Source organism: Ascaphus truei, chromosome 5 (genome assembly GCF_040206685.1).
Source record: "Ascaphus truei isolate aAscTru1 chromosome 5, aAscTru1.hap1, whole genome shotgun sequence".
Taxonomy (NCBI): Eukaryota; Metazoa; Chordata; class Amphibia; order Anura; family Ascaphidae; genus Ascaphus; species Ascaphus truei.
The window spans coordinates 214,176,676-214,248,764 of record NC_134487.1 but is presented as its reverse complement, the minus strand read 5'-3'; positions in this window follow the sequence as shown (position 1 = coordinate 214,248,764).

Here is a 72,089-nt window from a genome sequence, read left to right as displayed (position 1 = left end):
GACTGGAAGGTTTGTGTCGGGTGGACTTGCTCTGAGTACAGACTGTACAAGCTCTGGTGAAATCGAAAATGTCTTTGTTCAAGCAGAAATAATATACTTTGCTGGAAACTGGTCTCGGAAGATTCGTTAGATCCTTCCTCCGTAGAAAATTGGCGAGAAAGGGCATCGGCCTTGATATTCTTGGTACCCGGAATATATGAAATCGTGTAATTGAAACGAGAGAAAAAAAGTGCCCAACGTGCTTTACGGGATCCCAGACGACGAGCCCCCTCAATGTACAATAAGTTTTTGTGATCGGTGAGAATAGCTACTGGCTCTTTGTACCCTCGAGGAGATGTCTCCATTCTTGCAAGGCTAATTTGATAGTCAAAAGTTCACGGTTCCTGACATCATAATTTCTCTCGGCCGAAGAGAATTTCCTAGAAAAGAATCCACACGGATAGAGTCTTACTTGAGGAGAAGATCTTTGTGAGAGTACTGCCCCAGCTCCCACATCAGAAGCGTCAACCTCCAGGGCGAAAGGAAGGGATGTATCTGGATGCCGGAGGATGGGGGCAGAGACAAAAGCCCTTTTGAGGAACTCGAAGGCTTTGATGGCTTCAGAGGACCATGCTGTCGGATCAGCACCTTTTTTGGTAAGAGCAGTAATGGGTAGTGCGATAGTGGAGAAATTACGGATGAATTTTCGATAGTAGATAGAAAAGCCAAAGAAACGCTGAACGGCTTTTAGGGAATTCGGCAACGGCCAATCCAGAACAGCCTTCATTTTCTCAGGATCCATGGTGAAACCTTTATCGGAGATTATATAGCCAAGGAAGGCTGTGGATGATTGGTGGAAGAGACATTTCTCCATCTTCGCGTAGAGGCTATTTGCACGAGGCCGAGGGAGAACCCCCTTGGTGTGACGAATGTGCTCTCCCAGGTTCTTGGAGAAAATTAGGATATCATCTAAGTATACTATGACGAAGATACCCAAAATGTCCCGGAAGATATCATTCATAAATTCTTTGAAGACGGCAGGGGCGTTGCAGAGGCCGAACGGCATCACTAGATATTCATAATGACCCGAACGTGTGTTAAATGCAGTTTTTCATTCGTCACCATCTCGTATTCAGATTAAATTGTAAGCTCCTCTCAGGTCGAGTTTAGAAAATATAGAGGCTCCTTGTAGCCGGTCAAAGAGCTCCGAAATTAGAGGAAGAGGGTACCGGTTTTTAACTGTAATCTTGTTAAGCCCATGAAAGTCGATACAGGGTCTTAAAGAGCCATCCTTCTTTTTCACGAAGAAGAAACCTGCCCCGGCGGGGGAGGTGGAATTCCGAATAAACCCTTTCTTAAGATTCTCCTGGATGTAGGTCGCCATAGCCTCGGTCTCGGGCACAGATAGGGGATACGACTTCGACTTGGGGAGTATGGTTCCACGAATTAATTCGATGGGGCAGTCGTACGAGCGATGAGGTGGTAGCACTTCAGCCTGAGTCTTGTTAAAGACATCCAAAAAGTCATGGTATACCTCCGGCAGGGTAGAGAGAGATGAAGTGGTGTCGAGACCAGCGAGCACGGTAACGGGAGGGGTGACCGTCTTCTTCATGGTAGGAGCCCACTGGATCGGTAGTTTGTTTGTCCAATCAACACGTGGGTTGTGAAGCTGAAGCCACGGCAGTCCCAAAATGACCTGGACAGTAGGAGAGTGGAAAACATCGAAGATGATAACTTCAGTATGACCATCCGCGGTGGTCAGGGTGAGGGAATAGATTCCCAAATTATGAAGGCTGGGTGAAGCAGTCGACCGTCGATAGCCTCAAGGCCGATGGATGACTTCTTCTTGACTAACGGGATTTGGTTATTGCAGGCATAGTCGTGATCCAGAAAGTTACCACCAGACCCGGTGTCGACGAAGGCTTCAACCTCTACCCTAACATTGGGACCTTCAAGAGTTATGGGGAGAAGGATTCTCTTTGGTAGTTCTTTGGGGGAAGAGGGGCAAGGTGAAATGGTACCCATTAGAAGTCCCTCTTCCTTTACTGGGCATTCTTGTTTCCCGGTTTCAGGCGAGAGTGACGTAGTTGGTGTTCCGAGGAGCCGCAGTAGTAGCAGAGACCCTCATCTTGGTGGCGTGTTCTCTCAGTGGTCCGAAGCTGTTGGCTACCAATTTGCATCGGTTTGGGAGCGTCCAGCACAGGAAGAGCCAAGGGAGGAGACCTAGTAGAAGCAAGCAAGGGCGACATTAAACGGGGATGCTGGCGCTCGTGATGTCGCTCTTGAATGCGATTGTCCATCCGGATGCTGAGGACAATGAGATCCTCTAGAGATGAGGGATGAACGTGAGCTGTGAGATCATCCTTGAGGGATTTGGACAAGCTCTGCCAGTATGCCGCAGCGAGAGCTTCATCATTCCACTGAGTCTCTGCAGCGATGGTGCGGAACTCTACAGCGTATCTTGCAGCCAACCTGCGACCATGGGAGAGATGAAACAAGGAAGAAATGGCAGTTTCCCTATGCGTTGGGGGTGTCAAAGACCTGCTGGAACTCTCGCCGGAATTTGGGGTAGTCCTGTGTTAAATCAGATCTGTGCTCCCAGAGGGGAGAAGCCCAAGCAAGAGCGTCGCCCGTAAGCAGGGCATAGACATAGGCCACTTTAGAATGACCTGTAGGAAACCGAGATGGGGACATCTCGAACTGGACGTCACATTGGTTCAAGAATCCCCAGCAAGTAAGGGGATCCCCGGCATACCAGTTGGGATGTGGAATACGTGGCTCAGAGTTGCCCATAGGTATAGGGGCAGGAGGGGACGGTGCAACTGGCGATTCCCGCAAGGAGAGTTTAGAAAGTTCTTGCGCACATCCGTGACTTGATCACTTAAAAATTGCCAGTGGACCATAGTGACACCTTGGCCCACCTCAGGGGGGTCTGCATTTGTTGGGTTCTGCATAATTGGAATGGGGGAGTGTAACGCCTATATGCCCGCAGACCTGGCCAGTCCCCAGTACTGAGGTGGGTAAGGGTATAACACGCACCCACAGCAGTGAGGGCGTGCCCGGAGTGTGGTAAGGTGCGTTGCCGGGCCTGGTAAGAAAGGGTTAACGTGATACTTGCTGAGTCCGGGGTTCCAGAAATCAGAGGGTCAATATCCAAGAGCCATGGGTCAGGGGCAGGAAAAAGCAGCGTAGTGAGGTCCAAAGCCGAGTTCAGGGGTTGCGAGGTACACGCAGTCAAACAAGAGCCGAGATCAAATCCAAAGGTATCCAACAAGGGCAGGGACAGGAAAAGGGCTGTAACAGAGAACAGAGCTTGGCATAGACAGCTGCACACAGGAGTCACAGAAGAACTATGCAGAGCGAGGAAGGAGAGGGCAGACTGGGGTTATAAATGCAGGAGGACCAATGGTAGCAATGGGTGGAGCTGAGGCCTGTCTGAGTGATTCCAGGGATAGGTCCAGGTGAGCAGGGAGGGATTCAGAGAGGTGAGTAGTTGAAATCGCCTGCAGCCGATGGGGGGCGGAGCCAGCGGCATGGGAGGACGAGTAAGAGGATCGGGTGCATGCGCACTCTGTAAGCTTGCCATGCGCGCACCCCGGCCATGGGCAGGAGGATGCGCCGTGCGCCGTGGAGGAGCGGCACGGCATGGGGGCAGGAGAGGCAAGGTGCCGAGGGAGCAGGGAACCGGAGCTGACAGCCGCACTGGGAGCTGAGGTGACGGGGACCCGCTGAGAGGCGTGTGTCCCCCGATCCCTTACATACTGTCTCACAGATCTATCACTATATTACGGATAACAACCCTTATTATCAAAATCATCCAAAACCTAAGGTATGGAAAAATTAAATCCGCCACACTTTATCAACCAATGCTTCTTTTATTCGAAACCCACCATCTCTCGGAAACAGGGGTGGCTGTTGGTCAGTTTATGAATCCGGTATGCGTATGTCTGCGAATGGAAATTTCAGAAGACAGACAATTGTCGGACACAACTACCATGATATAGGTGCCCGCAGCGGTGCCTTAAATATTCAACAGCATTTCTATGAATTTCAACCGGAGTTGGCTAACCAATACCAGAACCATAACGGAGCAAGTGATTACGATAACATGCATAATACCGACTTTGCTCGACCAGATGAAATGGCACAAAATTACTATCTGTATCCGCCTGAGTACATTCCACAAGGTTCAAACTGTTATGGAGTAAGCTACAACCATACCCAGCTGAACACACCGAACAACGAATTGATTGACTACAGCGGCTACCTCGCAAACAACCCTTCCATGCCTGCACCAAATATGAATGCAATATAATGCAGGTAACTATAGCGGAAATAGTTTATACACTGTGTGAATCGCTTATTCCCGAATGACAGGCATATGCGTTCGATTCATGACGCATGCGCGTACCATACGGGAAAAAATATTTTCTTTGTCTAAATTAACATGTCTCTTTTACCTTTTCGCCTTCTTCTGATAATATAACAGAGATCGCGCTGTGAAGATCACAATATGCCGGAACATAGTTCTGAAAGAAGGTAAGATCCAGTTAACGATATACGTGCCAATATTTTGAAACGTGCTGTGCAATGGTGGGTGAAATCAGAGATATTCGTGCGCAGCCCTTAAATGTCAGTCCACTACGTGTACGCCCCTCAGTGAAAAGAAAAGAATCAATTTTCAAAATTAAATCAATATGTTATATGTGCAGAAATACAGAACATATATTTCTAATTTGTGTACTTTGCATATGGCTACATAATAATGTTATGTGTCTGGTGATTCTGGGTTAGTCACTTATAAAAATGGCAGGAAATGCAGCAGTTTAAATTAAATTCGGTGCTGACTAGTTAATGTTGTTTAGCATTCTGTATAACATGTTTGTAGTGATAGCATGTGGAAAAACGAAACCTTCAGTAGTACAGGCAGTCCTCGGTTATCCGACACAATGCATTACTCAAAATGGCGTTGGATAGCGAAACGTCTTAAAGCGAAACACGTTTTCTCATAGGAACGCTGTTTAAATAAAAGGTTCCGTTCCTGAAGGCATTTTTAATGCTAAAATACACAAAATATTTTACTCAGCCAATAAGATATGCAGCCCACACAAATTATATAGTGTATATAATGTAATATATATATAACATGTAATTTAATATAATCTATTATACAGTATAATATAATATTATATGATATATATTATATACACAAAGAACTTTGCAAAGCATCGTAAGAGAGTTGGATAAGCCATTCATTGTAAAACGAGGACTGCCTGTACAAGCATTTGTATAATTTTCCGTGGTTGATTATATATATATATATATATATATATATATATATATATATATATATATATATATATAATATATATATTTACATATATATATATATAGTTAATGTTTTTTTTTAACAAATACATTGCTTTGATGCAGTAAGCCGTTATTTAGAAGATGTAGCGTAATATTTTAGAACGGCATGCTTCATGTCTAGTACACAGTTACAGTAGAAAAACCGTGTGTTTAGATCCATCATTAAATTTATATTTAACCGATAACTTTCTGTAATTAATATTATGTATCTACTTATTTAACAGTTGTTGACATCTCCGTTCCAGACAGAAGATAATGTGAATGCATGTATCCAAACACCGACCAACTGAGAGCTTTTCCATCCTTGCCACATGCCAAATACATCACATGGGCACTCATGCTATGATACACATGAAAGTGAACATGCAAACTTTTATATATCCTAGCCAATCTTAGATGATATAATTTGCTTTGCAGAATGAATATAGATGTTAGGGTATTTTTGACTATGTTGAAATGTGTGTAAACATTAAAATAATCGTTGAAATTATATCTTGTCTTAGTGCTCCATTTTTGTCAATGTCATGCTGATGACACTTGACATAACTCAAATAATACAATTAATGTTTTCCTATGTCGTCTGAAGAAAGACACATTTAGTTATAGTGAAACTGTAATGTATTGGTCAAAGTTCTACATGTGTAATTGTACAAAGTATTTACATGAAAGATTCATATAGAAATGTGTGGTTTAAACTTACAAATATTACTTATGGTACGGATACATGCCAGGTTACTGCTATAAGATATCAACATGTCATCTGCTCATACTCCTGCAGACAGTCCAATTATGTATGTAGTAATAGTTACATAAGTGGCAATAATAATATTAAGTAAGGAATGTGAACCATAACAATTGTCTAAGTATTTAAGAACACAATACATTGTTTAGAAGTTTATAATGTTGAAAGTATTTTAAAAAAAATGATATATAATCATTTAGAGTAGTTAAGTTGTAAGATAACACTATGCATAGTCATCAATACAGCACTATCTCTTCACTTAATACCCAACATTATGCATTTATGGCTGCTCACATTGTACAGGTGGGGGGAAACATGATTTATACAAGAACAAATGTGTTAAACATTGACATACCGTTGCCAGACGAACTTCTGATCATTCACTACGAAATGTGCAGTTCTTTGGAGAGACCAGGATCCTATGATTAGATACACACAATGCAATGTAACACACATCACGAGACGATTATAGATTCGATTATATGTCAAAGAAAACCTTACATGTGAAAAAATTCTCTATTAACGTTCGGCGAGTCTCCACCGCACTGGCTGTATGGTACCTAACCCCTGCAGGAGGCACGAGAGGATCCTCCTCTAAATCCTCCCAAATGTTGCCTTGTAGATTGTGACGTAGGGCAATGTTGTGCAGAATGCAACAACAAATCACTATGTCGCCAACCTTCGCTGGCGAATACTGGAGCGCACCACCAGATTTATCAAGACACCTAAAACGACTTTTCAACACTCCAAATGTCCTCTCAATCACCAAGCTTGTAGATATGTGTGCGGCATTATATCGTTCCTCTGCAGGGGTTTGAGTATTACCCAGTGGGGTCAGAAGCCAAGGCCGGCTTCCATATCCTGAGTCGCCTATAAGAGAGTCAAATCACATGAATGTTAATATATGTAACAATATTCAAAACATTGGCAATTGCCATTTCCTAGTATAACACATGCCCTAGCAATGAAATCTTCCTTATCTAAGATGACACTGCATGACATGGATTAGATATACAACTGCACAAATGTAAAATATTTGTGGTTACTTACAATATTAGCAACACATAATGAAACATTAAACTCTACATTAAAAGTACTTGTAAGTGCAGTTTCTGTAACAATGACTGACCCAATAGCCAACCGTCCTCGAATTCCCCCGCTTCAAATTTACAGAAGACTAATGAGTTCTTCAGAATATTGGAATCGTGGCAGGCACCTGGGAATTGGGCTACCACTCTCAGAATTTTCATGTATGCGTCACATACGACCTGCACATTGAGCGAGTGGTAATGTTTCCTGTTCCGGAAATCCCTCTCCTCCTCACGTAGCGGGGTCAGCGCAACATGTGTGCAATCTATAGCATCCATCACATTGGGTAGCACAGCTACATTATAAAATGCAGTCTTCAGTGCCTGACACTCTATCTGCGCGCTAGGAAAATGTATATAATCACTAGCGCGTTGAGTCAGTGCACATAGAAACTGTCTAAAGGCCTGCGAGAATGCCGACTGCGAGACCCCGCCTACTATGCCCACAGTTGTCTGAAGCAAGAAAATTTAATGAGCTCAGCATTTTAACAAGGCCAGGCACTGCATGACTCCTGTCTGTTGTTGGCTCTAAATCTTCTCTTAACAATTCATACAGTTCCAAGATAGCCACTGAGCTCAATCGGTAGCGGCTGATAATCTCTGCCTCACTCAAGCCCTCTAGGGAGCTTCTTTGCCTAAAATTGCAGGGGGCTATGTGTCACAACACGGATCTCCCTCTCTCTCCTCTCTCTCCTCTCTCTCCTCTCTCTCCTCTCTCTCCTCTCTCTCCTCTCTCTCCTCTCTCTCCTCTCTCTCCTCTCTCTCCTCTCTCTCCTCTGCAACATAATCTCCCTCCTCTTCCTCCTCCTCCTCCTCCTCGCAAAAAGCAACACAAAAGCGTAATATGATGCCGCATCCATTTCACCCTGGAAGGTAAGTGGCTCCTTATATTGTTTAAATAGGCAGACTAATAAGTCACATGATTGTAAATGATGACACGTGTGTTGGATAGTATTGTGAACAAATGAATTGTAGTCTGTCAAAAATTCATTCTAATTTAATTCAGATCTGTTACACACATAATTATATGTGATGTAATCATCAATTAGACACCATTCGTGAATCCACAGTGAAACCGATGCTGCGACCCAATATGAGTAATTGCGAGAAAATAATAACTCAATCATGACATTTGTATGTAACATGTTGAGTCATGAAGGTGTTACATCACAAGAAGTAATGATTTGTTTGTATAAAGGTGTGTCAGAAGGTTGGATTATTGTCAAGATGGTTGTTTTCTGATCACGGGAGTATTGCCCTTTAAATTAACCCCCTGCTAACGTTTGCTTGTACACTATCAAGTTAGGAAGATACATGTAATTCAATTGATATTAATTTAAAAGCAATCATGTGTTCTCCTTTAATGTCAATTATTTATTATCAGCCCTGGGGAACACAGATATATTCCCGCCAACATCCGTGGACCCCCAGACAGCTTTGAGGACCACCCCTGGACCCATCTGAGTGCTAAATAAATATACTTTCTTTATACAGCTTAATGTATGTTAAAAGGTAAAATGCAGTATTATCCATATGTGGAGAATATTAATGTTGCACAATACTGTACTGTATGTGTTATGGGGTTGTATTAATTTGAAAGGATAGTTGCATTTGGGGCTGGCACACGATTGCTACCGCATGCCAGCGGGGAACCCTGAACATCCACAGGACTCCCGAACACCCCCTTGGTGAGCCGGGGACCCCCGGACCCCCGCGGGGTCAGCCGGGGACACCCACGGGACCCCCGGCTTCACTCAGGGGACCCCCGTGGGGTCAGCCAGGGACACCCGCCGGCCTGTTGTATGGGTGTTGTGCATGCAAAAATGTAAACAAAGAAATGTTTCAAAGTCCAGCTTTTTTATCACCTGCCTTTAGCTGGCGAGCTTTGTTGAATGCAACTTTCTCGTACGATATGTTTGCGTAGCTTAGTGAATCCCAGAGAAGGGCAGAATTGACCGCAAATAGGTTATCGTACGAGCAAAGTTGGACTTTGAAAAATGTCCTGAAAAAGCCCGTTTTAGAACGCAAAGTGCCTGTTTGCATGGCTTAGTGAATCGCGTTCGGCAGAACATCACGTTCTAAGAGCACTTTGCGCTCTTAAAACGATTTATCACTGCTTAGTGCATAGCCCCCAAAGTATTTGTTGTCTAAATTTAGCATAGGTTGAACTTGATGGACGTACGTCTTTTTTCAACCTCATCTACTATGTAACTATGAGTGGCGGGGGGGGGGGAGGTTCTGTATGCATGCTTTGTCGATGCAGTAGATAGTGTAGGCAAGTTGCCTCAGTATTGTGGGAAAATCCCACATTACTAATGTCAGAACTCAATACATGTAAATTACTCAAGAAACAGCCCATTGCAATTACAATGTTTTTATTTCAGTGAAACTCGCATAGTATGAAAGCTAATAGTCTCTTTGTGCCTACTCCGATTAATATATACAAAAATATAGTTTAATATAACGTGCAAGTAACAGAAGTTAGTCGTAAAAAGTTGAAAATGGTATTAGTTATTAAATTTCAATCGATATCTTCTTCTGCCTGTCTCTTCTACAGTTTAATTCTTTAAAATAATTGCCAGATTCTAACTTATTAATAAGCAAGAAGAAATAAATGCTTAAATTACAGTCTTTACACATGCAGCTCTTTGAATGTAGGCACATGCATGTCAAATGGAACGCATATGCAGGTCTTTGAATGTATGGGCATGCATGTTCAATGGAACGCATATGTGGGTCTTTGGGAATAACAGTTCTATTCTATGTAAACTTAATGTACATTTGCTTTCATTATCATGGGCAGAGGCTAACAATTGGGTGGCAGCAACCCGTTTAGAAGTTGTATGCGTTGATGATGAAAGGGGTGAGCTGCTCACAATTGTTCGACTCGACCATGTAGTTGGGATGTACGTTCATCTCATTTTTGGAATAGGTTGGTCCGTACTGGTAATGGTATTGGGTCAGGTACTCGGGTGGGGACAAGTACTCAGGTGGGAGCAGATCTGAGTGATCGATTTGGAAAGGTCTATTCAATCTGTTTCTCATTTGAATATTGCCACAATCGAACATACTCTGTAAGTGAGATATTTAGTGCCCAGTACCGGCCCCTTTTTCTGGGGCACACTATTCTAATAATGCAATCATTAATTCTTAAGTTGTGTCAAATAGAATTATTCTAGCCTTTTTGAGCAGAATAAATCATACAAGTATAACTGCAGGCATGTTTTATCTTGCATACAGTAAGTGCCGTTTTCCATGCCATATTCAAATGGACTGAGAGAAATTTGCTAAAGGCATAGTGTTTTGAATCTAGTATGAATCTGCTACATTACTTCTGATGAAAGTAGAAGGTTATTAATTAAAGAAAAGCAGTGTTTAAAATGAGACATTTCTACATTGTATCTTGTATTGAAAAAAGTGTGATGTTCCTGGCATGCAAGGACGCCAATACTGTACTCTATGCAACTGCCGTATGCAGTAAATAAATTCTAAAGCACTTTTGGAACAAAACTGATCTTACACGCATCAGGTTTAAGTACAGTACAGATGTAGCAAGATTTACTGTCCTCTGTGCTGTAAAACACCAAGAGGCCTATGGTATAAGTGTTGATAAGCTACTTATCGAGTACTTCTCGGCCAAAATGCCTACTGCTATTCAGTAAGCCTCGATAAGTGGGCGATAAAGGCATGACAGGCAAAAAATTTTTTAGCTGTCATAAAAAAATCACCCGACGATAAGCCACTTATTGGCAGGTTCTGAAACTCATGCAATTCTAGTAGCCAATATTAGGTTATCAAGGCCTATCGCGGCTCTAGAATGGAGAGTTTCTTCCAAAATCCTCACGCCAGGAAAAGTTTGCGTGAGGCTAGTGGGAAGCCGCTGAGAGGCGGCAATACAGGACTTAGAAAAAAAAAACTTTTTTTTTGCATCGGATTGATGCAGGGAGTCTCCGGAGCTGATATTCATTAATATCAGCACCGCAGACACCCGGCATGAATCCAGATAGGTAGAAGAGAAGAGGAGCATAGCTCACAGCATCCAAAAATGCGAAATAAGGGCAACTCCAAACATGGGAAAAAATATATATTAACCTTGAATAATCAGCTTGGCAATAGTATAGGAGCACGCACCAACGCGTTTCATCCCGCAGGACTTTCTAAAGGGGCCTGTATCTCAGGAAGCAGGGGGTCTCCGAAACTGAAATCAACACCGTTCTGCTCCTGAGACCCCCTGCTCATCTACACTTGTATTACATTTAATATTAAAAAACTTTGATCGCTGGTGAGATATGCGCAAAGAGAGGCGGCTCTCTCTGAGCAGCTCTCTCTGCAGCTAAAAGAAATCGCCGGGTAAGGCCTTTTCAGAGAGGCGATCATCACATCGCCGGCTACTCGTCCGTTTTGGGAATTTTGCTGTCACAGGTAATCAAGGCTTTCTGAATACCTTGATAGCAATGCTCATAAACAGGCGAATTAAATGGCCTGGCAATTTTTTTAATGATAGGATGGGCCCCCAAGTGTATATCCCTGACATTTATTTGCAAGCCGCGGCTTCTCTGTGGCCCCCTTACAGCTACCAAGTTTCATAGGTGAAGAAATTCAGTGTGCCACCTGCTGGCCAGTACTGAACTGCAATAACATAATTATAATTATTGTGGCTGACCATAGCTGAGCTGCAGACAAGTCTCGGCTCGTCCGCGGATGAGGCGCGGGCAACAAAGTGTTACTCTCGGTTGTCATCTCACACCTCGCGGTCACGTGGAGTGAAAAATTTGCAACATCTGTTTATCATTTCCTTGCTTATGTTCTACCTCCTAGATATTAACCATTTTTCATTGTATACTGTATGTACAAATGCCTCCCCTTGTCCCACCCCCTTTTCTCCATTACCAATATTGTTGTAATATTCTGAATATGATACATGTTTTAATTGTATTATTTATTTCAAAAGATAAAATAAACAGTAACAAAAAACTAAAGTAAATAATAGAAAAAAGTCTCTGACTCAAAGAGCTTACAATCTAAGTAATATGTACAGTAGGGAAAATGTACAGTTACAGTAGGAAGGTAAGTGCATACACTGGCGACACACTTTATTCGAGCTCGGCTAGTCCCACGAATTCGGGTATACCCGGGTGTATTGAGGTTTGTGACAGTTTTCTGCCCGAGTGCATTGGGTTATTTTCCAGGCAGGGATTGAAGCATTTTATTCCCGCTGGCTGCAATACTGCACAGTATATATATATATACTGCATTACAATTCATGAATTTATGCCATCTGGTAGACACGCGAAGCATTGCAGCCTATTAAATCCTAATCATTATCATTTAACAGATCAGCTGCCCATCAGCCAGGCATGAACCCAGGCTGGGAAGGCAAATGCAACGGGGCTTGTCAGAGGTGAGGAGCGGCGCATTCCAGGTATCTGCCAGGTACATACTGGGTATTTGCTCGAATAAAGTGTGTCGGTGCAGTATGTATGGAGGAGTACCGTGGAAATATTGAAATGGGAGTTTTATGTTTTAAGATGGACCTTGAAGGTGAAGAAAGAAGGTGCTTGGATGCCAGGTGAGGTATTTCAGCAGGAGAGTAGCAGTGACATATTTTTTAGATAGTGAAGTGATTTGAGCTATAGCATTTAGGACTGATTGCAAGGGAGAAAGGTGAGAAGTAGGAGGCCCAGATAGTAGAAGGTTGCAATAGTTAAGACAGGCAAGAATTAAGGCATGGGTTAGGGTTCCAGCAGTAGAGGAACAGAGGAAAATGTGTATCTTATCAATGTTACAGAGGAAAAAATCCTCATGCTATAGTCACAGTGTGAATGAAGGAGGAGAATGCAAGGGACATATTTCAAAAAATAACCAAACAAATTGAGTTCTGACAATTCCAAATCAAAACCAAATATTTAATAATATTATACAGAGAATCAACACAGCTCTATTGAGAATTATACAGGAATAATGAGTACTTGTCCCAAATACCTTAAAATCTATTTATTGTTGCCTAAGACTGAAATAAAAAAAAGTTAATTTATTGAAGATTACAAAGAAAGCAGTAGGATTTAACAACATGAAGGTGCGTGTTCCTCCCAATGACTATCTCTTCGGACTTTTGGTTGAAGATTGTTGACTGTTGGCAGCATCACCTAAGTAAATTGTTTTTGTTGAAATATTTAACACATATTTTAAACTAATTTTTTCACCGGTTGTGTAATAGTTTTGTAATCTGGAAACATTGAGAGACCACTGTGTTTCTATCTGAATACTTTCCAGTGTGCCAATTGCAATGCACTTTTTACTGTTCAACTAATTTGGGTCTATAATCCATTCAATCACCCCTCATACAAGCTCCTTGGCCTTGTTTTAATTCACTGACTACCCTCCTATTTTGTTACTGGGCTAGATTTAATGCTCTTATACACATCCCAACATTCTTTTGGGCCAATTGAACACACATACTCCCCAAAACCACACATTTGTGTTGATTTGTATGCACTTTTCCACCTATCAGGGCTAATATTACAGCACTTACTCAAAATTCCATCATATCCATGAGCTGAAGTAAATACACTTATAGCTAATCAAAACCATATCCCTAGGCTGAGTTAAAAGCACCCATGGCATTAACAAAAAGGGTTCTGTGAGGACACTGTTTCAGCGCCCTTATTGTTCCCTTAGTGCACTATACTGTCACTCTACCATCTCCACTGACTCCAATTTATTATGCAGGCAACTCTCATTTAACTATACAGCTCTTTGGTGATTGTATGTATTGGTAAATAGGCAAAGAGGAAGATGAGGGCAACTAGTATTGCCTCAAAATAACAAAAAATAGAAAAGTGATTAATCACTATAATAAACATTGAAGTAAATGTTGTGCAGCATGAGTGGCAATCGGCTAAATACATTTCCCAATAAAAAAATACAAAGCTGTGGGTCAAAATGTGTTTCAAGAATAATAGAAATATAATAATAAAGAAATGTACCAAAATTTGGTAAATTGATCACAAGAAATGTCCCATTTTACAGCAATAAGGCCAGGGTTTTGGCAGCTCACTCTTCAATAGACCAGAATCTTTAACAATGAAATAGCGATGCGCACGGGTTCCCATAGTGTAATAATTAATGTTTAAAAAAAAGAATGAATGGTAAAAGAAGAACTAGTAAAAAATATCTAGTGAGGTATTGGGGTGTAGGGCTCTGGTGTTTCAGCATTTTCCTGTAGAAACATCGCAACCTGGTTGATTGCTACCATCGGCCCCCTCGAGCCACATGTGAGGACACCACCTGTATGTCATTATGCTTAATTAAGACAAATACTACGTAACAAACAATGACCTAACATTTAAAAAAAAAAATACTAAAGGAAGATATATTCTAAATAATGAAAAATTAATAAAGAAATAAATATATAAAAAGTCATATAGATATGGGTCAAATAATATTATCTGCAAAACATTAAATTGTAGAAAAAAATCAAATAGTCATAAAAGTTATTATAAAACATAATGTATAATCGTTTCTGATATAGGTCAAACATATATAATTGATTAAAAGGCCTATTGGAGAGTAAGAAATGTGTAACACAATAAGGGACGGATCTATAACAATATTAAAAAGCTACAAGAAAGGAGAAATATATACTCCTAAAAAAAAATATATACCTATAAATATAGATATATGAAAACAAACATAGGAAATCACATAACAAAATACTATAAAAGATAAATCATAAAGTAATTAACTATAAAATAGTAGCAACATCCACATTTTCGTTGACATCCTCAGGGATTAATGTTTTCATTTTGAAGGTCCAAAAGGTCTCCTGTTTACATAATTTACTAAACCTTACATCACCTTAAATATCTTGTGAAATGTGTTTTAGACCAACAATATACCGTTGTTTATGGTCCCAAATATAGCAAGCATTAAAATGTCTTGGGTCACCATGAGTTATATATTTTTTGTTAATGTTTCATGGTCTAGAAATCTCTCTTTTATAGGGCATTTTTTATGTCCAATATTTTATAAGCAACAGGTGCAAACTGGCATGTATACCACAAAGGGATGTATCTTATAAGATAGTGTAGAAGACGCCCTCTTCTTGCCCTCACGACAAATTAAAAAGTACAACTGCTTCTCCTGATGGTGAATTGTGTATGTCTCGCTGCAACATGTAATAATGTAATAATGTATGCTACATCTGTGATTGCCTTGAAGCCTCAAGTAATCATCATCCTCGGTGGTTAAAAAAATATTTCTTATGACCAATTCAACTGATTATACAAAAAATATTCTCAACAATGGCAAATAATTTCGTTTCTTTGGTGTCCTGTACTAATACTTCTGTAAGCATTGTTTTACCATTTACCTTGACTAGTTTTACATAGCGCTTTTCAGATATTTTTTTTCAGACAAAGTCCCTGCCCCATGGAGTGTACAATCTATGTTTTTGGTGCCGGAGGCACAGAGAGACTTGCCCAAGGTCACGAAGAGCTGACACAGGGAACAAGATTCCCCTGCTTCAAACTCAGTGCCAGTCAGTGTTGTTTACCCACTGAGCCACTCCTTCTCACTGGCTACTGGTTTTCCTGCATTATACAGTATATATAATAACATAGATAGGATTGTGCAAGTCAGGTTTTGCTGCATGTCATATTACAGTATGATAATGATATTGGAAAGAATCCTTGGTACCATCTAATTTTCTGTCTTTCAACATTAAGATTATGCTAAGTGAATACATGTGTAGAAATGTAAGAATTAAGTATAATATTTGGTCATTTTCTAATGGTATCCAGAGGCGCCTATACAGCTAATACAAGCAAAAGGATATATGAAAGCCAAGCCTGTTGGCTGATGGAAGGTTGCTCCTCACGGTGTGCTTTAAAAAAAAAGGAAAAAGCACAACACATAGCGTAATAGTGTATGGTTAAGACAAACAACACTTAAGACAACATATAATCAGCTGAAAACTGGACAGGTGAAATTACACAGTAAAACAATTTAATAACAATTAATAATTATCCTTATTATACATAAACATGTAATAATAGGACAATAAAAATAGATTGAAGTGCTCCGCAGCACCGATGGTGACAGTAGCAATGCCTACTCACCAGATGGAATAGGTAAGCAGGCAGTGGATATATTAGAGAGTATCCCCTCTCGTTTCTGTATGCTGGTTACTGCTGGCTGGCGTCTTCATCCACACGTGTGTATTGGACTACACACAGGGTCTCCCGCAGCATGCTGGGAATGGACGCCGAGTTGGTTTCGAACGGCAACAGCTGATTCAGCACGCCGTCAGCTCCAGCAGGCTAGGTTGTTTGCATCCAATGCAGATTCGACAATGCGTGGGGGAAATCACCAAGGGTTACGCTGCAGAGTACAGGAATCGCCACCCTACGCGTTTCGAAAGCTCTCTGCTTTCTTCCTCAGGGGTATATGAAGTAAAAGTGTCCTATAAAGTCCCTTATATACAGAGTCTTTAATTGTAGGAATTAATTTCACCTGCAGTCTGATGCACATGCGCAGTAGCTGATGAAGTAGTTCTTGGGCACAATTGTGCAATCAAGCACATATGTGATGAATTGTTCATGGTAATGAAAAAAGTGCTGCTACTAATCTATGAATTCTGCTGATATATAACACAAACCACTAAACATGACAAACATATACTATAAATATTAAAGAATTCTATTTAACTATATAAAAACATATTTTATAAACAATACATAAATTTAATTAAGTCCTAATGATTATACAAACTCATATATATATATAATATTAATACTAAAAACACAAAAATGTTAACTGTGGTAAATATATGGATATATAATATAAGTGTAATCCTACCAAAAAGGCTTTTAAATCAAATTCAACATTTAAGCCCAATAAAAAGACGTCTGTATGAACACATACATAATATTAAAATTGGTTTAGTCACTCACAATGTGTCCAATCATTTTCTTCGGGTGCACAATCAAGACCCTAAAGGCCTAAAATGCGTGGCTATAGAATGTATTACACCACACTGGAGAGGTGGCAATACTTTGAGCCTATTGGGGAGAAGAGAATCCTATTGGATTTATGAATTACGCAGTCTCTCCCCAATGGGCTTAAATGTTGAATTTTATTTAAAAGCCTTTTTGGTAGGATAGCACTGAAATTGGAAATTTGGGTACACATCAAAGTACATTGACTCTGGCCTCTAGCATGAGGCTCTCCTGTAACTGAGTTGGGACCAACAGTGAATAACACAACTGGTTGTATAATACAGCTGTATGTAATTTTGTATCTAGTCAATGTAATATTTACACTTATATTATATATCCATATATTTACCACAGTTCACATTTTTGTGTTTTTAGTATTAATATTATATATATATATGAGTTTGTATAATCATTAGGACTTAATTAAATTTATGTATTGTTTATAAAATATGTTTTTATATAGTTAAATAGAATTCTTTAATATTTATAGTATATGTTTGTCATGTTTAGTGGCTTGTGTTATATATCAGCAGAATTCATAGATTAGCAGCAGCACTTTTTTCATTACCATGAACAATTCATCACATATGTGCTTGATTGCACAATTGTGCCCAAGAACTACTTCATCAGCTACTGCGCATGTGCATCAGACTGCAGGTGAAATTAATTCCTACAATTAAAGACTCTGTATATAAGGGACTTTATAGGACACTTTTACTTCATATACCCGAGGAAGAAAGCAGAGAGCTTTCGAAACGCGTAGGGTGGCGATTCCTGTACTCTGCAGCTTAACCCTTGGTGATTTCCCCCACGCATTGTCGAATCTGCATTGGATGCAAACAACCTAGCCTGCTGGAGCTGACGGCGTGCCGAATCAGCTGTTGCCGTTCGAAACCAACTCGGCGTCCATTCCCAGCATGCTGCGGGAGACCCTGTGTGTAGTCCAATACACATGTGTGGATGAAGACGCCAGCCAGCAGTAACCAGCATACAGAAACGAGAGGGGATACTCTCTAATATATCCACTGCCTGCTTACCTATTCCATCTGGTGAGTAGGCATTGCTACTGTCACCATCGGTGCTGCGGAGCACTTCAATCTATTTTTATTGTCCTATTATTACATGTTTATGTATAATAAGGAATATTATTAATTGTTATTAAATTGTTTTACTGTGTAATTTCACCTGTCCAGTTTTCAGCTGATTATATGTTGTCTTAAGTGTTGTTTGTCTTAACCATACAGTATTACGCTATGTGTTGTGCTTTTTCCTTTTTTTTTAAAGCACACCGTGAGGAGCAACCTTCCATCAGCCAACAGGCTTGGCTTTCATATATCCTTTTGCTTGTATTAGCTGTATAGGCGCCTCTGGATACTCCTTTCTTCCCATGCTATAGTTCTGACCAGGGGGTCAGTTTTTTGTATCCTAGGCAGCCCCCTTTGTGGGTTTATTACTTCCACATAGGGTCCTATATATTATATATCATAATACACTTTGTTGGTTAGCGCTACCTTTCTCTGTTGTTTTCATTTTCTAATGGTAATACCACCCCATGCAAATACTAAGGTGAGTTTAGTCATCCATTGGGTCAGTCTGTGTCCTGGATGAATTTTAGGTATTAGACAAACATATTGGGGCTTATGCAGAAAGGGCCGAAAAATTGCATTCGCCAGGGTTTCAATTCGCCAGGTTTTTGGCGTGTTAACCTCGCTGTATGCAGGGAGGGCCGAATCCCTGGCGAATTAATGACCCACCACCATTTGATAAAATGGCGAGTAACCGGTGGGGAGATGGCTGCCTGGCGATAAGCTGCCGAGAAGCCGTCCCCTGGCGAGATGTGTTTGCAGCAGAGAGAGATCCGCTGCTCTCTCTGCGCAAACATCGGCACATAAAAAATTATTGAAAAACCATTTTTATTGATAGTGTAGATGTGCAGGGGGTCTCAGGAGCTGAACCGCATTGGTTTCAGGTCGGGGACCCCCTGCTTCCCGAGATACAGGCCCCTTTATGAGGTGCAGGTATCCCTCTGCATTTAAGGTCCCGATCACGTGACCGCGGCATGTAAACCAAGCAGAGGGATACCGGCACCTCATAAAGGGGCCTGTATCTCGGGAAGCAGGGGGTCCCCAGACCTAAAACTAAAGCGCTTCAGCTCCGGAGACCCTCTGCACATCAACAGTATAAATAAAACACACATATCAATAAACACTCGTTCCTTACCTTTGCGGCTATGTGATACATTAACGAAGCAGCATGAATGTATTTTTAATAATATTGTACAGTGAGCAGGGGGTCTCTGAGCCACAAATCAAACCTCAGGGGACCCCCTGATCCTGCACAATATTATTAAAATACAGAAATGCTGCTTCATTACCATAGCGTATAGCTGCTAAGGCAATGAAGGGTTAAGGCAGAATAGCATGTTTATTTGGGACAATTGCCCCCAATAAACATGGCAATAAACAACATACACCCCCTGTGTATTTAAAATACAAAATTAAGAATAAAGACATTAAATACATATAGCACTTACCCATTACCGGTTGCCACGATGAAGGCCATCCTCCTCTTCATCCTGCCCATGCCCCCTCCACTGCTGCAAAACAGACACAAGAATGAAAACATCCAAAGTAATGTCCCCTAACCCCTTAATCACCATAGCGGTTATTAACCGCTACAGTCATTAAGGGGTTAACCCACCCTCACCCACCACCCATGATGCATCCATACCCTCCCACACTAACCCCCCACCCCGTGAGGCCTAACCACCCTCACCCACTACCCACAAGGGAGGCCTACCCACATACCGTTTGGGAACACGCCCCCCCCACCCCCTGTAACCCTCAATAAAAACAATAGAGTGACCCACAATAAACATCATTATATTTAATTAATACATTTCTCACCCCCTGTGTCTCCCCATAAATAAAAGATTTATCCTTTTACATACAGGGTTCATAAGGCAGCCCCACGCGAGTCCCCGGTGGGCTGGCGGGGCACCTGACAGACCTACAGGGTACCAGCAGCCATTTTCAAACAGGTTCTGGAGGCCTGCTGGTGGGTCCCGCCAGCACCATAGCCCCCAGGTGGTCTCCTTGGGTCACCGTGGTCCACAATTGGGTTCCCATGGTAGGCCCAAGGATGTCTGGGAGCCCCGGGTCAGACCCACAGGTGTCTGCGGGGCCTTGGGTGGTTCCCACGGGGGTCTGAGGAACTCACGGGTGCTCAGTACGGGTCCGCGGTGCCCCCACAGAAGTGGGACCACACATCTTCATCCCTGCACCTACGGGTCGGCGGTGCCCCCACAGATGTGAGGCCACAGCTTCATCCCCGCAGACTACGGATCCACGGTGCCCCCACAGATGTGAGGCCACCGCTTCATCCCCGCATGTGTCACCCGTGGAACCGCCAGCCTGATACCCGTGAGATACCCGAGGAGACCCGCAGGTGGCCTCCAAAGGTCTCACGCGGAACCACGGAACAAACCCTGAATGTAAAAAAAATAAACCTGGCCTATACATTCAATACATTCCCTCCCCCCCCCAACACCTACAGTACAATAATGTCCAAAATAACTATTATCCAGATAGGGTTAATAGATTATTTGGCCATTATTAAAAACATTAACTAGCATATTCAAATAAATTAAGTACTACTGACCTTATCAACAAGAAGTCTCATTCGCCAGCAACATCCTTGTCTTGCCCACAAAAAACATAACCAATACAATGCCAATACATTGCAATTACATTGAGATATCAATTAACCCCTTAAATACCACATCGGATAATAACTGTAAAGGTAATTAAGGGGTTAAGCCACACTGGCCCGATACCCACCCTTCACCCATGAATTTGTACATTGGCTTCATCATGCAAATATATATACACATACAGAGATATATATTTATATATACTGCTGCGGCCAAGTTTATTCGAGCATTTGCCCGTTCTTGGCCGCAGCAGTAGCCTGGCGCGCGCCCGAGGGTGACGGGTGCGCGCCGAAGCAGCGGAAGAGCGCCCTCCGATCGGGGCGCTCTCCCTACCGCTGCCGGGTCCGCCGGGTCCCCCGGAACCCCCTGCCGCCGTCCCGCGATCGCGGGACACCAGGGCTCCCTCGGGGAGCCCTGGACGCGCGTGCAGGGGGCGCAGGCTCCCGAAGACGCGTGACCGCGCGTCTATGACGCGCGGCACGCCGAGGGGCGGCCACTAGCAAGCCGGGAAATCTCCCGGCTTGCGGTACCGGCCACACTTTAATAAAGTGTGTCGGTAGTGTATATATATATATATATATATATATATATATATATATATATATATATATATACATACACATACAGAGATATATATTTATATATATATATATATATATATATATATATATATATATATATATATATATATACACACACACATGATGAACCAATATACAAATAAATGTAGAAGGGTTATCAAAAACATGCAGTACTCAAAATAACAGTTCTCCATTAATGCACACATCAATACAAGTAATTTCCTGTCATAATCCTAACTGATATTACAATCAAAAAGATAAAATGCCAATCAAAAACCTCTAATCACAATCAACACATTGCATTAACATTGAATATGATGCATACAATCTATGCACCATATACATTCTGCTAATGAATGTTAACAATAACATTTCAATCCAAATACAGATAACTCCAAACAAATATACTATTGTAACCAATCCGGTAAACATAAATCTATTAGCATTCAATAATGACATCCATAAACAATTATCATTCAATCCCTAACAATTAAACAATTAACTAATTCAAACCTGCAACTCAGCAATGTAGGCTGTGAAAATATATAAGTACCAAGAAGCATAAAAAATTAACAACGAAGGCTACCCCTGACCTCTAAAACAACATACAATAGCAACGATTACATCTATGTAATTTTAAAAGACTTTAAACACACATTTAAGCATAATTGCATAGTCAAAATAATTAAAAACACAGCAAATCAAGCTTTTACAACACTATCATTACTTACCCTGTGTGTATATATCTCTCTAGACATACATACATACATACAGTGGCAAGAAATGATATACCACACATAATTAAATAAACATGTAAAGAACAGAATTAAAAAAAAATAACTAGTTCAATTAAATACATTTCTTTACTTCACTTACCATTACTTGCCCCCACCGACTCCCGTTGAACTGGTTATTCACGTACAAAAGAAAATTAAATTGTGAAAAAAATAATGCCCAGCGGGCTTGCGGAGAGCTCAAACGACGTGCCCCTTCTTGGTAGAGAAGGTTCTTATGGTCTGTGAGTATGGTTATGGGTGTCTCCGTATCTTCTAAGAAGTGTCTCCACTCTTCTAATGCCAACTTGATCGCCAAAAGCTCCCGGTTCCCGACATCGTAATTCCGTTCTGCGGATGAAAATTTCTTCGAGAAGAAGGCACATAGGTGTAGTCTGGCTAAGGGAGATGTCCTTTGGGACAAGACAGCCCCAGCCCCGATGTCAGAGGCATCTACCTCCACGGTAAATGGAAGTTTAGGATCTGGGTGGGTGAGGATAGGGGCAGACACAAAAGCCTTTTCAGAAGATTAAATGCCCGTATGGCGGCCTCAGACCATGATGAGGGATCTGCACCCTTCTTCGTGAGAGCAGTTATGGGAGATACGGTAGAAGAAAAATTGCAATTTAAGCGCCGATAATAGTTTGCAAAACCTAGAAAGCGTTGCACGGCTTTGAGGGTGGTTGGACGGGGCCAGTCCAAAATAGCTTTAAGTTTCTCTGGAACCATATTAAATCCGGTGTCAGAGATAACGTATCCCAAAAATGCCACAGACTTGAGATGGAACTGACATTTTTCCAATTTCGCAAAGAGATGGTTCTCCCGGAGGCGTAACAGCACCTGTTGAACGTGTTTGATGTGTTCTTGAGTGGATTTAGAAAAGATTAGGATGTCATCTAGGTAAACGATAAGAAATTTCTTCAGAATGTCCCGAAAAATCTCATTGATGAAATCCTGAAAGACTGCTGGTGCGGTGCACAGACCGAACGGCATGACCAGGTATTCATAGTGGCCGTCATGGGTGTTAAAAGCAGTCTTCCACTCGTCCCCCTCACGTATCCTTACTAAATTGTAGGCACCTCTTAAATCCAATTTAGAAAAGATAGTTGCTCCCTGAAGACGGTCGAAGAGTTCCGGTATCAAGGGCAGTGGGTAGCGGTTCTTGCGTGTGATGTTATTCAAACCCCGATAGTCTATGCATGGACGAAGAGAACCGTCCTTCTTTTTGACGAAAAAGAAGCCTGCTCCGACTGGAGAAGAAGACTTTCGGATGAAATCCCTCTCTAAATTCTCTGCAATGTAAATGTTCATGGCTTTAGTCTCTGGGAGAGAGAGAGGATAGGATCGTCCTCTGGGAAGAGGTTCCCCGGGTAGTAGGTCAATAGGACAGTCGAAAGAACGGTGCGGAGGTAGAACCTCGGAACGTGCTTTGTCAAACACATCTCGGAAATCCAAATACACAGAAGGTAGGGAGTCGACCTTCTCTGGCAGGGTAGATAACCCACCAATCTTCTGGAAAATCCTGGTACATGTCTTGGCACAAGAAGCACCCCACTGGATGGGTTCCCGATCCGTCCAGTCAATGCGAGGATTATGGAGTTGAAGCCAAGGAAGACCCAAAATCAGTTCAGCAGAGGGAGTGTGGATAACATCGAGGGTAATGATCTCTGTATGACTGTCGACGAACTGCAATAGGAGAGGCACCGTCTGTAGTGTGATGAATGCCGGCTTTAGAGGTCGACCGTCAATGGCCTCCAGACCTACTGGCGTCTTCTTATTGATAAATTGAATATTGATCCGTCTAGCAAAGGTCTCATCGATGAAATTGCCTGCGGAACCGGAGTCAATGAACGCCCGTGCTTGAGTGTGAAACCCCTCTCCAGACAGTGTTACTGGCAACATTATCCTGGTGGGAAGAACGTCTTTGCTGATGGGAGAAAGTGTAAGTATTCCCAATGAAACTCTCCGGTGTTTCATTGGGAGTTGGCGTTTCCCGGCTTGTGGGGACACTGGGGTAATAAGTGACCGGGATTGCCACAGTACATGCAGAGACCGGCATTGCGTCGACGTTGTTTTCCGGCAGCAGACAGCTTGTTACCTCCCAACTGCATAGGTTCCGGGACGTCCCCGGAAGAAGGTGAAGGCGTCATGAACGATGGAGCAAGATGCCTTGAAACCCGTTGACGGTAACGAGAACGTTCGGTCCTCCGCTCCTGCAGACGCTGGTCCACTCGAACGCACAGACCGATCAAATCCTCTAGGTCAGTGGGACGTTCCCGCGCTGCAAGCTCATCCTTTAGGGATTCCGACAGACCTTGCCAAAACGCTGAAGATAGAGCTTCATTATTCTATCCCGTCTCAGCAGCAAGTGTGCGGAACTCCACGGCGTACCGGGCGACGGGTCGATCTCCCTGGGTTATGTGATGAAGAGACGATGCTGCCGTTAATTGCTGTGCAGGGGTGTCGAAGACTCTTCGGAACTCCTCGACGAAGAGATCGATGTCCTGTGTGAGAGGACCTTGTTGTTCCCAGATGGGAGAAGCCCATGCCAGCACCTCGTCAATGAGAAGAGCCACGATATAGCCGACCCTGGAGACAGAAGAGACAAAACGAGAGGGCGAGAGTCGAAATTGGATGAGGCATTGGTTAAGGAAGCCCCTACATCCTTGGGGATCCCCGGCATAGTGTTTGGGGGCCGGAATACGAGGTTCCAAAGGAAACGGATGTGCTGGAAAGGCGGTTGCGGAAGCTGTGGAAGCCACGGGTGAGGGTTGCCGACTGAGAGTTCGGACTTGAAGGGTAAGGGAATGAACGCTTAGCTGTAACGTATCCATTCGTCTATCAGCTTGTTCCAGATAAGTTTCTAGCCTGGTGAAGAGATTTGTATGGGCATTTAAAGTGCGCTCCACCTCAGCGGGGTCCATGTTTGTTGGGCTGAGCATAATGTCAGGGCGTGCTCACCACAAACGAGACGGGACCGCGGTGCTGAGGTGGGATAGGATATAACGCCACCCACAGCCATGAGGGCACGTCTTGAGAGTAGAGTGGTCTGGAAGTCCGGATCGGGGCAGGAGAGGTACGGATGGTAGAGGGTGCTGTTTGCCAAGTCCGGGGTTAGAGAGAGGGATGTTGTCGTTTACCGTTTGCCGAGATCGGGATGCCAGAGGTGCGGAGAGTTGTGTTGCCGTATGCCGAGTTCGGGATGCCAGAGGTGCGGGTAGACGTAGCGGAAGCCGGTTCGGTACACAAGGAAGACTGCAAAACAAAATAGGACAAGACAGGACTAGGGAGGCAGAGAGTGATGAGAACAACTGGTTCTATGCTCAGCCGACGAGTTAATGATGCTGCAGGGTATATATAGGCAAGAGGGTCCAATGGCAGAGTAGCAAGGTGGGGGTGTGTGAATTGGCCAGGCTGAGACAGGGATAGGTCTAGATGAGTTCCTGGAGGAGGAGCTATAGATCCTAGAAGAATTGGTGTATTGAATTGCAGCATTGGAAAAGGGTACTGTGCCTTTAAGAGGCTGGGGCGCCTCTGTGTGGCCGCGCCTCCGTGTGGCTGCGCCTGTGGATGCGTGCGCGGGCACACGCCCTGAACCGAGGGAGGAAGAAGGGAACTGACGTGCGCGCGTGCGCACAGGGGAAACGGAGCTCGGTGTCTTAGAGGAGGAATCCGTGTGAGCCGCAGGAGACCCTGGCAGGGCTGCAGGTGAGTGAGGAGCATGCCGCGAGCGGCGTGACTCCTGAATCCTTATAGACACATGGTACTAGAGCCAATCAGAGTGGGGATGGAGTTCCTACGCTCTGATTGGCTACCGTACCATGTGTGGACGGCCATGTTTCTTTTAATGACGTCATCTTAAAGGCAATTGAAGCAAAGCCATTCTGATTGGCTGTGCTTGCATTGCCTTTAAGTGACGTCATCAGTTTTTTTTTATCGGCCAAAACACATGGTTTTCACGGCCCAATCAGGGCCGTGGGAACCATATGAGAAAAAATGTGACGTCATAGGCCTTTAAAAGCCTATGTTGTCTCATTTTGAAGCCAGACGCCGAGGAGGAAGGACCTCCTACAGAAGAAGAAGGCCTGGGCGTGGCCGAAGACGGGAAGAAGACCCCGGAAGAAGGTAAAAGAAAGAAGAATACAGATGAAGATGGATTACAAATAGAAGACCCGTGGATTGATTTGGATTTTTAGTTTAATGTTTATTTTTTTATGGTTTGTTATTTTATGGGTTCCTGTGCCTGGTGGTTTTGTATGTGAGTAACCAGTTCAACGGGAGTCGGTGGGGGCAAGTAATGGTAAGTGAAGTAAAGAAATGTATTTAATTGAACTAGTTATTTTTTTTTAATTCTGTTCTTTACATGTTTATTTAATTATGTGTGGTATATCATTTCTTGCCACTGTATGTATGTATGTATGTCTAGAGAGATATATACACACAGGGTAAGTAATGATAGTGTTGTAAAAGCTTGATTTGCTGTGTTTTTAATTATTTTGACTATGCAATTATGCTTAAATGTGTGTTTAAAGTCTTTTAAAATTACATAGATGTAATCGTTGCTATTGTATGTTGTTTTAGAGGTCAGGGGTAGCCTTCGTTGTTAATTTTTTATGCTTCTTGGTACTTATATATTTTCACAGCCTACATTGCTGAGTTGCAGGTTTGAATTAGTTAATTGTTTAATTGTTAGGGATTGAATGATAATTGTTTATGGATGTCATTATTGAATGCTAATAGATTTATGTTTACCGGATTGGTTACAATAGTATATTTGTTTGGAGTTATCTGTATTTGGATTGAAATGTTATTGTTAACATTCATTAGCAGAATGTATATGGTGCATAGATTGTATGCATCATATATTCAATGTTAATGCAATGTGTTGATTGTGATTAGAGGTTTTTGATTGGCATTTTATCTTTTTGATTGTAATATCAGTTAGGATTATGACAGGAAATTACTTGTATTGATGTGTGCATTAATGGAGAACTGTTATTTTGAGTACTGCATGTTTTTGATAACCCTTCTACATTTATTTGTATATTGGTTCATCATGTGTGTGTGTATATATATATATATATATATATATATATATATATATATATATATATATATATATATATATATATATATATATATATATATATATATATATCTCTGTATGTGTATGTATATATATATATATATATATATATATATATATATATACACTACCGACACACTTTATTAAAGTGTGGCCGGTACCGCAAGCCGGGAGATTTCCCGGCTTGCTAGTGGCCGCCCCTCGGCGTGCCGCGCGTCATAGACGCGCGGTCACGCGTCTTCGGGAGCCTGCGCCCCCTGCACGCGCGTCCAGGGCTCCCCGAGGGAGCAATTATGCTTAAATGTGTGTTTAAAGTCTTTTAAAATTACATAGATGTAATCGTTGCTATTGTATGTTGTTTTAGAGGTCAGGGGTAGCCTTCGTTGTTAATTTTTTATGCTTCTTGGTACTTATATATTTTCACAGCCTACATTGCTGAGTTGCAGGTTTGAATTAGTTAATTGTTTAATTGTTAGGGATTGAATGTAAATTGTTTAGGGATGCAATGTTAATTGTTTATGGATGTCATTATTGAATGCTAATAGATTTATGTTTACCGGATTGGTTACAATAGTATATTTGTTTGGAGTTATCTGTATTTGGATTGAAATGTTATTGTTAACGTTCATTAGCAGAATGTATATGGTGCATAGATTGTATGCATCATATATTCAATGTTAATGCAATGTGTTGATTGTGATTAGAGGTTTTTGATTGGCATTTTATCTTTTTGATTGTAATATCAGTTAGGATTATGACAGGAAATTACTCGTATTGTAGTGTGCATTAATGGAGAACTGTTATTTTGAGTACTGCATGTTTTTGATAACTCTTCTACATTTATTTGTATATTGGTTCATCATGTGTGTGTATATATATATATATATATATATATATATATATATATATATATATATATATATATATATATATATATTACATGATGAAGCCAATGTACAAATTCATGGGTGAAGGGTGGGTATCGGGCCAGTGGGGCTTAACCCCTTAATTACCTTTACAGTTATTATCCGATATGGTTTTTAAGGGGTTAATTGATATCTCAATGTAATTGCAATGTATTGGCATTGTATTGGTTATGTTTTTTGTGGGCAAGACTGAGCGAATGGCGAATGAGACTTCTTGTTGATAAGGTCAGTAGTACTTAATTTATTTGAATATGCTAGTTAATGTTTTTAATAATGGCCAAATAATCTATTATCCCTATCTGGATAATAGTTATTTTGGACATTATTATGCTGTAGGTGTTGGGGGGGGTGGGGGGGGGGTTTCCCCAACGGTATGTGGGTAGGCCTCCCTTGTGGGTAGTGGGTGAGGGTGATTAGGCCTCGCGGGCTGGGGGGTTACTGTGGGAGGGTATGTAGGCATCCCGAGTGGTGAGTGAGGGTGGGTTAACCCCTTAATGACTGTAGCGGTTAATAACCGCTATGGTGATTAAGGGGTTAGGGGACATTACTTTGGGTGTTTTCATTGTTGTGTATGTTTTGCAGCAGCGGAAGGGGCATGGCCAGGATGAAGATGAGGATGGCCTTCATCGTTGCAGCCGGACATGGGTGAGTACTATATGTTTTTAATGTATTTATTGCTGTTAATATATTTAAAATGGGCACATTCACTATTATCCCTTTGTGTATAATAGTAATTGTGGCCATAACTATACTTCTATGTGTTAGGGGGGGGGGGGTTATTTCTTTAAAAATATGTATGTGTTTATTCATTAATTTGGGGGGGGGGGGGGCACATAATTGGTACTGCAGGCCTGCGGGTAACACCCGAGGGCCCCCGCCGGTCTACAGTATCATTGATGTGCATATACTGTATGTGTATGTTAGGGGTTATAGGTGTTGTTGTTATATATATATATATATATATATATATATATATATTTATATATATTTATTTATTTATTCTTTTACATTTATTTATTTAGTGTGGGGCTGCAGTGTGTGATTATTTTTCATTGTGGGGAGTGGGGGTGGGTGAAGGGGGTATTAGCCACAACGGTGGTTGTTTAGGGCTTGCGGGGGGGTTGTGGGAGGGGTTAACCCCTTCATGACCGTAGCGGTATTAACTGCTACGGTCCTGAAGGGGTTAAGTGCACCCGCAACCCCCCCGCAAGCCCTAAACTCACACCAAGGTCCAAATACCTCTTTCACCCACACCCGCTACCCACAATAAAGCTGGCACAGTGGGTTAACCCCTTCATTGCCTTAGCGGTTACCCGCTAAGGTAATGAAGTGGGCTGTACATGCATTTTTCCTGCCTCGGATGCATGCCGGGGGCCTTCGGTGCTGATATTCCTGGGTATCAGTTCTGGAGCCCCCCGCCATCAATCCGAGCCAGGAAAGGGGATGATTTATTTTTTTATGGTCTCTCTCGCCGCTCAGCTCCAGCTTCTTGACAACTTTTTTTGGCGGAGCTATTTGGAGAACATCTCTCCATTTTAATGGCGCGATCAGCGGCGAGATGGTGATCGGGGCTTCCTGCATACGGCCCTTTTGAAAACTGGCGAGATATTGCTTCTCGCCACCCGCGCGGCGAGTTTTTAAAACAAAAAAAAAAAACTGGCGCTTTTTACTCATCTCGCCAGTTTCTCGCCATTTATTAAATTGCTATAGGCATATTTGGCTAAAAACTGGCGAGATTGGGCTTCTCGCAGCTCTCTGCATAGGCCCCATTGTGTTTCAAGACTGAAATTTGATCAAGTGACATTAATTAATGCTATAGTTAAAGAAGTATCTCCTCATTTTCTTCACCTATTTTTTTTATTTAAAATTTACACTGGTTTTAGGAAGGTTTGGTTTATCATTCTGAAGTTTAAGATGTTTGTCCTGCTTTTTAGTCCACCTACTGTAATAAGCAGCGATAAAAAGCAGTCAAAAGTCCTACCCTATATTTACGATAATTTATTCTTAATTGATGTATTGGGGAGGAACTCCAAATTTGCATAAAACAAAATCACCTTTTGGTAATTTGCATGCAATTATAAAGCTGTGGGCATGGAGCAACACACAGCACACACTTTAGTCTAAAATTTGGAAAACTTTTAGTAAATTGCATTTCAAAAACTCCAGTGAAACTATAAACAGTTTGCTGAATTATTTACATTTGTAACACTGTTTAATACTAACTTTTTTCTCATAATAATAACTTTATTTCATATACAGTAGCACTTTACTCCCAATGGGACTTAAAGTGCTGCACAATTACAGTATAGCGCACAGTACGCAGCACCCATGAGTTTTTACAGACACAGTTCCTGCCCAGATGAGTTTCAATCTATGTTTTTGGTGCCTGAGGCACAGGGAGATAACATTTTGGAGGCGCTGCTGAGATCTCAGATCTGGGGTGCCCTGTCCTATTTTTCATCCAAATTTGTCCAATTTAATTTTCCACTATGTGGGTGCCCTCAAGGCATGAGGTCCATGCATGGGCCAGAAAGCTTAGCCGGACCCCGAACTGCCTGGTCGTTGTGGGCAGAGTTCCTTCTCACGCATTCACGTCAGACATCCAGGAGCATGTTCGCAAACTTCCTGGACTGGCGCAAGCATGGGTCATAGGGCGTAAGTATGATTCCCTCCGTCAATGGAGTGCCATGATACTAAAGGTAGGCCATGCCATAAGCGAGGAAGACAGTCCCCAATTCCTAACTCTGCCCGAGGGTCCGACCAATGGGTGCCCAATTATCTACCCTTACCTAAGAAAAAACGTTGTATGGTGCTCAATAAAAAACAGCAGAACTTAAAACATGATGAATTCTTGAAAAAATGGAATTAACCCAATGAGTGAAAATAACAAATAATTCCAGAAGATGTAAACTGGTAAACTATAATCCCACAAAGCACAGTAGTAAGGATGCAATGATAGTTACACCTGCCGGTGACCAGTATGACAAACATCTATTTCAGCGGATTAAATTATTAAACAAAGTCCAGAACATAGTGGATAAACTGGAATGGACTCACATGGAGATGGGTATCCACGATTGACAGCAAGTCCTGATGTATCCAGTAGTCCACGGGTTAATTGTGCCTCCGTCTGTAGGTAGATACACGGAGCAAAACGAGGAAGAAAAACGGAGCACTAGATACAAAGCTGGCAAAGCCAGAATGAAGTACAAGATGCATTCCCATAATAAAAATGAAAGCTTATTTTAATGGATAAAGAACAGAAAACCACACCAACGCGTTTCGGACTATCACAAGTCCTTTCTCAAGGTGAATAAATACTAACCCATAAGGAGTGTTATTTATGTTTAATACAGACCCACACACGTCAATCGCCAACACTTCCATGTGTGTCACGTGACGGAGACGTCATGTGTCATCACGTTAGGACGCGTCACACCCACGTGTGAATCACAGCCCTGGGACGCCGACGGGAGGAGCGGCATAGAGACCCATCGATCACTGAAATTCAGTGGCCAATGAGTGCCAGTCACAGCCACCACAGGCGGTAACAAGCGTGTGACCTCAGCGTACCCATAGACGCGACGTCACCACGTCTCGTGGCGCAAGGCGTATGACGCGTGTGCGTCACTGACCACAATACAAAAAAAATCACAACTTTATTTAACCATAACACTCCAAAGGGACAATATCAAAAGAAAAAAAAGAAAAAACAGAGATACAAAAAAATGTATAAAAAACACATAAAAAGCATAATAAAAAACGATTAAATAAATAATCAAATACAATGTTAAATAAACATCTTTTGACATCAACCATGAATATCGTAGTAAAAATGGTTATGCATTGAGCAGTCTGAAAACAGTAGTAGTTGTATATTCACTGAAAAAATTATTTGAATACCTAATATTTAAGACATTATTACTGAATTCATTAAACCCAATGCTCATACAGAAATTGAAAAATTAGACCGATGACAGATATATTTAAACACACTCTTTAACATTATAATTAACTATGCAGTGTCACTTGATTATGGCAATCATCAAACCCTGGACAATATTTGTATCATATAAATAATGTTAAATAACATGTGAATTGTCCAGTGACTTACACGCCCAAATAAAAGTGAGAGTGTTTAGAGATGGAATAATTCATAAATTGACATCCTGTAAAAAGCTATAGAATATAACAACGATTTCAGAAGAACTACATATTTTATAACATTTGAACAGTATATCATATAATATTAAAGCAACCAAAAAAGGGAACAAAGAAAGAGAATAAACATTATCAAGTGTCAAAGAGTAATGGTCCTATGTCCCAATCGGAATTTAAACCATGAGGGGTACGTGTTTGTAGCATAAAAAGCCAAAATAATTCCCTTTTATTTAGGATATTAAGTCTATTACCCCCTCTTGCTGAACACGGTATGTGTTCTATACCCTGGAAAGTTAAATTATTAACACTGCCCAGACTACAATTTGTGAAATGATGGGACACTGGATGATTAATATCTTTTTTAATGATCAGGCGTAGGTGTTCAAGGATGCGAACCTTCAGACACCTGATGGTCCGTCCAATGTACTGTTTACCGCAACCACATTTTAACAGATAAACCACAAAAGTGGTGTCGCAATTAATGAAAGAATTCACACGAAATTTATTTACCCGTTCTATTTGAAGAAAATTCGGAACATTGTTCCATATATTTGTATGCCTTGCATTTGGAGCAGACAAAGCTACCCCTGGGTAAACTGTTAGGTGACGTTTTCTCTGAAGAAAACATGCTTGCGGAAACATGATTGGCAATGGTTTTCGCCTTTCTGAAAACGAATCAAGGGCCTTCCTCATAAATAGAGTGTAAAACCGGATCAGCAGCTAACACTGCCCAATGTTTTCTGACTATGTTTTTGATGATTGAGGCTTGATTATTATGTTGTACAATAAAGTATGGAGATTGAGAGTTTTTTTACTTATCTTTAAATTGATCTATCCAAGAGAATACTTCTATCTATCATTTGTACCTCGCGAAATGTTTTATCTAGATCTTTTTTTGAATAGCCTCTAGCCTCAAAGCGCTCCATCAGATCAAGGGACTTAGTAATAAAATCTTCGTTGTTCGTACAAATTCTTTTTAATCTTATCAGTTGGCCTTTTGGAATTCCTCTTATGAGTGATTTGGGATGGCAGCTGTCAGCACGCAGAAATGTGTTACGTGAATTAACTTTACGATACACCGTGGTAGTGATATTTTTGTGCATATCGATAAATAATAATAAATCTAAAAAGTGAATATGGTGAAAATCATAATTAACAGTGAACTTCAAATTTAATTCATTACTATTAAGGTGTTCAATAAATAATAAAAGTGAGTGCTCATCCTCATTCCAAATAAAAATAAGATCATCAATATACCGTTTGTAGAAAGTGATAAAGTGTCTAAACGGATTTTTATCTCCAAACACGTGGACCGACTCCACCAACCTAAAAAAAGGTTGGCATAGGAGGGGGCAAAACTAGTGCCCATAGTGGTACCACGTGTCTGGAGATAAAAATCCCCATCAAACATAAAATAATTGTGTGTTAATAAAAATTGTATTGTATTAAGAATGAAAGTGCTTTGTACCGGTGGTAAATCAGAATGTTGTAAATAAAATCTGACAGCTGCCAACCCATGCTCGTGTACTATGACCGTGTACAACGATGTAATATCAAGGGTGAGCCAAATGAAATTATTTTCCCATCTGATGGAATTGAGTTGAGTCTGGAGGCCCCCGCTATCTTTAATATATGAAGGTAGCATCTGCACCATATCCTGTAAGAAATGGTCAACATATCTTGATACACCATCTCCCAAAGATCCAATACTAGAGACAATTGGCCTCCCAGGTGGGGATATCAATGTCTTATGGATCTTTGGGAGATGGTGAAAGATGGGTATAATGGGATAAGGGCAAAACAAAAATTCCAACTCCTTGGCATCAAGGACGCCTAGCATGGAGCCATCATCCAAAAGGGTTCTAAGTTCCTTAATAAAGATGGTAGTGGGGTCCCTTTTTAGTAGAACATAAGATGTAATATCATTCAATTGTCGAAGGGCCTCCGCTCTATAATCAATTTTGTTAAGGACAACAATTGACCCTCCCTTATCAGCCCCCTTGATAACCAAAGAGTTGTTCGCATTAAGTGTGTAAAGTGCTGATCTCTCAAGTGGTGTAAGGTTATCTATTCTATGTTGTAATGGTGAGACAGAGAATGTATAACCTCTGGAAAGAATAGACAAGTCACGTTCTATGAGTTGCTCAAAGGTTGCCAGGCAGTTGCCCTTCATGTATGTAGGGTAGAAAACAGACTTGTTTCTGAAACCAGAACCCCTTCTACCTACAAAGGAAGAAGGAACATCTGAATCATCAGTGTTTTGAATCATTAAATCTTTCATATCCTGAGCACAACAGTGCTCCCTAAAGCTAAATTGTTTAACCTCAAGAGCATCCTCAGAAACAATAGAAACAGATTCATTGTTATTACAAGCATGTACTGATTGGTTAACATTATTCTGATTGTAAAACCTTTTCAACGATAATTTGCGTACATATTTGTGAAGGTCAATTATGGTATCAAACAGTTTAAAGTCACTACAAGGAGCAAACGTGAGGCCTTTGTCAAGAACTGATAACTCTGCTTGACTGAGGACAACATCAGAAAGATTAATGACTCCAGTTTGATCAATTAAAAGTTCTTCTTTCATTTCTGTGGATTTTTTATGTTTCCTTTTTTGGCTCCTCCTTGTGCGTCTGTATTGACCCTGTTTTTTGACCCGAAGAAGGTTCTGGATTCGAACTCAGGTTCCCCTTGAACATTTTGATTGGATGATGCACCCCCTCTATGTCCATTCTGCCTCTCTGTGGGACGGTCAAAACTTGGGTCTCTATCATTAACTGACTGGCGTCCTCGAATATAATCAGTATCAGAACCCTCAGATTCTGCACTCATTGAATGTGAGAATGATATATTTTTCTTCAAGATTGACTTTTGATGTTGTTGTCCCTTGCCTTTGTTGGGCTTATTGGGTGTTGAAGAGTTAAAATTCTTAGAACGGGGTTTTTTTTTTGCCAGACATAGACCTGGTTACGAATATAATCTTGTTTGTCCCTTTCAAATTTCATTTGTTTTTTGGACATGAGTTCTTTTTCCATGCTTTTTATATTATCAGATAAGATGAGATCAAGATAATCAAAACCCTCCATATCCTTATATTGACATAAATCCTTTTGAAGAGAAGATATTTCCTCATCTACAGAAGTTTTTTCTTTTGTTTTGGCCTTGATGATCAAATCAATAAGGGTAAAAGAACATATATTGAGTGCTTCCTTCCATTTGGCTTCGAAGTCTTGGTTAACAAAGCCAAATGTGGGTGATTTTTTTTTATACGTAAGCCCCTTGGTATCCTCTGTGTTGTTACATAATTCTGGAGAGAAATAATGTCCCACCATAGTCGTATTTTGGGCACAGGGGTGTGAGGTGGTGAGTGGGTGAAAGGCAGAGGCAGGAGGCAGCATGAGTGCGGGCGTCGGGTGGTTGAAAGGCGGGAGGGTGGAGGCAGTGCGGGCGTCGAGTGGGTGAAAGGCAGAGACGGGTGTGCAGTGGGTGGGTGAAAGGTGGGAGGGCGGGTGGCGGGTGAAAGGCAAAGGCAGGAGGGCAGGAGAAAGGCAGAAGAGGGAGGCGGGTGAAAGGCAGAGGCAGGAGGGCAAGGCAGGGGCAGGGGGGGAAGGCAGTGGTTGGGGGGGAAGGCATGGGTGGGGGGGGAAGGCAGGTGTGGGGGGGAAGGCAGGGGTGGTGGGGAAGGCGGGGGTGGGAAGATTGGGGGGAAGGCAGGAGGTAAAAGGCAGGGGTGGGGGGGTAAAAGGCAGGGGCAGGGGTTAAAAGGCAGGGGGAAGGCAGGGGGGACGCAGGGGGGAAGGCAGGGGAGGGAGGTAGGGGCAGGGGGTGGTGTGACTGTGTCTGTCACTGTGTGTGTCATTGTGTCTGTTACTGTGTGTGTCAGTGTGTCTGTCACAGTGTGTGCCAGTGTGTCTGTCACTGTGTCTGTCAGTGTGTCTGTCACTGTGTGTCAGTCACTGTGTGTGTGTGTCACTGTGTGTGTGGGGGGGGAGGCAAAAACGGAGCTGGGGGTCAAAAACAGAGCTGGGGGAGGGACAAAACGGAGCTGTGGGGGCAAAAACGGAGCTGGGGGGGGGGCAAAATGGAGCTGGGGGGGCAAATATGCACACGTCTTAAGCAACTGGTTAAGCAGCAGCAACAGCAGCAATAGCCGGCACCACCAGGGAGCATTTCCTCACCTCAGGCAGCAGCAGCAGTGTGGCCGGGGGTTGGGGACCCATGGGTTAGAGCGCACCGCCCAATGAGAGCCGTGTGTGGGGGGGGGACACACATGGAGGGGGGGAGGTGAGACACACCGGCCATTGAGAGCCGTGGGAGGGCAGGCAGACCGACGGACCAATCAAATTGTCTACAGACACTCACAACCAAGATTTTCAGTTTTATATATATATAGATATATATATATATATATACAAGTGAAAAGAGAAAAAAGGTAACCCGTATGGGAGCACTCAGGTATGCAAAAGATTAATTAATTTATTTATTTGACACAATGCAAAAAGGAATGAATAAACAGTACATGATTAAAAACACTTAAAAAAGAGGCATGGACCCCTGTCACGGTTGTTACCCTGAAACACTGATGAGCAACACTAGGGAACGACATGCATTGTCAACCCTAAACATAAGTAGGATAGTGACTCTGACAACACTTGGGTAAATCAGAGTAAGTCACAATAGGTTATTGGGTTCAAAAGGCACCTATACAACGCTAAGGATGATTCACACTACACACCAAAAGGTGGACTGGTCAAAGTATAAATGACAGTCACAAGACATCACACATCTGCATGTGCATACAATGATATGACCAATACCTTCAGCATAAATCCTGTGTAGGAAAGGTAGTGAGATGGAATGAAGTCCCTAGGTGTGTAGAGTAGTGGAGTTGGTAAAATAGCATATATACTGCTGCGGCCAAGTTTATTCGAGCATTTGCCCGTTCTTGGCCGCAGCAGTAGCCTGGCGCGCGCCCGAGGGTGACGGGCGCGCGCCGAAGCAGCGGAAGAGCGCCCTCCGATCGGGGCGCTCTCCCTACCGCTGTCGGGTCCGCCGGGTCCCCCGGAACCCCCTGCCGCCGTCCCGCGCGTGCAGGGGGCGCAGGCTCCCGAAGACGCGTGACCGCGCGTCTATGACGCGCGGCACGCCGAGGGGCGGCCACTAGCAAGCCGGGAAATCTCCCGGCTTGCGGTACCGGCCACACTTTAATAAAGTGTGTCGGTAGTGTAGGAAAAAAAATTTCATGTGTGATGTCTTGTGACTGTCATTTATACTTTGACCAGTCCACCTTTTGGTGTGTAGTGTGAATCATCCTTAGCATTGTATAGGTGCCTTTTGAACCCAATAACCTATTGTGACTTACTCTGATTTACCCAAGTGTTGTCAGAGTCACTATCCTACTTATGTTTAGGGTTGACAATGCATGTCGTTCCCTAGTGTTGCTCATCAGTGTTTCAGGGTAACAACCGTGACAGGGGTCCATGCCTCTTTTTTAAGTGTTTTTAATCATGTACTGTTTATTCATTCCTTTTTGCATTGTGTCAAATAAATAAATTAATTAATCTTTTGCATACCTGAGTGCTCCCATACAAGTTACCTTTTTTCTCTTTTCACTTATATTATTCACAACCCGTGAGCACCGCCATACCTTATTCATGTAAATCATACAGGATATCCCTTTGGCTTATGGTGGCATGATTTCTGTAAAGTAGATGCGAGGTTTTCTTTCCCTATCCCTCCCCCCTTCTTTTCCCCCGTTATTTGAATATATATATATACATTTATACAGTATATATATGACCTAAGAAAAAAAGAAAATGAAAAGCGCACGCTCCATAGCGTATAAAAGTTTTAAGAAAAATGGAGGGGTAAGACAAGGGGGGGGGGGAACAATCACACTTACAGACATATGCTATATTATAGCATTTGTGAAACAAAGATCACCGCCAACAGGTTCTGCTCTGAACAACGGTATCCTCCGATGACCAACTCACAACCGTGAGGGGAAGGATCCAATCTCTAAGATTTTTCAATCGGAGAAGGCGGGACGCAGTCGGAATAAATCCGCAGACTGCCTGCTACACATCCAGGGATGTTGCTGAGCGCACTGGGTCCATTCAGGTCGCAGACGGAGCCCTGCGTGATGATGTAATGTCCAAGGGGAGGAGTCCTGACGCATTTCGACACGAAGAGTGATTTTCTCAAAGGATATTGATGTTGGTAATATGGGCAGTATAAATATCCCAATGTTGCTAGGCAACTTGAAACCAAACAAGCTCATTACACAAAAATCTAGTTAGAAAGATAAGTAAAAAGCTAACTACCAAATGGACATAAAAAACACACAATAACTGATCAAAACATATGAAACAACAAGTATACATAATGTAAACTTATAATGTACAAACCTATACAAGGAATATATAAAAAGAAGGTATAACAATACAATCAATCAATAATTCAATTAAAAATTCAATATAAAATCAACCGAGAAACACATCATAAATGGGATACATGTATATCACATATAGAACAATACAGGGAACTACATCTGCCATTAAGGCTTGTATTGATTAGAGACAAATAGAACAAAATGGACTCTCAGCAAATATGAGTGTAATGCATTAATATACCAACTAACTAATTTTAACTAGATAATAATGTGATAGTGTATAAATTAAGCATTATAATTTTGTAATTAATAAGAGTGAAAATAATGTGATAGATGTAATAACAATAAATGTTGTGCATACAATATATAATACAAATGTAGGACAAGGTGTATGTAGACAACGAGACTGAGTTCAAAACGAAGCCCTCAGAAAGTCTCTGTTGAAACATCACCAGAAAGGAGGATGAAGGAGAACCGAAGAACCAGAATCTATACTAAAGTGATGGTGTCCAAGCACTCATTGAATCCACCAGGGGCCAAAGTGCCAATCTGGTAGATCCAATAAGTCTCTCTTTTGCACAGAGATTTGTATCTGTCGCCCCCTAAAACAAGGGGCGAGATGTGTTCCAGACCAGTGATCCTTAAAGATATCGGATCTTTATTATGTACAGAAGGAAAATGTCTAGAAACACTATGGACACGATTGCCATTGATAATATTTAGTCTGTGCGCTAGTAAGTGCCTCTTGCATGTTGGAGGTGCATCAGCAGATGGAGCATCGGCCTCAGAGGTCTGTTGGTCACTTTCCCTCTCTCCCTCTCCACGCCTCTCAGAGCCGTGTAGCTGCCCCTGATCCCTGGAGCCCCTGCTTGACTCCCTTACCTCTACCCTAACAGCCTTCATGAACTCCCCCACACCTCCATCCCCCAAAACTCCATCCCCCACACCTCTCACTCATCTCCACTCCTCTCACTCCCTCATCCACTCCTCTCACTTTTACGTCAACTCTCACACCTCCCTTCTATATCACTCACAAAACAGAGATGGCAAAAAATAAACAAAAATAAATGACACACAAAAAACTTTCACACTGACAAGAAACTATGAAATTAAAATAAATGAACAGGAGACAACTCATTCAGAAATCGCTACTAATGCACACTTTCAATAAAAATCTTCCAAGCACCTAGCCCCGTCTGTCTCTCCCTGACTCCCAGCAGCACTGACACACGCTGTTACAAATGGTTGCTTAATATAGTGTGTATGATGCATTGTATTGCTAGAGCATTCCCGTCCGCAAAGTAAACAAAAGAACAAACAGCATGGATTGTGTGTTAATTGTAGGGATGTTTCCTTTTTTAGAGATGTGATACTGACACATCGATTTGCAATAGAGAATACCATTTTTTCACACATTTCATACTGCGACTTCTGAACATGCCAAAACATGGGATTTCGCAAAAACAACATCGGAGCTACTAGAATAGGCCCCATTGTCTTTACTCACCGAGCCCTTCCTTCTAGCCCTGTCTAGCATTTGTACATGATCAACTGTGGGTGCATTTTAAGTGGGATTCCATTTACATAGGTTATATTTAATATTACTGTAGCCATGTTTAAAAATGGTATACAGTTCTCTCTCATGCTGGCAGTAAACCTGATAAGTATACAGGATTGCCAGTATCAATCATGGAGGTTTGCCCTCACACCCTGGTGAGGTGTCATATGTACTCAAGGGGAGTGGTAACATGCTCTGAGTCCACTGTTAGTGACATAAGAGGTGTGGCTATTTCCTAAGTCTATATAAGACACAGCACTGTCTAAAGTTAGTGTTGTTCAAGGAGTGGTTAGTTGTTCAAGTTCAAGTTGTTGGAGAGTATGATTCAGTTCTGGAGGTTTGCAGCAAGCAAGGCTGTCAGACCTAGGCACTAGTATCTACACTGTGATCAGGGACCTGACACAGGTGGTGATCTCCCTGAGGGGAGAGGTGATCCAACTTAATTGGGAGGGAATACCCTTCTAAAGGGATGCCAAGCGAAAGAATGAGCAGCTAGGACGACCGCTGTGAGGGGCAGTATGTCTATCATGCAAATAAAGATGCCCGTGTTCAACCAACCCTTGCTGTGTGAGAGTGAAGTGGTCAGCACAACGGCCAGGTGCCCCCAATGTGGTATCCATTACCTATGGGCCATGCAGTCTTTTGTGCCCGGACAGACCGTGGAGGCGGGAGCGGACACAGCCATGCTGACGGCTGAAGCCCCGTGCGCGGGCCGAAAATAACCTGTTGATCCCAGAGTATGGGGATCGCTCCTAATGATCAAAACGGAGCCTGAAGAGAAAGGGGCCTACAAACGCGGTGAGAACCCGGAACCTTACCATTGGTCCCCTGCGGGAGTGCCACTCCCCAAGTCGGAGTTCAGCTCCTCGGATGAGGAACAAGCGACCCCGACGATGGTGGTGATGCACCTACTGGTGGACCACTACAGCGGTGCTGTGGAGGAAGCAGCACGTACCTGTGTTGCTGTGAAGCGGAGTCTCAAGTCGCCTGTGCAGAGGCAACCGGAGAGGTGGAGTCCCACGGCCGTGGTGACTGGCGGAGCAGACGGAGGAGAAGATCCCATCCCGAGCCGAAGGAGCGGTGAGGCATACTCTTACCCTCCACAGGCGCCGGTGGTGGCAACGGCGGAGAAAGGCCTAGCCCAGGCCCGAGCGGAGCGGCGAGCAGGACCTTCACTTCCGGAGGCGGATGTCGTTGTGGAGGAAGAGGTTCCGGTGGGGAGGCCAACCAAAGATGGCGGCGGCGAGTCCCGCGAGATCGACGACATCACATCCGGCGGACACAGCGGAGCCGGGTGGAAGATGGCCGCGTCTTCGCGACCAACAAGCTGTACCAGGTCGCCTGGATCCGGGAAAAGCTGGCAGGCCCTGCGGAAGCCTGGGAACAAAGAGACGGGAGAACCGGAATGCCAGTCCGATGGCACCGGGCAAGGTAGCACGAAGTTGCGAGTCGTAGCCCCGCGTATGCCGGCAGTGTTCCCCTATGCCCAACCCCCGGCCGTAGTTAAAGCCCCTGTCCCTGTCATTTCCTCATCTGGGTCCCAATCAAGCCAAGGGTTGTCTGGGGAGTCCCGAGCTACTTCTGAAGAACAGAAGGGGGAAAACTTGGACTGGGGCGAGTGTTTCACATCTGATGATGGGTCGGGAGGGGGAATGTATACGAGACAAGTGTCATGTTCCAGTGAATGTACTACTACAGCGAGTGTTACCAGTAGACCTAAAAGGTTAGGATCGAACTCCAGATCCACTGGCACCTCGGGGATATCATCTGGGGAGAGCTAAAGGACAGTGAGGGTACAGTGGCGGTACCAGAGAGTGCTGGGGAGAGAGAGACCAGATGGTGGGCGCCCTTGTTTGAGGGGTATGAGGCCTGGCTGGACCGCACACGCTTTATATTATGGAGAGAAGGGATTGTGGACTACTGGTGGGGAGTAGGGGAATTCACGGAGGAGGAACGGTTAGAGGAGTTTAGCTTAAGATGGCATGATATTCATTCAGGAATAGTGGATCCCAAGGGGACAGCCAGATTCAGGGACCCCGTAGAAGCTGATGAGCCATTGTCATGGGTGCTGCCAGGCAGGGCAGGTAATACTAGATTGATTAGGTCTAGCAGGGCTGAGAGAGCCATAATCACTAGGTACAAAAAGTCCCACGGGTTGGAGTACCCTTATGTACCAGAGTCCTTGATGCAGGAGATCGAGGATGGAAGAGATGCTTGGCTGAGGGAAACCATCGAAGAGTACATTATGACTAAAGGTGATGGGTACTCTAGTAACAAGACGGAGAAGAGGGTCACTCAGCTGATGAGGGTTGGGCGTAACGTCCATATGCACCGGGTAAAGTATAGGCCAGAAAATGGGCTACCCAGAGAACATAGCGTTACTGTCAAGGACATCACTGACAGGGAGGTGCGGAACCCAGATCCCAGGCACTATTATTAGGATGGTAGATTGGGATTCTCCTTAGCAGCAGTGTACTCTGCCGGTCAGCAGGCACTGTGTGATTATGTATCATAATACGAAAACTGTATAATGTATTTTTAATATATTACTGTATGTGTTTTGCAGTGCTGCCTGGAGGAAGGTTCTACAAATTTAGGTCCCAGCCGGGATGTTGGGGTTCACCAGGGGGAGAATGTAACCATGTTTAAAAATGGTATACAGTTCTCTCTCATGCTGGCAGTAAACCTGGTAAGTATACAGGATTGCCAGCATCAATCATGGAGGTTTGCCCTCACACCCTGGTGAGGTGTCATATGTACTCAAGGGGAGTGGTAACATGCTCTGAGTCCACTGTTAGTGACATAAGAGGTGTGGCTATTTCCTAAGTCTATATGACACAGCACTGTCTAAAGTTAGTGTTGTTCAAGGAGTGGTTAGTTGTTCAAGTTCAAGTTGTTGGAGAGTATGATTCAGTTCTGGAGGTTTGCAGCAAGCAAGGCTGTCAGACCTAGGCACTAGTATCTACACTGTGATCAGGGACCTGACACAGGTGGTGATCTTCCTGAGGGGAGAGGTGATCCAACTCCATTGGGAGGGAAGAACCTTCTAAAGGGATGCCAAGCGAAAGAATGAGCGGCTAGGACGACCGCTGTGAGGGGCAGTCTGTCTATCATGCAAATAAAGATGCCCGTGTTCAACCAACCCTTGCTGTGTGAGAGTGAAGTTCTTGCACAGAAGGAGGCACCACAAAGGAGGTCCTCATCAGAACCATCTCCCTGCGGACGCAGAGATCCTGATGAGGTGGAGGCGCTGCACTGGATGTAGGTAGGACTCAAGCACACTACCTCAGCTTTCTGTCTTGCTGATATCCCCACTAACATCATGCGGGAGACTCAGGAGTCCTGTAGCCAACAGGTGCACCACAAGACACAACCATGTAATGGGGACCAGTTAGACCACAGGGGCCAATCTGAGATTGGGTGGGTCAAGGTGGGTCCAGAAACACCGTTACATTACTATAGGTGATATAGATTAAAATACTTATGAGCGAGATTAGAGATAAATTGTATTTCACTCCAGCACTGCATCCCTATGACAGTGGAACAGTTAAATGAACAATAGAGAAAAAAGCTTTTAAACATGGGAAAGCAGAAACTTGATAGGTAACTCATTTGCTGCTAGAATAGACTGGAGTGCATTGTTTTGCTAGCTCATTTGGCCACAAAGATTAAGGTGACATGGAGAATAAAATCACAAGCCAAAAAATATATCAGGACATATATTATTACTATATCTAATGATTTGCAATAAAATTATTTTACTTTCTCTTTAATTACCATTCACTGTAATAGATACATTAATGTTACCAACAGTAAATATTCATGAATCTGATCTGAAATGCTCTTAAATAGGAGTTTAAAATGCTTAAAAGTATTACATATAAATGCGTGAATGCACTTTACATAGAACTCTATTCTCTCTTTAGAGACTCAATAACAGCAAAATAGAAAGTATCCACAATCACTTTTGCATAAACAAAATATTAAATGTGCTAGCTGGATAAGATATATTATTTAATTTCCGCTCGTTAATGCAACCTTACATAAATCATTTGTAGACTCATTTTACCACTTTAAGGCTTATATTGTAGGCAATCAGTTACTTCTTATGCATAAATAATGTGGGCATAGCCATGTATATGATACTCTTTGCATAAGTAAGTGTTTGTGTTCACAGTATGAATCACCTTATATTATTTAAAGCAATACGTTTCCTTCAATGACCACTTCAGTATAATTTACCTACGTATCAGTAACGCCAAATAGCAGCAAGACTGCAACTAGGTCAATATTTCTAAAAAAAAAAAATTATACGATGAATACCGTACTTACCTGATGATCCTCCCTGTGTTGTATCTGGAAGACTGAAAAATAAGAGCCTATTCAATAGTCAGAAAAAAAACTGCTTTGCCTTTGCTAAAAAATATAAAAAATATTTTCCCAAAGTAATGTAAAAATTTATCACAACTCAATTAAAATTAGATATGCTTCATTTTTGTAGGTCAAAACAATAATTTGCATGAAGAAAAAATATATTGCAAAAAGCAAGCAGATTATATTGGCAAAATTTCACCTACTCGGCTAATAAGCCAATGATTAACGAGCCCCCAATGAAGACTGTGTAAATACGAACAGGCATTCTTGATGGGGAGTGGGGACTGTCAAACTTTGTTTCTCTGCCCCAATGACAAGGAAGTCAGAATTAATGTCTCTATGAAGTGGTGAGCACCTCGAAACGCATAGGGCCTTATTGTGCTGTTGTTGGAGAGTGTTTTGGAAACTGATGGATTGAGTGGTCCCGGGAGGAAGTGAACGTAATTAACATTGGTAAAAACTGGAAGGGACTTCACTGAGCGGACTGTGAGGCACCAGGGATCCTACAAAAACTCTTTATTACACATGAAGAGCTGTTTAACATCTGTTATCATGTAAGCGCATTACTTACTTGTGGATATTAAGACTTACATGACATTTTTTTTTCCATCACACAGTTTTTTTGTGCTTCTATTATTGTGTATGTATGTATAATACATATATATCATACACATTTTATTTTATGGTGGGGGGGGGGGGGGTGGGGGGGAAGGTGACAAAAAACCTCCACTGTTAGCATATAGCCAATAAAGAATATCACTTATGAGGACATTCACATGTCTTAGACAGGTCTGCAACCCTGCCTTTCACCATTATTGTGAAGGTGAGGGGGTAACCAGGCTCCCAATAAAGATTAAGCACACTTGGTTACCCTGATCCATGTATAGGGGTTCGGGGGTGTCAGCTCTTGAGCCCAGTGTTGTAAATGCATTGTGGAAAATAATGCGACAATAAAGAATTTTCTGTGTTTTACCTTTCCAGGTGTGCCAGCAAGCAGGTATTGCTAGGCTCTGAGTTTCAGGCTGGGTTTTGCGGAGAAAGTCTTGTCAGATTGTGCTTAGGTAGTCGGGGTCCAGAGTTGCTGGATACCCCAAAAATGTACCCGGGAATTAGGTCGGTATCCCGGATACATATAGGCACAATGCTCCGGTCAAAATCCTGCCTTGAAAACACTTGCGCAACTCACTGCTAGGACTCCTTGCTTCAGCACAGACCAGAAAGCTAAATGGGACATAGGAATGTGTGGTATCCCTGAAACAGTAAAGGCACCCCTAGTAGAAGGGGGGATGCCCAGTTAATGCCCTAATCACCCAGAACCTGGGGGCGCTCCTGCTATTCATAAGGCTGTGAGGATTTTAAAAGTCTTAGTCAGGTTTGCAGTGTATCACTAGTGGGAATAAAAGTACAGATTCTCATTCTATCCCTCATAACCAAAAGACTTAGAAAGTATAATGGTGTCAAGCATTTTTTATTAAACAGGTATGTTTAAAGTGTATAATGCTTGTGCACAGTTTATGAGCTGGGGACTTCCAGGTCCACAGTTCTGATACCATGTGGCTACCAAGCTTGGTGCCATCAAGTCTGCTCAGGTCCCAGACATGGAAGCCTCAGAGGTTGCCAAGGTGTGAAAGCTATTTTTGAGTTAGGCTCAAGCAGTCACATTCTGGGATGAATGGAAGTCATCAGGCCACATTTGACCCAGACTGTGAGGAGCCTAACTCAGCGGGTGGCTTCTGTCTGACAAGTGGCAGAGGTGCCAGGTTAGTGCATGCCCTTTTCAGAATCTGAATACACGCTTGCCCGGCTTAGATAGACTGGCAGCGCTCGGATTCTTCCCACTCTCGGATTGGCTGTAGTATTTCATGAATGAACTCTGAAATACTATAAGAAACCCTCAATCCGGACGAGAGATTCTAAGCGCGGGAACAGCAGCGGTAAATTTGAAACGACCAAAAGATGCTCTTGGAGATATAGCAGCGAGTCGGCTTCAGAAATTTCAAGTCTAAATATTTTCTAAGTCCCACTTTTCGGGGTCAAGTTCTGAGTATAGAACGTAGCGGTCGCGGCCGGGATTTCAAGCCGAAAACTGTTCCAGGACATTTGGTACTAACTCCCGGTCAAGGGATTTCGGCATTTTCGGATGAAATAGAGCGATGACGTCAGGAACTACATGCCGATTTGTGCTCCAGGACATTTCGGGCCATGTCCCGGTCAACCTAAAGACTTTGTTTTTTGTTCTATTTTACCTAGGAAAGTCTATCGTGACAATTATCACCTATTTTACAGTGCTTCCACTGCAGCAAGGAATCCTGGGAAATGACATGCAAATGAGCATACAATGTGTCACCTTTTGCCTGAAATCCATTTTTACATGGAACCCTTATAAGCGAATGTTCTGCGGTTCACACAGCTTTTAAGCACAGAATGGGATTAGATGCAAAGCCAGTCAAACCACTCACAGACAGCTGTTTGGCCTTGTGGGTCTCATCGGTGTGAGGTTGGTTGTACTGACTTTCCAATTTACAAGGCGAGGTATGTTTACCATACACAGTTTAAATTATGGTTGGTGAAAAAGGCAACAACCACCATAATTTTTTGTCGCCTTTTTCACCCACCATAACTGGTACTCAAATGTGTACAGGGTGTACCAGTGAACTAAATGATAACTTGAACAGTTGTACTGTATATAGGGCAAATTAAGCCACTATATTTATAAGTGTTGGAGTGATTAAAAAATCAATAAAGTGTAACTGTACACAGGTGATATAAGGAAGTATATACAAAAAGTATTTCAAACCAGTTACAGTGTAGAAAAGTAAACGTAAAATCCAATATCCAGTAGATGTTCGTGATGTAGCAAACAACAGCTTAAAAAATGATGTTGCCAAATCATGAACATTCTTAATAGAAAAAAAGAAGAACAATCTCCGTAGCGTAACTCTGTGACACAAATTTTATAAGGTTAAAAGAGACAGTCTCTACGACCTGCACTCACAAGAGGACAGTAAAATCTTGCATTTCAGAACTGTATCTCTGTAGAGGTGACGTCACAGATTCGGAGTGTAGTATTGGTCCAGTATCGGTGCACGAGGGGTATGCCGTCAGGTTCTGTTGGAGAATTCCTCAGAATGGGGTTGTCTCTGGTGGTATTGGGATGTAGCTGAAGTCCACAGTGTTCCCAATATCGGCAATGAGCTGCTTGTATCCACAAACAGCTGGCATACAGACAGGAGCTGATAGGCAGCAATGAAAGTCCTCCTTCTTTCACTGTCTCCGTCTCTCGATGGTGAAGTCGGCATATCAAAAAACGCCCAGACACGTTTCGTCACTTGTGTGACTTTCTAAGGGGTGATTGGCTTTGGTATATAGCATGATTGTAGTGTTGCAGGAGACAGCTGGTGATACACTGTTCTCTAAAACAGTACAGGATGGGAAATAATTAGTTACTCTAGAATTTGTAACTAATTATTTCACAGACTGTCTCTTTTAACCTTATTAAATGTGTCACAGAGTTACGCTATGGAATCTCTCTCTCTCTCATATATATATATATATATATATATATATATATATATATATATATATATATATATATATATATATATATATATATATATATATATATATATATATATATATATATATATATATACCGTGGAGCAAGGAAATGTCCAGATACTTGCTATGATGCTGCACCAGACATCCAGAGGAGAAGTGGAGTCCAAGACAGAGGTAAGTAAGAGGCAATGCAAGCCCCCGGCATCCCGCTCACTGTTAGCATCAGGCAGCAATCATACAGCAGTCACAGAGACCGAACAATACAGCATCAGCAGTAAAGCTCCAAACAAGGAGATGGTCAGCACGCTGCAATGGTGGGACACAGGAAAGTGAGTGGTATAGATACTCCAACGGCCGTTTCGCCATAAGGCTGCTCCCGGAAGACATTTCCTTGCTCCACAGTAGCCTTTGGGACACTATCATTTTTGTCTGCCACAGCTTATATCAGTTACACCTTGCTGTGGCATTAGGGAGTTATTTTCTCATGTTTTTCTCCCTTGTTTTCTCTGCTGACTCATTGTTTCCATTTTAGTCTTTGAGGGGACCCCACCTCTGCATATTTTAGACATTTATTTTCTGTCTTTCTCTGGCTCTTTATTATAACTGCCAGGGTTTAGCCACCACCTTCTGGCTACACAGCATCTAGGGTATTCATCATTATATTTTCATTGTTGCTCTTTTTTCTGTGTTTACTTGGGTTTGTGTAGATATTGTTTTTTTCAGTCATTTGTATTATCATGTGTTGCTGATCATCCGATCTCCATTGCATTTCCAGGGGAAATTATTTTCCCCTGGATTTGCATTATCATACCTATGTATTTTGCATGTTACATATTTTGGGTCTCTACATTTTATTGTGTATTCTTTGGTTCAGCAGTGTTCATTTAATATGTGTTTAGATATATTTTAATATTATTTTTGTGTTTTGTATTGCTAATAAAATCCATTTTGTACTTTCACATATTTTTCGTGTGCTTTCAACAAACCCTCTTTTTCTTTCTGTGTTCGTATATCATATTGGGTTGTTAGCACCGCCAGAGGGTAGATTTAACCCCTACATCTGGCCTAGTGATTTATTTTGATTTATGGGGGATGGTTTTGATTGCGGCACCAACTTTGTGTGTTTGTGTTGCAGAGTACATGCAACTACACACACGGGTTCTTTGGATAAGGCTTATTTATTTTAGCCTTAAAACATACAGCACACCAAAACAAATAACGTCTCATCAGTAAACAAAAGAAAAATAGCTTCTTTTAAGCAGACAGAGCAAAATAGTTTCTCTTTAGCAGACAGAGCAAAAATAAGGTTCTCTTTTGTATGCAGGAGACAGACAGTTCATAAACCATGTACTTTGCAAACAGACCTTGTATCAGTAATCTCTTCAGTAACTCACTCCTGTCTCCTGACCAGCTAGGCTGCATGTGTGCACATCCTGGGGTTTTTAACACACCTTGATTAGGCAGCTGGGATTCAACTAATTGCCATGAGCTTCCCAGCTGAAGTTAACCTCATCACTGCTGCACTGCAGACTAAACATATGTCTGCCAGGCATATAGCTGGTGGCTTTTATTTACCCTGTCACATTCCTCCCCTGTTAGTGTGTGGCTGGGGCTACGCACGGCTGAAGCCCGACCATCCACCCCTTCTCTAGAAAAGAAATCAGCATTTGCGTTCTCTTTTCCCGGCCTGTGCTGAATCTCAAATAAGAAGGGTTGGAGGGCCATATACCACCTAGTTAACCTAGCATTGGAATCTTTCATACTATTTAACCACTTCAGTGGAGCATGGTCTGTCACCAGAGTAAAATGGACTCCTGCCAGGTAATGCCTTAAAGCCTTGATTGCCCACTTTACTGCGAGGCACTCCTTCTCAATCACTGAGTAATTTTTTTCCCTCAAACAATTACTTACTCAGGAAAAGGATAGGGTGTTCAACTCCCTCAAACTATTGTGACAACACTGCCCCTAGCCCTATTGACCATACCACTTGTGTAGGGGCACACTTTTTTGTGAGGTCCGTTAAAGGGGCTGTCACTTCCGAGTAGTTGGGGATGAACCACCGGTAGTATCCTGCTAACCCAGCAGAGAGCGTACCTGCGTTTTTGTTTGGGGGGTCGGAACTTCTTTCAGGGCAACTACCTTGTCGGCTAGTGGCCTTACTTTTCCACCTCCCACTGCATATCCTAAGTATTTGGTTTCCGCCTTACCCAAGGCACATTTCTTAGGGTTGGCTGTGAGCCCTGCCTCTCTTAGAGATTTGAGGACTGCTTTCAGCCTATTTAGATGGGTCCGCCAGTGTTTACTATAAATCACAATGTCATCTAGGTAGGCTGTGGTATAAGACCTCTGGGGTCTCAGCACCTTATCCATGAGTCTCTGAAATGTGGCTGGGGCTCCATGCAGTCCAAATGGCATTGTCACAAACTGGTATAAACCCATGGGAGTGGCAAAGGCTGTTTTGCACTTGGACTTTTCCTCTAAGGGTATTTTCCAGTATCCTTATGTTAAGTCCAGCGTGGATATATATTCCGCGTTACCAAGGGCGTCAATTAATTCGTCCACCCTTGGCATCGCATATGCGTCAAACTTGGATACCGTATTGACCTTTTGGAGGTCCACACAAAATCTTACCTTCCTATCGGGTTTAGGGACCATAACTAGAGGACTACACCACTCACTGCATGATTCCTCAATCACTCCTAAGTGTAACATTTCTTCTACCTCCTTCTCTACAAGGGCCCTACGACTTTCAGGCAACCTATAAGGACGGGATCGTACTTTTACCCCAGGTGCTGTCTCGATCGCATGTGAAATTAAGTTAGTTTGCCCTGGTAAATCAGAAAAAACATCATGGAATTGTGTAATTATTGCTAACAAGTCCCCTTTTTGTTCCGAGGACAACTGTTTACCCATTGGGATTTTATCGTCACCCACGATGTTCTCCCATGGGGGCTGAGGACCATTTCCTCCTCCACCGGGGGGATGAATAGAGACCGCTGCATCTTCCAGGATTTCAGCAAGTTCACATGGTAAATTTGTTTACCCTTCCTGGACCCTGGTTGAGCGATCTCGTAATCCACATCACCCGTGCGGTGGAGTACTTCGAGTGGGCCCTGCCATTTGGCCAGGAGTTTACTCTCGCAACTGGGTAATAATAACATCACCTGTTCTCCCTGGTGAAACACTCTCAAGCGAGCATTCTGATTGTAATGTCTCTCCTGACTGTCCTGGGCTGATCTAAGATTCTCCCTAGCAAAATGGCCGACCACATCTAGGTGCTTCCTAAGGTCTAGTACATATTGCAGGGTATTCTTAGAAGGGGACCGCTTTTCCTCCCATGACTCCTTTAGGAGGTCTAGGATACCCTGGGGTTGGCGGCCATACTGCAGTTCAAATGGAGAGAATCCTGTGGAGGCCTGGGGAACTTCCCGCACTGCAAACAGCAGAAAAGGGAGAAGTTCATCCCAGGCTCTCTTCTCTGAATCTACAAATTTCCTCAGCATCCCTTTTAGAGTTCGGTTAAATCTTTCCATCAATCCGTCAGTCTGTGGATGGTAGACCGATGTCCGAACAGACTTGACCTCTAGTAATTTTAAGACATCCTGCATCAGTATAGCCATAAAATGTGTACCTTGGTCTGTCAACAAAACCTGGGGAAGTCCAACCCGTGAGATCAGCTCCAACAACTTGTTGGCTACTTGCTTCGCCGTTGCTGTTCTCAGGGGGAACGCCTCAGGATATCTTGTTGCATAGTCAACTATTACAAGAATAAACCTGTGTCCTTTCGCAGAAGGTTCTAGAGGTCCTACCAAGTCTACCCCAATCCTCTCAAAGGGAACTGACACCAAGGGTAGAGGAACCAAAGGGGCTGGTTTTTGTCCCTTCGGACTAGTTAGCTGGCACTCCGGACGTGCCGCACATAACTTAGCAATATCACTATGCATCCCTGGCCAATAGAATCGGGATGAAATACAGTCCCACATTTTATCCCTGCCCAGGTGACCACCCCATGGGACAGTATGGGCTAGAGTGAACACAGATTTAACAAACGCCTTGGGAACCAATATCTGTCTGGTGACCTCCCCTGTTTGTGTCTGCCTATTCACCCTATATAGGATATCTTTTGATATTTCAAAATGGGGGAATACTATCATCCCCTGTGCATTTAAAATCTGCTCATCAATTTTCACCACCTTGTCATACTGTCTAGCAAGGACTGGGTCTTCCTTTTGCCTCTTGCGAAAGTCAGGGAGGTTCAGGTCTGGTAAATCTCCAGGGTCCATATCCCCCTTCCTCTGGCCATCCCCAGCTATCACTTGTGACCTCTGGCTACTAGAATGGTCACCTTGAGACCTAGATTTCTGTAACCAGTCCTGTTTGTCAGAGCGTCTTTGCTTCCGAGTCTTTTGAATTTGGTGTCTACTGGGAAAAAGGTCTGCCGAGAAGGGGAACAGTTTGCCAGGGTTCTCCTGCGCCATAAAATGATGCTCCTCATGAGAAACTGGAGCCATTAGGTCCGAAAAGAAAGGCCAATCCTGGCCGAGCACAACGGGGGCAGGGAGCCAAGGAGCGACTCCTACTTCGAGGTAGGCCTCCTGACCTTTTACCTGTAGACGGATTTTGGCCGTCGGATATCGTTTTACATCGCCGTGTACACATTCTATACTCCATGGGGAGTCAAAAGAACACACGTTAGGCGGTAACAATTCCTGGAAGAACAGAGTTTTCCCAGAGCCCAAATCTACAAGGGCCTGGACGGTTTTTCCCCCAACCTAGACTGGAAGTAGCCAGGGCTTGTAATTTTCTCCAGTGAAGGCTGAGGCGATGGTCCTGCTGAAGGAACAATCCATCTGTGGACAGTCCACATGCCGGTGTTCTCCGCAGGCGGAACATGGAGAGGGTTCCCTCGCAGGAGGGGGCCGTGGATAGCGCTCCGCTGGACCGGATACTGGATACCAGGCATCTGGTGGGTCTTGTGGGCGACGTCCTCGGAAGTTCCTCTCATTTTGCGATGAGCCGACATTGGGAAGGAGATGAGGGTCTCGGCGGGGACCAGCATTTGGACTCCACCCTTGCTGGAATGACTGCTCCTTCCGTTGGACTTGGCAGTTTCGCGTGGATGGTCCGTAGGTTCCCCATTGATCTGACTTCCCTCTTTGGGCGTCCACAGGTGCCGGTGGAGTCGGATCCGTTGGGTCCAGGACACTCGCCTGCACCTCAGCCCCAAGGAAGTTCTCCACGAGTTGAACCGCCAAAGCTGGGGTTTCAGCTGCGTGGCGTTTTACCCACGAGCATGCAGAAGGGGGTATTTTTTGTAGGAATTGTTCCAAAACTACCTGCTCAAGAATTGCCTCCTTAGTGCACTCCTTGGGTTGTATCCAGCGCGTACACAAGTCCAATAACCGCTGAGCGAGGACCCGGGATCTCATCTTAGTTTTGAACTTCATGTTCCGGAACTGCTGCTGGTAGGTCTCTGGGGTTAGACCTAAGTGAACCAGTATGGCGGCTTGCCTGATCTGCAGGGAGGCACTGATAGGAGGCCTGGGCTTCTCCTATGAGGAGCGGGGCCAAAGCAGTTGCCCAGCAATCTGCAGCCCAGCCCTGAGCTTCGGCAAACTTTTCAAATGTCAGTAAAAAAGCCTCTGGATCCTCGTTCAGAGCCATTTTACTCAGGAGTATCGGGGGGTTTGTTTGCAAGTTCTGGACTGGCAGACCCCTGGAATTGGGTCAGCAGCTTGGCCATCCACTCCTCCTGTGCTGCCTGCTGCTGGGCTTGGAGCTGGGTTTGCTGCTGCAATAGTCTTTCATCTCCCTCTGCTTGTAGTTGGGCCTGCGCCTGCATTAACAGTCCCTGCTGTTTGGTCTGCTCCTGCATTAACTGTCCCTGCTGTCTGGTCTGCTCACACAGAAACTCTTTAAAAAATTCTTCCATTTTTTTCATCCTTGTGTGTGTGTGGCCCTTAAATTGCACGAGCCTTTTGAAAATCCCGGCACTTCTGACACCATATGTTGCAGAGTACATGCAACTACACGTGGGTTCTTCGGATAAGGTTTATTTATTTTAGCCTTTAAACATACAGCACTCCAAAACAAATAACTTCTCATCAGTAAACAAAAGAAAAATAGCTTATTTTTAGCAGACAGAGCAAAATAGATTCTCTTTAGCAGACAGAGCAAAAATAAGGTTCACTTTTGTATGCAGGAGACAGACAGTTCATAAACCATGTACTTTGTAAATAGACCTTGTATCAGTAATCTCTTCATTAACTCACTCCTGTCTCTTGACCAGCTAGGCTTCATGTGTGCACATCCTGGGGTTTTAACACACCTTGATTAGGCATCTGGGATTCAACTAATTGCCATGAGCTTCCCAGCTGAAGTTAACCTCATCACTGCTGCACTGCAGACTAAACATATGTCTGCCAGGCATATAGCTGGTGGCTTTTATTTACCCTGTCACAGTTATATATATATATATATATATATATATATATATATATATAGTGCAGAATAAATGAGTTCTTCAGTATTAGGTGATACCTTTTTTATTGGACTAACAATTTATGTCATAGGACAAGCTTTCGAGAGTTCTCCTCTCTTCTTCAGGTCAAGCAATACTGATTTACACAGGAATCAGTGAACTCTCGAAAGCTTGTCCTATGACATAAATTGTTAGTCCAATAAAAAAGGTATCACCTAATACTGAAGAACTCATTTATTCTGCACTATCGCAACTGGACTAACACGGCTACTTTCTGCTTTATATATATATATATATATATATATATATATATATATATATATATATATATATATATATATATATGAGAGAGATTTTGAGAGAGAGAGAGAGAGAGAGAGAGAGAGAGATATTCCATTAAGTAACTCTGTGACACATTTAATAAGGTTAAAATAGACAAATTCTAGAGTAACTAATTATTTCACATACTGTACTGTACTGTAATATATTAGTGATGCCCACACCACGTTGAAGTCTCTGTCCCGATTTAAGCCCGGAGACACAGTATTTACTATGCAGGGGTTTATTTACAGGGATTAAATCATACAACAGGTCCACAGTCCCTTTAATAAAATCAAATTCTATTCCCGTTAGGGAAACTAACTGACTTTTCTTCATCCCTCTCTAAAGATTGCTGGCCAACTATACTGGTTCCCAGCTAAAACATGCCCTCACAAATGCAACAATCTACACAGTCTTTGCACACGGCAATAACAAAGGGTTTTTGCTTTTCTGTTTGTAAGTCCTCCAGAGCAGATTTCCCTGTTTCAGCACAGGCCTTGCATCCTTTCCTTCTTAGGGGAACTCGGTCCCACATGAGCCCAGAGAAACTTCCCCTGTAGGTTCCTCTGTACCAGCTTCCACAGCTGGGGAGCGCTTGTAACTCCCCCCTTCTCTGGGGAAAGCAGCCTCTCTCACTGTGCATGGCAGCTTTCAGTCTTTTAAAACACTTCCTCATTCAAACCAGGAGGATTAGCTGCAGCTGCTGCTTTTCCCTTTGAGGAATTAACTTTGGGTGCTGAAAAAATCCTATTGCTGCCCTATTCAAATCTAAGGCTGTCTCACATTTTAGTCTGGGAGAGGACACAGAGCGCAATATTCCTCTCCAAGGTGGAACAATCACTGGGAATCTCAATTCGAAAAAAGCAGCATATGTAAAGAAAAAGAAAGAATATAGTGCAACACAATTTAATTAATAATACACTCGAGCAAGGAGGCTCCAATACACTCACATGCTCCAGGAAATAAAAAAAGCAGTTAAACCACTCTGGGTTCAGACGCAGTAAGTAAGCTAAAGTCAGCTGTTGTACATTTACTTCTTCCACATACAAGCGGCGTCTGACGTCACGGACCGGCTCTCTCAGTGTTCCAGCAGTAGAAGAGGATGGTAAGGCTCCATGGTAGTTAGCAGCAATGCAGGACGCACAAGCGGGAAGGCACAGAAAACCAGCACAGCTGATCTCACGGCAGAGGGGAGCTGACTGCTTCACGAAGTCTGAACGCACAGGAGAAAACCCTACGCGTTTTGTCCAATAGCACGGACTTCTTCAGGGGTGTGATATATATATATATATATATATATTTTCATAGTGATGCACAATCATAATGGTACTGTACATTTGAGTATATTTTGAAGCAATGTTCCAATTTGCTGCGCTTGATACATATGGCCTAAAGAGTGCCAAGCTATAAGTCTGTGTTTCTGCACTTTGTGACATTTGAGGAAAACACATTTTGATTTAGGTTTTGTAATTAATTTTTAATTGTACCTGTATAATGATTAGTTTTAAAATTCTACATTGTAAAGTGCATGCTTTGATTTCAAAATGTATTGTTCTGATTTAATTTCAATCTTCTCAAAGGCTATAATGCTCTGCATTTGCATATCACTATATGGATTCTGAATCATACTTTTATAGATATATATTCTATGAATGTAAAACTGTTATGTCCCCCTTTTTAAAATTGTTTTAATAAATTGCTTGAACATTTGGGCTTGCGGACTAATTGAAAAGTTTAAAGTTTGAAAAAGTGTTCCCAATATTTTAATTTGTTTTATTTTTCCATACTTTAAAAAAAAATACAAAACCAAATCGAGTTGTGGCAAAGGCAAAACCAGGACCAAAACACCAAAATCAAACTAGTGAAAAATCCCACCCTCAGGAGACAGAAGTTGTAACGACTTTACTTTCTATAGAAATGAATATTTTGATGATAGTATATTTAACCAGCGCAGTATAATAGTATGGATTCCAAAACCTTAACTCCATTTTTCAATGACTGGATGTAACCTTTGCTTCCTGTCCATGTGTTGTGCAAATGACTAGATTGTTCTTATGTAGAAAAAATAGCTAATAAAATTGGCTAGAGCATCATTGCTTTGCAATTCCTATGAACAGCAAAGTGGTACTTACAGTCATTGATGTTAAAAGCTATTTCTAAATTATAGTGCCATTTACTATCTCCAGTGTCTAGAGTAAGTTTAAATGATGCTTATAATTCATGTTTTACCAAATTTCCGTTCCCCCGAGCTTACCACTGATTAACTTATGCACATGAAACCTCTTTTTGAATTCTTCTTTTATTACCATAATACACTGAAAATCTCAAATGATTCTTAAAAAAAGGATAATAAAGAATAGATAAAAATGCTAGAATTTTAGATCAATGCTAACATATTACTGTGGTGATTTCTTTATTACTAAAATAGTAAAACCTCATATATTCAGAATATTTGCTAGACCATCAAAGAGGTATTACCATTTTGTCCTAAAATGAAATGAGTAATTTGCCAATTTATTAAATAATAACACATGTACATGGCTTACTTCAGACAGTAACAGGACAATCTGTTCACTTAGCATGCACAGTTACTCTTAAGATGTCTACTCGATGTTTATGAAAAGTGTAAGCCTCACGTAGCAAATCAAAAAAGTAATAATCTTCTCAAGTATCATTATGTGCAAATGAATATCTCTTTATTTACTGTGATACTGTGAAACAGTCCATTTAGCCTGTTGTAACACTTTTAAGCTATAGATGGAAAGGAAATTATAAATAATATATGCACAGAATAGTTTTAATTACCGGAATGCAAAATGTGAATACAAGATTTATGAAGCTGCCTAATGACTAATAACAGAACTGCTGGTGTAGGTTTAATGTACCTGCAGCAGATGGGTAAGTGTAATTAGCAATATTCAATTTCTCGTATATATTGGTTCATCTTTTTCCGCATCTTAATTTAAAGGGCATATAACCCAGTAGATTACAGTTCCCGTGATCGTGGATAAATAAGTAAAATGCCTCGGCACTTCATTGCATCTTGCGACCCTGGGAATGCAGCTCTGCAGTGGCTGCCCTGTAGTGTTTTCCGGCTTCTGTAGTTCTTTGAATTAACAATAGGTGACGCCAGTGTGTAGGTAAGTTAAATTAAATCTATTCTGATACTATTGATACAGTCAATCATAAACATCTTAGTCAACTATTACAATACTTTTTCGATTCACATAATTCTAATTAACATAGCTCAATTAGGCTGAGTCCTAGGGACCAACAACTCTGAAAAGGGACACAAGTCTGCATTTTTTAACGTGATACCAGACACCTAGAAGGCTTTAATTATCAAATTTATATGACTCCTTTTAAAAAAAAAATATATTAAAAAAAGCAATTTTTTCCCTTTAAAGCGACAATCCAAGCGCTTTTTTTAAACATTTTTGTTAACACCAGATTGAAACAGAGGGTCCCCGGTACTCAACCCCAATAATTTGAACTTTGGGACCCCCTGCTTCCGGAGAAACTTACCTCTCTCTGTAGGGGGTGTCGGTAGTCGCTTGGCTAGCAGTGATCACGTAATGGCTGCTTTTCAAAGCTCCCATCCCCTGCGAGTCAATAGGAAGCTCTGACATCATCAGGTTCAGCATCCTATTGGCCCGCATGACGCAGAAGCTTTAAACTTTAAATCCCAGTGTAAGAATCCGTGATGGCTGGCATCGCGCACCTCGTAGTGCAGATCAACTTCAACCCATGATCGGGAGCTCCGTCAAGTCCTTCCCCCGTGGCACATCCCGCGGTGTTGCAGTTGTCGCCCGTCAGCATCGGTTCGCGCATGGCCGCCCCTCTGTGTGAAGCCCTAACTCCGCTGGTCCTGCCTCCAGGCTCTGGTCCCATGGTGACATCATCGGCGTGCAGCGCGCATGCATTAGGCGTTTACGGTGTGCGCACACTGTTAATCAGGGACTGGCTTCTATACATTATACCGCAGATGCGGCGGACTCCTCCTCTGCCTATCACAGCAATGATTACAGGTGAGCCCACTACCTGCAGGCTTCCTATTGGCCCCTGGTGCTATATATGCTCAGTAAGCCCCGTGGCAAGATGGCTGAGCATAAGACTTCATTCCATACGAAGTGCTTACTGCAATTCCTCCATCCTTGTCTTGTTCCTTGCATCCTAGTTCCTGTGTTTCTCCGTGTCTGACCTTGGCTAGTATCTGGACTTCATACTTCTCCACTCCTGACCCCGGCATTACCTATGACGATCCACACCTCTCTAACCCCGACCACGGCAAGTATCTATGATGATCCCGACTTCTCCAACCCAGACCCGGCTACCCACTACCAATCTACACTCCAGTAACGCGCTCTCGCAGCTGGAGGTTGGTGTCTTCACAATCCCCACCTCTGCCCCGCGTCGCGCCTTGTTTGTGGTGAGCACTCCATCATAGTATGCTCACCCCACAAACATGGACCCTGCTGAGGTGGGGCGAGTCTTGAGCATGCACGCCAGCATGTTTTCCAAGTTAGAGAAATATCTAGAACAAAACAATCAATGCATGGAGCTGCTGCAACAGACCATCCAATCTCTCACTGACTGGACACAAACTCCTCTTCTTACCCCTGGCTCTTCTGAGGCATCTGTCCCTGTCCTCACCCCGGTTTCCATGACCACGACTTCTGAACCACAACTGCCTACACCCAATCGCTATAGGGGCGATCCTCATTGGTGCCGCGGTTTATTGAACCAATGTTTCATTCAATTCGAGTTAATGCCCTCTCGATTAATCTCTCAAAGATCTGAGGTGGCATATATTATTTTGCTACTTACCGATGATGCTCTGGCCTGGGCATCACCCATCTTGGAACTTAGATCGGATCTCAAAAACGATATCACACTTTTCAACTGGGAGTTCCGCCGACTGTTCGACATGCCTGGACGCAAGGTAACTGCTGCTTCTTCCTTGTTACACATCTCCCAGGATAACCGTTCCGTCACCCGATATGCCCTCAAATTCCGCACCATAGCCGCCGAGACCGGATAGAATGACGAGGCGCTGACAGCTGCCTTCTGGCAAGGTCTTTCTGTATCCCTAAAGGACAGGCTCACTGCACAAGAACGCCCTACTGATCTCGAGGAACTCATCGCTCAATGCATCCGGGTTGACCAGCGATTGCAGGAGAGTTGAGCAGAACGAACCCGGCACTGGCAAGGTACTCCAAGACCCCACAGTTTCTACACAGGTACGGCTGAATCACCTCCGCCAGATACAGAGGAACCCATGCAACTCGGTAGCAACTAGCTATCCGCGAGCAAGAAACAGCGCCGATGCAATGCTGGACTCTGCCTGTACTGTGGTAACTCCGGACACCAGGTACTCAATTGTCCCCGGAAATTGGGAAACGCCAAGTCCCAGTGATTGTGTTGGGAATCACACTGGGAACACTATCCACTTCCCCTATATAAAAAATGCCAACTAGGATTCTAGTCTCCATTACGATAACCAGAGATAATTTCCACACCACTGCATGGGCATTTCTGGATTCTGGGTCTGGGGGCAATTTCATCGATAATGCGTTCGCTGAGAGAAACAAAATTCCCCTCATTCTTAAGAAGCGCCCTATTGGTCTGGAAGCCATCGATGGCCGGCCTCTACAACTGGCATTCATCTGTCTTTAGACCGTTCCCTTCCAATTATGGACAGGACAGGATCACACAGAAAGGATCCATCTGGATGCCATCCCTACCCCTTGGGTCAACGTAATCCTTGGTCTTCCTTGGCTCCAGCTACACAACCCACGTATTGACTGGACTGACACAGAACCTTTCCAATGGAGCCCTCATTGCTGCAAAAACTGCGCCGTTACCGCCAAAAAATAATGTGGGTTTTCTGTACCGGGAACAGAGAAGATACACCTACCTGAGGCTTACGCAGAATTTCGGGACGTCTTTGATAAGGTACAATCTGAGGCACTACCGCCCCACCGGTCATTCGATTGCCCCATCGACCTGTTACCCGGCTTGGTGTCCCCCAGAGGATGCTTCTATCTGCTTTCCCTTCCGGAGACCAAGGCCATGGAGGAGTATATAAAGGAGAATCTACAGAAGGGATTCATTCGGAAATCTCCCGCGGGAGTAGGGTTCTTCTTTCTAAATAAGAAAGACGGATCCCTTCGACCCTGCATTGACTATCGAGGTCTCAACAAGATCACCATCAGTAACCCTTACCATTGATGTCCAAGCTCTTCGATCGACTACAGGCGGCTATCATCTTCACCAAACTGGATCTACGAGGAGCCTACAACTTGGTAAGAATCTGCCAGGGCGACGAGTGGAAGATGGCCTTCAATCCACGGAACGGATATTACGAGTACCTCGTTATGCCATTCAGCCTTTACAACTCTCCTGCCGTATTCCAGGATTTCGTCAATTACATTTTCAGAGACCTTCTTTTCCAAGTCTATATAGGAATATTCAGGTCATGTCAAGCAGGTACTTCTGTGCCTATGGGAGAACCTACACACAGAGAGAACTCCCGCACTGCTACAATGTGAACCGTGTTTGAGGTGCTTACAAGGTAAGGGATAAGGTACACAGGAGAAAAAGAAACCTAATATACCAGCACTCTATCAAACTGAATGTATAGGGACATAATAAAAATAATTTTATTAATAAACAATGAATAAAAAAATGGGCTTTAAAATCAGAGAATGTGTTAAACAGCACGTGACTGTAATCATTGGTAACTTAACCAAGGGTAGTTAAGTGATGTATTCATATGGAGATCCTTTATGGATATTCAGAATCTGTGGCTATATATATAGCCTCCTTGAATTTGGAAATAGGTCCGTAGAGTAACCACCATAAACTAAATGTCCATCCACATATAAAAATATATCTCAGAGCTAGTATGTGCTCTGAATCTGTGGTGACATATAAGTAGTGAGAGGTAATAACTATTCCAGACACAGCAATTGCTGTGTGTATCCACCTATAACTGCTGTATGCTTACATACACACATTCAGAGCTGCATGTCCTAGAACTGGAGAAGGCACTTAGTGATTGCACTCCCTAGAGCCCTCAATGTTCAAAGTCTAGGGTGTCTGTAGGGGTTAATGCACACACCCATAGAGGGTACTAGGAGCTGTGTTAATAATGAGAGAGAGTCTCTATAGAGTCCTAGGCATCTGATAGTGTATAGCCTCTGCACAGGATAAAAGCTGCAGTATACAGTATATTGACACTCGGTGGGTATATAACATAGTTGCAAAATAACCCAAATGTCCACCTAGTCAGTAGGTTTAGGCAGGCAGTGTACTATATGAATATGCTGCATTCAAATAAGAAGCGTTCATTCGTGAAACGCGCGCATCGGCCACTTACCTACTCCTGACACGCGGGAAGCCCTTTCATTTGAATGCAGCATTGACTGATATGTTCCTAGCTGCGATACTGCTGGCGCCCCGTGTGCTGTCTATATACTCTGTTCCTCTGTGTTATTAGCACACAGTAGGATCTTGTTTAATATAGGTCCGTTCTGAATCCACCTTACAAGTTAGGCTTGCCCTCGAGCACATCAGCGCTGATATATTCATGATCAGCGCTGATGTAGGGGGCAAAGCATGGCCAGATATCACTGTGCTACCTGCCTGTATGTTTAAATTTTACTTACTTGCTCGTGTGGGCTCTGAGTAAACCCGACCACCTGACATCTGCCTCCGTCGGGGCTCTGCTTCAAACAGCTGTTACATCCCGGCTGGGTAAGGAGCATGAACAGAGCTGTCGACAGGTTTATTGATCCTGCCGTGATACTTCACGGATGAGCCACTCAGCAGTGCTTCATATAGTACACTGCCTGCCTAAACCTACTGACTAGGTGGACATTTGGGTTATTTTGCACCTATGTTATATACCCACCGAGTGTCAATATACTGTATACTGCAGCTTTTATCCTGCGCAGAGGCTATACACTATCAGATGCCTTGGACTCTATGGAGACTCTCTCTCATTATTAACACAGCTCCTAGTGCCCTCTATGGGTGTGTGCATTAACCCCTACAGACACCCTAGACTTTGAACATTGAGGGCTCTAGGGAGTGCAATCACTAAGTGCCTTCTCCAGTTCTAGGACATGCAGCGCTGAATGTGGGTATGTAAGCATACAGCAGTTATAGGTGGATACACACAGCAATTGCTGTGTCTGGAATAGTTATTACCTCTCACTACTTATATGTCACCACAGATTCAGAGCACATACTAGCTCTGAGATATATTTTTATATGTGGATGGACATTTAGTTATGGTGGTTACTCTACGGACCTATTTCCAAATTCAAGGAGGCTATATATATAGCCACAGATCCTGAATATCCATAAAGGATCTCCATTTGTATACATCACTTAACTACCCTTGGTTAAGTTACCAATGATTACAGTCACGTGCTGTTTAACACATTCTCTGATTTTAAAGCCCATTTTTTTATTCATTGTTTATTAATAAAATTATTTTAATTATGTCACTATACATTCAGTTTGATAGAGTGCTGGTATATTAGGTTTCTTTTTCTCCTGTGTACCTACGGGAGAACCACCTGTTCACTAAACTGGAGACTTGTTGGTTCTACCAAACTTCTATTGTCTTCTTGGGATACATTATCTCTGACACCGGCCTTGCCATGGATTTAGCTAAGGTGAAAGCGGTTCTAGATTGGCCTTGTCCCACAACCGTAAAGCCGTACAACGCCTCCTAGGATTCACGAATTACTACCGCAGATCCATCCAGAATTTCTCCTCTACGGTAGCAACTATGATGGCCCTCACACAAAAAGGTGCGGATCCCGCTTCATGGTTGTCACGGGAGACCAGGCAATTACCCCTTTAAACCGGGATCATTCATTGAGCAAAACCAAGGAGTAAAACAAATTGTAATTTACTCCATTGAAAACACAGTGAATTACAATGATGCAGAGGGAAACACACTTACTGGAGGATCTGTGCTAAAAAACTAACCTTACCTAGCTCAGATAATCCTTAAAACAAAGTCTTTGCTTGACCGGTATGTACCCACAAAGTCCTGGAACTGAACTCGGCATGCGTTACCAGACGCCACCGCTGTATCTGCTCTGGAGATGCCAAAATCCCTTGACCGGGAGATAGTACCAAACGTCCTGGTACTCTTTTCGGCTTGTAGTTTCAGCCACAACCGCTACGTTTTATTCTGAGAACTAGGCCCCGAAAAATGGGACTTAGAACATTTCTCGCCTTGAAATTTCTGAAGCCAGCTCATGTCTATTTCTCACAGAGCATCTTTTGGTCAATTCAAATCTGCCACCAGTGTCTTGGCACTTAGAATCTTTCGACCTGATTGGCTGCTTGGTTTCTTACATGATTTTGAGTCCCATTCACAAAACGCTACAGCCAATCAGCGCGTGGGAATTTTCCTGCCAGCCTATCACAGAGTTGCCGGTACTCTGAAGCCGGGTGGGCACTGATTTCAATTCTGCTTAGGGGCATGCGCCAACCTGGCACCTCTGCCACTTAGCATATTGAACCCCCCATTATGCCAGGCTCCTCAGAGTCTGGAGATAGGCAAATGTTTGCCGAATAGCCCTTATTCGTGTCAGGATGTGGGTACTTGAGTGTAACTCCGTTACTCCGCCCGCCTTAACACCTTGGCATCTCTGAGACTTTCAAGTCCGGGACCCGACCAGACACAGTGGCACCAAGCTTGGTGGCCATTTGGTCTCTTTGAACCATAGACTTGGAAATTCCCTAGTTCATATACAGGGCATATACATATACACTCAGTTAATAAAATTCATACAAAATTCTTCTAAGGTTCTACTGAAAAGACGTGCATGTTCAGTTTCAGGGCTCCTAGACCTTCCAATAAGAAGTTTTAATAAAAGTTGCTTTAAATAACGCTTAGGTTAATTTTCAGGGTTGCTTCAATTGTACCGAAGCTGTACTTAGAAATAATTTCACTCTCGCAACCTTATACATGGTTTGAGATACCCCTAACCCCTATGCCAGGTCCGGGGGTTTGGGGCATATATAGTACCGCGGGGGACTCTCCCTAACCATGGACCCCTGACTCCCAGGATACACCAATCCATATGCCCCTTTTTACCTCTCTGGTCTGTGCTAAAGCAGGGACTCCTGGTGGTGTGCTGCAAGAATTTTTCAGGGTAGGAGTTTGGAGCATTGTGCTTCAATGTAGCCGAGCATTTTACCTGATTCCCGGGTACACCATTGGGGTATCCTGTAACTCAGGAACTCTGCTACATAGCCACAACGTGTAAAGACTTTCTTCGGCAAACCCACCTTGAAACTCATAGCCTAGCAATTCCTGCTTGCTGGCACTCCTGGAAAGGCAAAAACACGAAACTTTATTTTCGCATATTTTTATACAATGCATAGCAGTACATACACAACAGCCAGGACCAAGAGCTGACACTCTAGGATCCCACCACGTGACTCAGGGGCAACCAAGAGGTCTTGACCTTTGTTAGTGAGCCTGGTTACCCCCTCACCATCACAATGGTCCTCTACCGCCATTTAAGCCTTCGATCGCTTGAAGACCGCCTTCGTCTCTGCACCCATCCTCATACACCGAGATCCCTGCTTGCCTTTTACTTTAGAAGTAGACGCGTCTGACATCGGGGCGGAGCGATTTTGTCACAGAGAAAGACTCCTCAAGCCAGACTCCATCCATGAGCTTTTTTTTTCAAAAAAATTCTTGTCCGCCAAACAAAACTATGACGTAGTTCACCGGGGACTCCTAGCCATCAAGATGGCTTTAGAATAGTGGAGCCACCTCCTAGAGGGCATGGAGAACCCAATTACCATTTTGACGGACCACAAAAATCTGCTTTACATCGAAGACGCTCGGCACCTGAGGGGCTCGACAGGATCGATGGTCACTTTGTTTTCTCGTTTTAAATTTATTATCTCATACCTTCCAGGATCAAAGAATGTGAAGGCTGACGCCCTCTCCCATCAGTTTCTGGTAGAGGACAAGACGGAGGACCGACAGGAAACCATACTCCCATCAGCATACGTAATCTCCGCCAACCCTTTTGATGCCTTGGAAAATATTGTACAGAGTCAATCCCACATCCCTGAGGGCCTCCAAGTCTCAGAGGGTCATTTGTTTACTGCACCTGCTTATCGTAGGAAGGTACTAGAATGGGGCCACTCCTTCAAATCGTCTGGACACCCAGGTATGAGGAGAACTATCGGCTTTGTGGAACGGACTTTTTGGTGGCTGGGTATGCAGAAAGATATCAGGGAATTCGTTGCTGCGTGCTCTACATGTGCTCGTAACAAGCCTACGGGCCTTCTTCGACCTCTTCCCATTTTGGACCGTATATGGACCCACCTATCCATGGACGTCATTGTAGAATTACCCAGTTCCAAAGGGATGAACACCATCCTGGTAGTGATGGACTGCTTCTCCAAGCAAACTCACTTTGTTCCGCTGAAGGGTCTCCCCAACGCTTTCAAACAGTCAGAGGTCTTTATTAAGGAAATTTTCCAGCTCCACAGTGTACCACAGGTTGTTGTTTCTGATCGTGGTTCGCAATTTAATTCAAAGTTATGGCGGTAATTCTGTCAGCAATTTCGGATCTCGCTTCATTTTTCCTCGGGTTACTACCCCCAGACCAACAGTCAGATGGAGTGGACCTACTAATCTCTGGAGCAGTTAATTCGATGATTTGTCTCGGACGCCCAAGATGACTAGACTGATCTTTTGTCATGGGCTGAGTTCGCGCACAATAATTTAAGCAGTGAATTACTATTGAGTCGCCCTTCTTCATCAACTACGGGTTTCACCCGTCTCTTGTTCCCATTTCAGCACCCAGATCTGTGGTGCCAGCAGCAGACAACAGGGTACTTCATTTACAGAATTCTTGGAAGAGGATTCAAGGAAATCTTAGGACAGCAACTTTCAGACAAAAGACTCAAGCAAACCGGCATCAACGGGAGACCCCGGAATACACTCCTGGAGACAAGGTGTGGCTATCCACCAAGAACATTTGCCTCAAGGTTCCTACACTTTGGCACAGAGGTTGATCGGTCCTTTCACCGTCATAGAAAGAGTCAGTCCAATTGCTTACCGATTAGGCCTGCCTCCCTCCATGAGAATCCCATAGGTGTTCCACACCTCGCTGCTAAAACCTCATATCCAGACCCCTCAGTCTTCTGTTCCGGTTCCACCTCCTAAACCTCTCCTCATGGAGGGTCAACAAAAATTTGAGGTACAGTCAGTGCTGGACTCCAGGTTGTCTAGGGGAGGCCTTCAGTATCTTGTTCACTGGATGGGATTTGGCCCTGAAGAACGATCCTGGATATGTCGGAATCTTCTACATGCTCCCAGGCTCATCCGGTTCTTCCACTCTAAGTACCATCATAAACCATCCCTGAGACGCTCGGAGGTCGCCCCTAAAGGGGGAGGTGGGGTACTGTAAGGATCCGTGAAGGCCGGCGTTGCGCACCTCGCACTGCAGATCTACCTCAACCAACGACTGGGTGCGCCGTCGGGTCCCTCACCCATGGCACGCCCCGCGGTGTTGCGGTTGTCGCCTGTTAGCCTCGGTTCGCGCGCGGGCACTGCACTATGTGAAGCACTGACTCTGCTGGTCATGCCACCAGGCTCCGGTCCTGTGGTGATGTCATTGGCGCGCAGCACACCTGCACTAAGTGTGGACGGTGCTTACTGCAATCCCTGCTTCCTTGTCTTGTATCTTCCATCCTAGTCCCTGTGTTTCTCTGTGTCTGAACTTGGCTAGTATCTGGACTCCTTATTTCTCCACTCCTGACCCCGGCATTACCTGTAACCACCACCACCTCTCCAATCTTGACCACGGCAAGTACCTACGACGATCTGCACCTCTCCAACCCCGACCACGACAAGTACCTATGATGGTCCCGACTTCTCCAACCCCGACCCAAATACCCACTACCAATCTACACTCAGGACGCGCTCACGCGGCTGGAGTTTGGCATCTTCACAATCCTCACCTCGGCCCGCGGTCGTGCCCTGTTTGTGGTGAGCACTCCATCATACCCAGCTATACAATCAAAATATAGAGATCAGACAGCATAACCTTAAGTACGAGAAAAGCTAGGTGATGATGGTGCAACGGGAACAAAAATGGACGCTAATTCCCTTTCAATTTCAAAACACAACAGATGTCCCCCCAACACTCAAGTGAAAATGAATTAACCAATACAGGGTAAACCAAAAATAACACACACTTTCCCAGTAAACTCAAACCCCAACACATCATATATATATATATATATATATATATATATATAGTGGAGAAAGAAATCAAGCGCAAATAACATCACTTAAAACCAATCTACATTAGCCCCTGAGGAATACTTTTATGTGGAAACGCACGTTTGGTGAATCATTGACTACAGAATGGCACTTTTGTTGGTGACATCCAAAGTGGAGGACTACTTTATCAGCCCAGTGTATGTTGTGACGGCCGCGGAGCAGATGCTGTTTCTGTGAAAAACAACTGTCTGTCCATATGACCCAGGGTGGTCTGAATGCTCACTACAAAGGCACTTTTGTAAGTGGAATACTTTGTGTTTTTAATATTAAAAGCAGTATTATACTATTTTGCTTTTTCCTTTTTTTTTGTATACTCTATGGATTTCTATTCCTTTTCTATTGATCTGGAGTACCTATCTGGAAACTAAAGTTGGTAGCTTCTAATAACCACAATGTCTTACTATCACGTTGTACACGTGAGTGCAAAATTTATAGAGCTATAAACATTGATTTCACTGTTGGGGTTGACAATATTGCACTATTTGGTGTCTCTACTTCTTTTCCATGTCCTGATGTGATTAGCGCATCTGTTTTTATATATATATATATATATATATATATATATATATATATACATATATATATATATATATATATATAGCAACTGTAAATATTCCTGTATATTCATTTGCATGTCTTAGACAGGTCTGCAACCCTGTCTTTCACCATTATTGCCCACACTTCCACTGCAGCAAGGGATTCTGTATACATACATACATATATACAGTGGTCGACAAATCACCAAAAAATCTACTCGCCAAACAAAAAAATCAACTCGCCACCTAGTACCACACTGTAACGCTCGACTTGCCCACAAGCCAGACGAGACCCCGGGACTGAGGTGGAAAGGAGTAATACCACCCACCTAACAGTAAACGGGGGCACGGCCGGAGTGTGGAAGTGACGTAGATGGTCCAGGTAACAAGAATATAAATGATACCGTACTTGACAGCTCCGGCGAAGAAGGGTAAAGTTCGTAAGCCAAGTGTCGTGGATTGGAGAGAGCAGCGTAGTCGATTGTCCGTAAGCCTGGGTCGTGGAGTAGAGAGAGCAGCGTAGTAGATTGTCCGTGTGCCGTGTCCAAGGGTTGTAGAAGTCTGCAGCGTTGAAAGTCCAAAGCGTAGTCCAAAGGGTTCCAGAGAGCAGCGTAATAGAATCCAAAGCAAAAGGTCTAATCCAGGGAGGTCAGCAGAATTTCCAGGGACAGGAACAGACACTGAAAGACAAGAGAGGCCAGGCAACAGCAGACAGCACCCAGGCTCAGAAGCTATGCAGAGAAAAGAGGAAATGGTGAAGGGGGATCAAATAGGGGGCCGGGACCAATCAGGGGAAGGGGAGTGACTGAGGAGCAGCCCGAAGAAGGACCTGATAGGAGAGCAGAGTGTGAAAGTTTGGGACCAATCGGAGTGAGGGGAGGAACAGAGGAGTGGCCTAAGTAAGACCCAGATAGGGGAGAATTACCAGAGGCTTTGGGAGCGGTCTGAGTAAGGGGAGGAGCGGCGGGACGGACAAGGGAAGGAACAGAAAGGGAAGAAGGACCTGGGAGGCGTAACTGATGGGGAAGGGGCGTGCAAGGTACGTGCGCCGCGTCAGAGGAGGCGAAGGATAGGAGAGCCGTACCGGAGGGTTTGGGAGTAGTCAGAAGAAGGGGAGGAGCAGAGGGACGGACAGGGGAAGGGTCAGGTAAGGAAGAGGAACCTGTGAGGCGGAGCTGACGGGGAAGGGGCAGAAACACGCAAGGTGCGTGCGCCGCTTCAGCGGAGGCGGAGTCAGGCACTTCGTTGCCAACTAATGGTGGCCTGGGTCCACGTGAGCCCGTAGGGGTGACGCGCGCGGCCTGGAGGTGCGGGGACAGCGGCCAGTAGCGGGGACGCCGCCGGGGAGCCTGAATGGCCTGTGAAGAAGGTAAGGAGGCGCTGGTTGTGGGTATCCCTGCAGCGCGGATCCTTACACACACACGTGTGCTGCTTGGGCCAATAGGAGCTCGCCACGATGTTAAATCCGCCTGGGGCGTGCAAATGTATAGGTTTCACGAATATAATATAGTAATGTATAGTAATATAATATATAATAATATATAATGTCTGCAACCCCGCCTTTCACCATTATCCCCTAGCACACAGAACTTCCACTGCAGCAAGGGATTCTGTGGAATGACATGCAAATGAGCACATAGTGCCACCTTTTGTCTCAAGCTCACATTACATAAACAACCCCTAAGCCAATGCATGCTGCTTTAAACACAGCTTTTAAACATGACCTGGGATGAAATGCAAAGCCAGTAAACCCACACACAGACAGTTTCGACCTTGTGGGTCTCTTCAGTGTGAGGTTGGTTGTACTGGCTCTGCTTGTTTGAGACTAAGAGTAGGTATTCACCACACATTATTAAGGTTATGGTGGATAATGGTGAAAGGCGGGGTTGCAGACCTGTCTAAGACATGCATATGAGCATACAGTAATATTTCCATTTGCTATATGCTTTACTGTGGAGGGTTTTGTCACTTTTTTTTACCCACCATAACCTTAATAATGTGTGGTGAATACCTACTCTTAGTTTCAAACAAGCAGAGATAGTACAACCAACCTCAAACTGAAGAGACCCACAAGGTCGAAACAGTCTGTCTGTGAGTGGCTTTACTGGCTTTGCATCTTATTCCAGTCTATGTTTAAAAGCTGTGTTTAAAGCAGCATGTATTGGCTTAAGGGTTGTTAATGTAATGTGAGCTTAAGAAAAAATATGGCACTGTTTGCTCATTTGCATGTCATTCCCCAGAATCCCTTGCTGCAGTGGAAGTGCTGTGTGCTGGGTGATAATGGTGAAAGGCGGGATTGCAGACCTGTCTAAGACATGCAAATGAGCATACAGTAATATTTCCATTTGCTATATGCTTTACTGTGGAGGGTTTTTGTCACTTTTTTAACCCACCATAACCTTAATAATGTGTCTATATATATATATATGAAAAAGAGAAGAGAGAGCGCACGCCTCATAGCGTAAAATTGTACATTTATTGGAAATGGAAAGGGAAAGGGAAGGGGGGTTAACATTCACTCACAAAGGTAGGTGTATAAAAGGCAATTTGTGATAATATCACCGCCAATCTGGTCAGTCAGCATCCAGAATCCGCAGTCCAACTCTCACTTGATGCTGCAGAAAGATGGTAACTGGTGCAAGACTTCAGAGGCTCCTTCCGACAGGCAAAACCAATTTTGTGGAGTTCAAACAGTGTCTCCTATAGCAGCTGGCCGCAATGTTGATCTGCGCTCGATGCGGCCCATCATGCGCATGCGTGGTGACGTAATGCCGCTCCCTGGCACGTTTCGTCACATAACTGCGACTTTCTCAAAGGGTTGCTGATTGGTTGTATGCTGGCTGACTTAAATATACAGTGGCTAGACATTTTCTGCAACATCATGGTTCTGACCCGGCTGTCCTGTCAGCATTTGCGTTCAACAGGGTCTCTCTTGGCATCTGTGGGGGTGATCTGGAGAGGGCCCTGTTGAGGCGCGAGTGGAGATGGATAGTGCAGTTAGATACCATGATTCCGTCTGGGCTCAATGATTATTTAGTCTTTGCCATGTTTCTTTAATTTCATCATGTTTATTTGTAAATCACCCTTCCTCCATCTCCTCCCCTGA